The following is a 72,089-nucleotide window of genomic DNA, read 5'->3' as shown; positions in this document are numbered from 1 at the left end:
CCAAACTGTATATTGTAGTAATTGATAGCGTTATTCTTATGTCACTTAGTTAGCCACTCCCACAATGGAACAATTCACATAGTGAACAAGCAAAGTTATCAACAAAGTTTAGCTGAATATCCTGCAAGGCTGGCCTGCCTGTGTGTATTCTGTGCTATCCCTCAAATTTTGAATAAAACACAACGTCAGAAGTGGTTGATCTTCAATGAATTGGTTCTACATACCAAGTGAGATTCCCAACAATCAGCATTTACAGCAAGACTGTTCACATGTATCTGTGAAAAATATCCAGAGATTTAGTTTACCAATTGTATGCACTGCATGAGTTGAGCTTGGCAACACCTTCAGCTGCATGATAAAGTGGGTACATTATAATAATCTGTGGGCAACTAGCTTAAGGAAGAGACATAGATACAGCACAGAAGTTAGAGAAGTTAGTCAAACTCTTAGGAAGAGAAAAAGAGACTTTTGTGGTCAGAATATATTAAATAATAAACAAACACACAAAGAGGAAAATGGAGCAAATACCTTCAGTACCTACATTTACTTACCTAATAAAGCCCTCCGAGACATTTGATTTCTCTAAACCAGGGGACTTTGAGAGATGGCTCAGATGCTTTGAGAAACTCAAGGTTGCAAGCAATCTCACTTGGGCTTCAGAAGAGCATCAAGTAAGCACACTAATTTACTGCATGGATGACAAAGCAAATGACATAATGGGTGGATTAAGACTGACAGATGCTCAGAAAAGGAGTGCAAAACAATGCAGGACAGATTGGAAGCATATTTCACAGGAAAGCAAAATGTGATATATGAGAGGGCAAAGTTCAACTCCAGAGAACAGGAACCATCTGAAAGTGTAAGTGACTTCATCACAGCATTGTATGCCCTGTCAGACAACTGTGCATAGTGAAATCTAAGAATGAATTCATTAGAGACAGGGTTGGTGTCAGGCTACTAGAAACCAAATTGTCAGCAACTCTTCATGTGCAGGCAAATCTGACATCAGAAAAAGCTTTTAATGTGATCTGAAAGACTGAGAATGTTCATCAACAACAGGTAGATAAACAATGCTGAGGTAAAGCTAAAATCTGTACAAATAAGGTGGAGTCAGAAAGACTAGAGAAAGAGTGACGTTAGCGCTCAGCTCAAACAAAACAGAAGTGAAACAAAGAACTAGTAAAATGTCTAACGGCAGGAGATGCAGCATTCCATGTCAAAGAGCTCTGTCCAACTAAAGAAGTGAAATGCCGACAGTGCAACACAAGCCACTGTCACCCAAAAACAGTTCTTCAGGAGGCTAAAGAACATCATGATTCAGATGAAGAGAGAGCTTTCCTTAGGGCTGTAGGTTCAAACAGACAAAATGGACACTGGGACAGACGTCACAGCCGTCCCCAAACATCTATTCACAGAACTGGTGAACAAAACAGACATTATGCTAAACCTAACAAAAAAAGTGCTCATGGGGCCAGGGAAACATAAGCTCAGTGTGAAATAAATATTTAATACTTCAATCGTAAAAATGAAAAACAGTTAAAGAGGATGTCTATATTGTTCAGAATTCCTTCTCACCTCTACTGGGATGACATGCCATTGAGAGGCTGAATTTCATTGCAAGGTTGGATTCACTAAACAATGTTCATAGGCAGAAGTTCCCAGAATCATTCACAGGGCTGGGCTTAATGCAAGAAGAGTACCTTATCTAACTGAGGCCAAGAGTGGCCCCTACTCTCTGACCACAGTCAGGTGTATACCAGTCCCATTGATGGACAAATCAAAGCTAAACCTGAGAGAATGGAGGCATTTGGCATCATAACTGGAGTGAATGGACCTACTGACTAGTGTGTGGGTATTGTTTCTCTTCCCGTGCTAGATGGCACAGTGAGGATCTGTGTTGATTTGATATTGAATAATGCAGTGAGGTGGGAGAAGTTTATTCTGCCTTCTGCTGAACACAGATTGGGTATGCTGAGTGGAGCAAGCTAGATACAAACACAGGGTTCTGGCAAATCCACTTAGCTCTCGAGTTACAGGAGCTCACAATCTTTATCACACCATATGGATGCTATCCCTTCAAAAGACTCCCTTTTGGCATCTCATTAGCCCCTGAACATTGTTAGATGAGGATGTACCAAATTTTGGAGGGATTGGAAGGTGTAGCCTGCTACATGGATAATATACTCACCTTTGGAGGCTCAAGTGAAGAACATGCCAAAAGAGTAGAAGTTACCTTGGACAAACCAAATCAGGCTAGAATCACCCTAAACAAAAAGAAATGCAAATCTGAAAAGTTGGAGGTGAAGTTCTTAGGCCACCAACCGTCTTCAGAAAGAGTGCAACCAGATTCAGACAAACTGGCTAGAGTTCAGAACATGGAACAACCTACGAATGTTTCAAAGACCTGCAGTTTCCTTGGCATGGTAAACCAGCTGGGAAAGTTTTTCCAGATTTGGCAGAAAAAACAAAGCCACTATGTGACCTCTTTTCTCAGAGAAACATTTGGACCTGGGATGCACCACAGGAGAAGTCATTCTCATAACTTAGAGCAGAGCTTATTTCTACACCAACATTGACATTCTTTGATTTGATCAAAGCAACCAAAGTCTCAGCAGACACCTCTTTCTTTGGCCTAGAGGGAGTGCTCATGCAATACTCCAGTGGGTTATGGAAACCAGTGGCATGTACATGAAGATCATTGACTCCTATTGAATAGCGTTACACCCAAATCAAAAAGGAGATGTTGGCTCTTGTGTGCTCTTTGGAACAACTCAGCTGCTACTTGGTAGGCACTAAATTCATGCTTGAAACAGACCATAAGCCACTTGTCAGCCTCCTCAGCTCGACATACCCCCACATCTGAAAAGACTCAGAATGAGACTTCTGCAATATTGTTATGATGTTGAACATGTTTCTAGCAAATCTTTCACAACACCAGACATTCTGTTGAGGATGCCATGCTGACTTCTATCCATCATGAGATCTATCCTCATGGGAGACCAACATCTACTTAGTTCAGGTACATGAAAGCTTTCCTGCATCACAGAGTTAACTGGACAAAATTCACATTGAGTTGAAAAAGAACGAAATCTGCAGCAAGATCACACAATACTGTGACCATGGATGGCCAGCTGTTCCAAAGGGAGCTCACCAACTCAGACCTTACAAAGAGACACACTCACCATTCATGATGATTTGCTGCTGAGGAGCTCCAGACTCATCATTCCTACTTCTACGCACAACAAAATCGTCAGTCAAATACTCCAAGGGCATCGAGGCATCGAAAAGTGTTGCCAATGAGCAAAGCAGTCCTAATGGTGCCCTGGGAGATTATGTGAAGCATGCAGAAAACTGCACAAAAATCAACCTGAACCTCTCTGAGCCACAGAATTCCCAGACTTACCTCGGAAAATTGTAGGCACGGACATTTCTGATCTGAAAAAAAAACAAATACCTTCTCACTCTGAATTACTACTCATGCAATGTTGAGGTGTTCAAGCTGTCATCTACATCCACATCATCTGAAAAGTGTACTCATTCCAGAGACACTTGTGTCAGACAACAGTCCACAGTTCAGCTGCTCAGAATTCAAAGCCTTTGCTAGGGACAGTGAGTACAAATTGCAGACAAGCAGTCCAAGGTACCCACAGGCAAATGGAAAATGGGAAAGTACAGTGACAACCGTTAATAGACTTCTACCGAGTGCAAAAGACCCCGACAAATCACAGCTATCTCATCTCTCCACACCTCTTGCAAATGGGAATTGCTGGAAAAAAGGAGAAAAATAAAGAGAAGAAGACCGTTAAAAACAAAGAGAATGATAGTTATAATGTTGGCAATTCTTTTTGTTTATGTAGGGAGCATACGTTACATGCTATGGGTAAAGTGAACTGAATTGCTCAATTTCAGTGACTATAATTTCAATGCAGCTCTGTAGACTAAGGAGTACATACCTAGTTTTTCTTTTTTTCCCCAAGAAGAGGAGACATATTGGTTGTCAATAGTGTTTTTCTTATGTCACTCAGTTAGCCAGTCCCACATGGGAGGAGTTCACATATTGTACAAGCAATATTTCTTATTTTTTGCTCTCTTTTTGGACTACAGATTTAATTTTATACATACAAACCACCAAGCTCAAGGACAGCTTCTATCCCACTGTTAGAAGACTATTGAATGGTCTCCTAGTAAAATAAGATGAACTGTTACCATATGGTAAATTTACCAAATTACCAATTTAAAGTATCAGTAAACTGGTTTATTATTATCAACACAGACAAAATACTGGAGGAACTCAGCAGGCCAGGCAGCATCTAATGAAAATAGTACAGTCAAGGTTTCAGGCTGAAACCCTTCAGCAGGACTGCAGAGAAAAAGCTGAGGAGTAGATTTGAAAGGTGGGGGAGGGGAGTTCTATTCTCTGGTTTGTTTGTTATTCCACTGAGGTACAGTGGAAAACCCATATAGATCATTTCATCACATTTGTACATCAAGGCAGTACAAAGGAAACAGAACAAGAGAATGCAGAAGACAGAACATGGTGTACCTGCTTTCTCCTAGTCCTCAGGTGTGCCACTTTTTTTTGCTAATTTATATGTTTCTTCTTTGGACTGGATACTATCCCTTGATAATTTCCCTTGTCAGCCACGGGTGCACTAACTTCCCTGGATTATTCTTTTGCCAAACTGGGATGAACAATTGTACAACACACACAGTGTAGGAAATGCACTTCACCTGTGCACACGGATCTCTGACCAGTGTCTACACCCCCAACATTTGTCATCTCCAACAAGCTTTGATGGAGTTCATTAGGGCTTTGTTAATGATGTTTCCATCCCATATGTCCTGTTGCTACTGACAAACTATGGCCAACTGCAGGGAAGTAATGTGCTAATGAACGGATGACTCAGCTGGACTTTCAAACATGCAAAAATGTGAATGGGGGAAGTCTGTAAACTATCCCTTGCATACTATTCCAGTAAAGCATGTGTTACTGTACAAAGCAATGTATTTATCTGAACATCCTTATTTCCACTTCTGGAAGTTCTTGGTTACACATCTGTTGTGGTTCAACTGAAAAATGATAAAGTAAACCAATGTGTCAAACATCTCTTTAATGAACTTCTCCAGGAATTCTTTGGGTATGTTAAAGCATTTATTTTAAGCTAAAGCAACAAAGAATAAAATATACTGTTTAGTCATAAAACTTGGGAGCCACTCTGGATGAGCTACTCTGGATAAATACTACAGAACCAGTGATAGGCTTTGAGGTCATAAGCCCGCAGAGTACTTTTACTGAAACTATTTTGCTCTTCAATTTCTCTCTTTCACTTCTGATGATGTGCAGTAAAATCATGGAATGGTGAGGACCAGGAATATGGACCACTATTGAAGGTGAAGTTAACTGGCTTAGCAGAAAACTGATTATTAGAACTCTGGACCTCCCTATTTTGTATGACCCAGAGCCACACTGGTCAGTAAAGCCATGCAAAGTGCTACGTTATCTTGTGCAGTGCATGTCATTGTGCACAGACGTGTCCGTGCCACAGGAGGAAATTTAGACATTTAGAGTCACAGAGAAAAGAACACAGCCATACCTTAGAACTCACATTTCAATAATAGTTTTCACTACCTCATGGTATCTCAAAAAACATTTCCACTGACGAACTATTGAAGGGAAGACTCTCCTGCAAAATAGAAAATGAGGAGGTGAGGACTGTTCCAAAGTCGTGGTATAGTACATTGCCATGGTAGGCAATGTGTGGAGGACAATACAGTTTTGAAGGTGCCCCATTCTTCTCCAAACGAAATTCCACTCATCTCAGTTTCAAGAGGATATCTCTTTATTCTAAGGCTTTGCCCTTAGATCCTAGATTCTCCTAATACTGGAAATATCTTTTCCATGTCTTTCAGTATTTGGTAGGTACTGAAAGACATGGAAATCCCCATCATCATTCTGAACGCCATCAAGTACAAACCCAAAGCTATCAAACACATCTCACACATTAGCGCTTCATACCTGGGATCATACTTGTGAATCTCCTCTGGCCAGTCTCCAGGGCCAACGTATCTTTCTTTACATACAAGATCATCGTCCCCATTTTATTCTCCTCACATTATCATTATCTCTGTCCAGATTCTACCCCTAACCTATGAACAGAAGTGAGTTCTACATACATACCAGCCTGCACATCCTGGAGCACTGGAAGAAAGCCCATGCATTCCAGGGGCAATGTGTAAACCACATTGAAGATCAGAATCAACCTCATGGATCACTGGAGCTGTGAGGAGCAAGCACTATTCTGCTGTCTTTGTTAGAAATATTGTCCCAAGATCAGCTGCTTCGGATCATTCCAACGGTAACATTGCTTTCAGAGTCCTGATCTGGGTGACAATACCACTAAGGAAAGCCTCATCCTTAGAACCCTGTTCAGAGAGGCAAAGCGTGCACATGCCCAGTGACTCCACAGCCACATCCAGGACTGTGCAGGTGATGCCTCCCTCCCAGATGCATTGAGTAACTTCTACACTCGTTTTGAGGCAGAAAATGACGTGGCGGCGAGGAAGTCCACCCCTCCTCCAAATGACCAGGTGCTGTGTCTCACCATAGCCGATGTGAGAAGGACACTGCGCAGGGTCAACCCACGGAGGGCTGCTGAACCAGACAATATTCCTGGTAGAGTGCTCAGAGGATGTGCAGACCAGCTAGCAGATGTTCTCACTGACATCTTCAACATCTCCCTGAGCAGTGCCACCATTCCAACGTGCTTCAAGGCCACCACCATTGTCTCCGTGCCGAAGAAGTCTTCAGTGTCCTGCCTCAATGACTACCATCCCATTGCACTCACATCCATCATCATGAAGTGTTTGAAGAGGCTCCATAGCAAAGAAAGCCCAGCAGCGTCTCTACTTTCTGTGAAGGCTGAGGAAAGTCCATCTCCCATTCCCCATCCTCATCACATTCTGCAGGGGTTGTATTGAGAGCATCCTGAGCAACTGCATCACTGCCTGGTTCGGAAATTGCACCATCTCGGATCGCAAGACCCTGCAGCGGATAGTGAGGTCAGCTGAGAAGATCATCGGGGTCTCTCTTCCCGCCATTATGGACATTTACACTACACACTGCATCCACAAAGCTAACAGCATGTGAAAGACCCCACACACCCCTCATACAGACTCTTCTCCCTCCTGCCATCTGGGAAAAGGCACCAAAGCATTTGGGCTCTCACGACCAGACTATGTAATAGTTTCTTTCCCCAAGCTATCAGACTCCTCAGTACCCAGAGCCTGGACTGACACTAACTTACTGCCTTCTACTGTGTCTTGTTTATTATTTATTGTAATGCCTGCACAGTTTTGTGCACTTTATGCAGTCCTGGGTAGGTTAGTAGTCTGGTGTAGTTTTTTTTTCTGTGTTGTTATCACGCAGTTCAGGGTAGTTTTTGTACTGTTTCATGTAGCACCATGGTCCTGAAAAACGTTGTTTCATTTTTACTGTGTACTGTACCAGTAGTTATGGTCAAAATGGCAATAAAATGTGACTTGACTTGACTTGATTTCTTATTTCCTAAGGCTCCAAATTCTCAAATCTCTGACCTTCCCCTTTCTTCAAAACTTCCATTTCTCCACTGTCCTCCACAATCACCTGTATTCTGAGTTTACACAACCCCAAAGTTCTCCAAGACCCAGATTGAAGATCCAAGTTCCACCAGTCCCAATTCCCAGCTTTTCTGATTGATGACCAAACCCATCAACTCCTGATCACTGAGAGCTACAAATAGCACCTACCAATGCTCCCACCAACCTACTGTCTATCCCCTTACCTGATCCAGACCACCAATCTATCCTCAGCCCTGCATGGCCCACATTTACTCATGATAAAGTACACAGCCAAATCTCTGCTACCCCACAACTGTGATGGAGGCTGGAATGTTGCTCAGTGATTATTCGGTGGTCTGCAGCAACATGCTGCAATTTCCAAGCTCTTTTAGAACCAAAGAGAACCTATAGCACAATACAGGCCCTTCAGCCCGCAAAGCTGTGCCGAACACGTCTGTAGCTTTAGAAATCACCTAGCGTTACCCATAGCACTCTATTTTTCAGAGCTCCATGTACCTATCTAGAAGCCTCTTAAAAGACCCTATTGTATCCGCCTCCACCACCGTCATTGGCAGTCCATTCCATGCACTTATCACTCTCTGCGGAAAAAACTTACCCCTGACATCTCCTCTATACCTACTTCCAAACACCTTAAAACTGTGCCCTTTTATGCTAGTCATTTCAGCCCTGGGAAAAAGCCTCTGACTATCCACACAATCAATGCCTCTCATCATCTTATACACCTCTATCAGGTCACCTCTCATCCTCTGTCGCTCCAAGGACAAAAGGCTGAGTTCACTCAACCTACTCTCATAAGGCATGCTCCCCAATCCATCCATGTAAATTTCCTCTGCACCCTTTCCATGCTTTCCACATCCTTCTTATAGTGAGTCAACCAGAACTGAGCACAGTACTCCAAATGGGGTCTGAGCAGGGTCCTATATAGCTGCTACAATACCTCTCGGCTTCTAAACTCAATCCCACAATTGATGAAGGCCAATGCACCATATGCCTTCTTAACCACAGAGTCAGCCTGCACAGCAGCATTGAGTGTCCCATGGACTTGGACTCCAAGATCCCTTTGATCCTCCACACTGCCATTAATACTATACTCTGCCATCATATTTCACCTACCAAAATGAACTACCTGACCCTTATCTGGGTGGAACTCCATCTGCCATTTCTCATCCCAGTTTTGCATCCTATCAATATCCCGCTGTAACTTCTGACAGCCCGCCACACTATCCACAACACCTTCAACCTTTGTGTTACCAACAAATTTACTAAACCATCCCTCCACTTCCTCATCCAGGTCAGTTAAAAAAATCATAAAGAGTAGGGGTCCCAGAACAGATCACTGAGGTGAACCACTGGTCACCGACCTCAATATAGAATATGACCCGTCTACAACCACACTTTGCCTTCTGTGGGCAAGCCAGTTCTGGATCCACAAAGCAATGTCCCCTTGGATTCCATGCCTCCTTACTTTCTCAATAAGCCTTGCATGGAGTACCTTGTCAAATGCCTTGTTGAAATCCATATACACTGCATCTAATACTCTACATTCATCAATGTGTTCAGTCACATCCTCAAAAAATTCAATCAGGCTCGTAAGGCACGACCTGCCTTTGACAAAGCCATGCTGACTATTCCTAATCATATTATGCCTCTCCAAATGTTCATAAACCCAGCCTTTTAGGATCTTCTCCATCAACTTACCAACCACTGAAGCAAGACTCACTGGTCTATAATTTCCCAGGCTATCTCTACTCCCTTTCTTGAATAAAGGAACAACATCTGCAATCCTCCAATCCTCTGGAACTTCTCCCGTTCCCATTGATGATGCAAAGATCATCGCTAGAGGCTCAGCTATCTCTTCTCTCACCTCCCACAATAGCCTGGGGTACATCTCTTCCGGTCCCGGTGACTTATCCAACTTGATGCTTTGCAAAAGCTCCAGCACATCCTCTTTCTTAATATCTACATGCTCAAACTTTTCAGTCCACTGTAAGTCATCCCTACAATCACCAAGCTCCTTTTCGGTAGTGAATACTGAGCAAAGTACTCATTACTTACCTCTTCTATCTTCTCTGGTTCCATACACGATTTTCCACTGTCACACTTGCTTCTCTCATGTCTTATCCTCTTGCTCTTCACATAATTGTAGAATGCCTTAGGGTTTTCTTTAATGCTGTCTGCCAGGGATTTCTCATGGTTCCTTCTGGCTCTCCTAATTTCTTAAGCTCCTTCCTGCTGGCCTTATAATCTTCTTGATCTCTATCATTACCTAAATTTTTGAACCTTTCATGTGCTCTTCTTTTCTAGATTTACAACAGCCTCTGCACACCACGGTTCCTGTACCCAACCATCCTTTCCCTGTCTCATTGAAACGTACCTATGCAGAACTCCACACAAATGTCCCCTGAACATTTGCCACATTTCTTCCACACATTTCCCTGAGAACATCTGTTCCCAATTTCTTCTTCCAAGTTCCTGCCTGATAGCCTCATATTTCTCCTTACTCCAGTTAAACGTTTCCCTAACTTGTCTGTTCCTATCCCTCTGCAATGCTATGGTAAAGGAAACAGAACTGTGATCCCTATCTCCAAAATGTTCTCCCACTGAGAGATTTGGCAACTGGCCAGGTTCATTTCCCAATACCAGATCAAGTACAGCCTCTCCTCTTGTAGGCTTATCTACATATTTTGTCAAGAAACAACCTTGAACACACCTAACAAACTCCTCCCCATCTAAACCCCTCACTCTAGGGACATGCCAATTGATATTTGGGAAATAACAATCTCCCACCACGACAACCCTGTTATTTTTACACTTCTGCAGAATCAGTCTCCCTATCTGCTCCTCGATGTCCCTATTACTATTGGGTGGACTATAAAAGACACTCAGTAGAGTTATTGACCCCTTCCTGTTCCTAACTTCCACCCACAGTGACTCCGTAGACAATCCCTCCATGTCTTCCTCCTTTTCTGCAGCTGTGACACTATCTCTGATCAATAGTGCCACACCCCCACCTCTTCTGCCTTTCTGAAACATCTAAAGCCTGGCACTTGAAGTAACCATGTTTTGTCTTTGACTACCTCAGACTCGCAAAAGGAAAAGGAAGTTTTATTTTTTAAGCACTGCCCCACGGTGCATTGTGAACTACACTGTGCTGGAGTCACACTGATTGTGTCTTCATGCCTGGAAACTCTGAGTCAGCTGACCTGAAACAATGCAAAGGTAAGGGTGCATCAATTGGCCAATGGTGTAAAGAGCCATTGGGTGTTCTCACCTCTGATCATTGCCTACTGACAGGTCAGATAAGTGGATAGAAGTCCAAGACAGGACCAGGCTCCTTCGACAACCCTCCCTGTCTAAGCCTGAAAATTAAGTCACAGAGGTGTACGAACCAGAAAGAGGCTTTTCAACCCACTGGGCCTATATTAACCATTGTACTTAACTACACTATTCCTTTTTATTTTCCTTGCCTTGGTAAATCTAGTACTTGTCTTTACACTTTTAGAATATAGTGGAAGTCTCTGTCTCTATCACCTCCTCAGGCATCACATTACAGAACCCATGTGAAAGAATTCCCTCAGATCTCCTTTAACCCTTCAGCCCCCTACCCTATATCAAGGCCTCATTAGAGTACCACCATCAAGAGGAAGTTATTCTTACTATCTCCCCTATTTATCTATTTAGTTTACTCCTATCAGCTCATCCCTCCTTGGCAGTAAGCTTGGCCCTATCCAACCAGTCCCTGTAACTGAAATGCTCCCATATAGACATCATCTTGCTGAATCTTCTCTGCATTCCCCTGGTACAACCACATCCTTCCTTGTGGTGACCATGATAGAGAACGGGTGAGATACTGGGAGAGGAGGAGTGGCACAGTTGATTTGCTTTTTATAGTGGGATGATGATGGGAAGGAAGGAGGGGAGTTAGTGAGAGTATTGTCAGAATGAACAGTGTATGGTCAGCTGCATAGGCTGGAATCCTCTCTCCAGTCTCTGAAGAATGCTTGGCATTGAGCAGGCTGAATACAAGACTTCTGGGACCAACAGCATCAATCATTTGATTTAGATAAGATTTCATGCTGGCGAGTATTGTAGGCAGTGCTAATCAAGGAACTTTTGTTTTACAAATATATGCCTTCCATTTGAATTTGGAGAACTGAAATACTTCGACTCCCCTTTTATATTTAAACAAGAAATGCCACAAGTCCCACATGTAACAGATCCCTGGAAGAAAGAGAATGAACCCTACCAATGAGCTAAGAGTTGCCTTCAGTATTATGGCATGTAAAGAACAGCTCACGTTTTTCATAGTGCGAGTGATGGAAGCTCGCAGCACAGTACAAAGATGCAAGGATAGTCTGAAGAAAATGTAGTTTCTTTTTAACAAACATTTGCTGATTCGGTCACAGATACCATGAACATTCAGGATATTATTTTGCCCAGGCAGCCAATAGCTTTCCACTCACTTAGATATCTAAGGTATTGATTTCGGGCATGACTTTGTAACGCTTTTGCACCGAAACAAGAAGGCTGTGGGTTCAAGCTTCATGTTATTTTAGTCCCCATTCAGAACTGAGGGAATGCCACATTGTTGAGAATACCAAGTTCCAGATGGGGAACTAAACTGAGTCTTGCTTGCCTTCTCAGGAACACAACAGCCAAAGCACTCTATGGGAAAGAGCTGTGAAGTTCCCTTGGTATCCTGGACAGTGTCTGTCTTCAAAAACTAACTGCAATAATATACTTAGCTGTTTATTCTCTCTGTCTCATGGATCACAATATTGGCCACACCTCACACCAAAGAGAGAGAAAAAAATCAATTGCCTGTGAAGCACTTGGGGGTGTTTTGAGGTTTTGAAAGGCACGTTATGTGTAAGTTCTGTCTTTCATTACAAGCTCGTGTCTGGTATGCTTTGTTAGTCTTGCTAAAGTTTGATGTTCCAGCAACATGCCTGAAATAGGAGGTTTTGAAAAATTAAAGGGCTCGTTCCCTTCACTGTCTTACCAGACTCCATTTTTAACTTTTATTAACATCTGTAAATCCCAACTAATGGGAAATATCACTAGTACTGTCCAGAGAACATGTATATTACCTACCCCCTTCTAATGGATATCAGGTAGGTTCCAACCATCAATGTTGTAGCGGTGAGGCAACACTTGGAGCATTATGTACACATCAACAAGGGTGCATTAAGCTCGAAAGAGTGCAAAGAAGATTTACCAAAACTTGGCCAGGACACAAATGTTAGGAACGGGTTGGGCAGGCTCAGACTTCATTCCTTCAGGTGTAGGAGAATGAGGATGACCTTATATATGTGTATAAGATCATAAAGGGCTTAGGAAAGGTGAATGCATGTAGTCTTCTTCCCAGGGAACTGGAAGCAAACCTAAAGGGTATAGGTTGGATTGGACGTGAGAGGTGAAAGACTTAAATGGGACACAAGGAGCAACTTGTTCATGCAGAGGGTGACATATATGTGGAGAAGGTAGCAGAGGAAGGTACAGAAACAACACTGAAGAGACTGAATAAGTAAATGCACAGGAATGTATATAGGCCAAACATGGGCACCTCATTTGGACCAAAGGGCCTATTCTGTGTTGCATTACTCTATGACTTTAGGTCCTGCTGCATTCTCAAGGCCAGAGTTTATTTCCTGTCCCTCGGCATGTTTGCGAAGTTGATGAGCTGCCTTTAGTCTGGAACAAGGGTGGGAAGGAGGGACCCAAAACAGATGTTTTGCATTTTCTTTTGTTTCAGAGAAGCAACCGAACAGCTCACCCCACAGACCTCTGGTACTGACATAGGATGTGGACTGACCTTGGCAAGTTTCCTGATAATAACAAACGCTGTCAATACTGATCTATAACATTGGTGTTTGACTATTGTTTTTAAAACAAGGTGGCCAGTCTTCACAGGTGGTCTTCCAGACAGTTTGCTCTGTTTCTTCGTTGCTAAGAAACAGAAAGGAAAAACAACTGCGTGCTTCAGTCTTCAGGGAAGGGAGACCTTGTAATAACATCCAGCCACATATCCATAGCCATGTGGAAACAATGGGGTGTGAGAGTGCAGGAAGATTGGATGCTGCCCCAGACAGGATGAATTACACACAAATGCCCATACTTCTATTGTTCCCAACAAGAGAGGAAAGTTCTGAGATATGTCCTCTGGCTGCTTTGCTCTCCCACCCCCGCCCCCACTGCACTGAAAAGCAGCTAGAAACATTATATTTATTTTCCATGGGAATTGTGACAGTCGATCTAAACAAGAGCATTATGATTTTTATTTTTAATTACATTTCCCTGTCAGTGTAGAAGTATCTTTGGAATACTGAGTCCCTTTCCTTCCTGAACGTACTGGGCTGTACCAGTGGTTGACTCTGTTTATCTTGGCTACAGTGCCTTGCTCCAGCAGTTACACTACTCACACCTGAGACTATGCAGGACTACGAGCAAATACTTTCAGCAAACCTGTTACACCAGGAGCTGTGCAATTATTCCTGTTTGTTTTATTAAGAGTTTAGACACTATCAATTCTCAGCTTTATCTTTCCAGGTGCTCTAACTACATATTTACATTGTAGAGGAAGAAGCAGTACTTACATTTGTATAGCACCTTCTGCTACTTCGGAAGATCTCAAAGCACTTTGCAGCTAAGTGTGGAACTCTGTAGTGTGTGGTCAGTGCCAGGACAGAATGCTGCATTCAGTTTGCAAGGTGTTATAAACTGCCGTGATAGATCAACCAGACTATTTTGGTGATATTGCTGGAAAGATAAATACTGACAAAGGGAAGAATATTTTCAGCCCATTGTGTTCTTTCTGCACAATCCCATCAATCCCATTCCCCCACATTTCTCTGCAACCTACTCTCTCACATATGCACACCAACATCACATTGATTTCCCTGCTGCCTATCTACACTTGGGGTAATTTACAATGCCCAATACACCATCATGCATCAACCTCCATTTCATTCACTCCTTCAACACTTCCCACTGCTTGAGAAAAACAGCCAACATCATTAATAACTCACCCCACCTAAGTCATGTTCTCTTCTCCCCTTTCTAGTCAGCTAGGAGACAGCAGATACTCCAAGGACGTTGTGTTAAATTGAGAAGGGTGAATTTACATGAGTAGAGGTGGAAATAGTTATGATAGCAAAGTTTAAGAGACTGAAGATTAAGTTTGAAAACATATACAACCAGAGTCAGGATCAGATTCAATTCCATTGTTACTTGTGTTTTGAACAGACCTGTCATATGCTGAAAGATGTGGCTGATAAACTTGTGAACTCCTTGTGGCTCTTGTATGATTACCTGCACTCCACTCATCTCTGCAACTGCTAAATTACTTTCCGTATTTTTTTTTCTTTTTACTATCACAATGTTCTACTTCCATGTATGCATGTGATTCTCTGCTGCTGTAGCCCACCCACTTTGGGGTTTGATGTGCTGTGCATTCTGAGATGCTCTTCTGCACTCTACTGTTTTAATGCATGGTTACTTAAGTTACTGTTGCCTTCCTGTCAGTTTGAACCAGTCTGGCCATTTTCCTCTGACTTCTCTCAATAACAAGGCATTTTTGCCCTCAGAACTGCCACTCACTGTTTTTTTTAGTTTCTCGCACCATTCTTTGTCCCAGAGGTAGCAGTTTCTGCAATACTCAAACCACCTTGTCTGGCACCAACAATCATTCCGTGTTTGATCAAAGTCACTCAGAACACAATTCTTCTTCATTCTGATGTTCGCTCTGAACAACAAATGAACCTTTTGACCATGTCTACATGCTGTTATGCATTGTTGTTGCTCATGACTGGCTGATTAGATTGGCATTAATGAGTAGGCATATAGGTGTACCTAATAAAGTGGCCATTGAATGTAAATAAGGCATGATCTGACCGACACGAAAACACAAGATTTTCACTGTATCTGATAAAGTAACACGAATAAAGCACTAATCTAGCATGGCTTTTGGTTTAGAAGTAACCAGAGCACCTGATGAATGACACCTAACGAGATTAATGAATAACCTTGCCACCACAAGGTCGCGTCACTAGGAATGCCAGCTGTTTACTGATTAGTGTTTACTGTTTCCCTGTGCCGCACACTGCATGCATTTAGAATTATATTCTGTAAACTTATTTGTGGTAATATTTTATATATTGTGTGTGATATATGTTTTGTGGGTTGTGCCATGGTCCAGAGGAATGTTATTTTGTTTGTTGTACATATGTACAGTCTGATGACAATGAACTTGGACCTGAAGAGGAAGCATGTACAGTCAAAGGGATAATGGGCAAACTCCACACCCTCAGTCTTGGAGGTCAGGATCAAACCCGGTGCTGTGATGCAGCAGCACTACCTGCTGTACCACTGTCTAACCCTTGATTTGGGTTCATCAAGTTAACAAAATGGTTTTGAACTTCAGCCTGGTGGTAAATGCTTTCAAACTTTTGTAACACTAACTCTGCTTCTCTTTCCACAGATGCCACCTGACCCACTGGCTGTTCCCTGCACTTTCTGTTTTCATTTACCTTTTCTTTTTGATTTCTCTCATCTGTTTCCTAGCATATTCTAAGAATCATTGAATCTGACAGAATATAATCCAACTCTTCCCTGTAGGCTGTATTAACTAAAATTCAGCACTGTTATCTCTCCAGAGCCTCCGTTTTGTGTGGCAAAGCCACACCCAAGCCTTTGCCAGTACTAGAATATTCAAATATGCTCCTGACTCTCCTCCCACATGCCTCTGTCTGTAAGCTTGATGTCATCCCAAGCTCCCAATGTGTAGCTACTCTTCTTCATAAGGTGCCCACCCACTTGCTGAACCACACTGTCAAATTTACATTAAAATTTTCCCGGTAACAATCTCCTTCTCCTTGCAATCTCCTGCAACCCTACAACCCACTGAAATTTCCCCTTCTCAAATCCTACCTCTTTGCTCATTTCAATATTAATCATTCCGCCACTGGTGTCTGATTCCAACGTTCCAGGATATTTTTCATAAACCTTTGCCCGTGCTCTCTTTCTGCCTTTGACATGATACTTACAACCTTGTTCTAACTAAACTTTGGTCACTTAGTATCAGTTTTTCAGTGAGTATTCCAACGAAGCATTTTGGTTCAAGTTTGAGTTTATCGTCATGGGCATGCAAACATAGGGCAGATACACCATGAAAATTAACTTTCTCCAGCAGCAACACTTAAACCATATGACAAAAACAAACATAAGTTAACATAAACTTATGTTAACACAAATATTCAAGGCTGGAGACCCAAGTCTGTAACAGAAAACCAGGTATGACTTGAACAGGACTATTTCAAGGGCAGAGACAATTTTTATCAAGGTTGGAAGTGACATGGGATGTACAGACAGACAGACAGACAGACATACTTCATTGATCCCAAGGGAAATTGGGTTTCGTTAGTCGCACCAACCAAGAATAGTGTAGAAATATAGCAATATAAAACCATAAATAATTAAATAATAATAAGTAAATTATGCCAAGTGGAAATAAGTCCAGGACCAGCCTATTGGCTCAGGGTGTCTGACACTCCGAGGGAGGAGTTGTAAAGTTTGATGACCACAGGCAGGAATGACTTCCTATGACGCTCAGTGTTGCATCTCGGTGGAATGAGTCTCTGGCTGAATGTACTCCTGTGCCTAACCAGTACATTATGGAGTGAATGGGAGACATTGTCCAAGATGGCATGCAACTTGGACAGCATCCTCTTTTCAGACACCAACATCAGAGAGTCCAGTTCCACCCCCACAACATCACTGGCCTTACAAATGAGTTTGTTGATTCTGTTGGTGTCTGCTACCCTCAGCCTGCTGCCCCAGCACACAACTGCAAACATGATAGTACTGGCCACCACAGACTCGTAGAACATTCTCAGCATCGTCCAGCAGATGTTAAAGGACCTCAGTCTCCTCAGGAAGTACGACAACTCTGGCAGCATTTGTAAGATGTTACCTCCTACAAAGCGAAACCCATTAGCATGAATGGCAGTGATGCTTCACTACCAGATGAACTCAACGCCTTCTATGCCCACTTTGAAAGGGAGAATATAACTACAGCTGTGAAGATCCCTGCTGCACCTGGTGATCCTGTGATCTCTGACTCGGAGGGCGATGTTAGGCTGTCTTTAAAGAGAATGAACCCTCGCAAAGCAGAAGGTTCTGATGGAGTACCTGGTAAGGTTCTGAAAACCTGTGCCAACCAACTGGTGGGAGTATTCAACCTCTCACTGCTACGGGCAGGAGTTCCCACTTGCTTCAAAAAGGCAACAATTATACCAGTGCCTAAGAAGAATAATGTGGGCTGCCTGAATGACTATAACCGGTAGCACTCACATCGACAGTGATGAAATGCTTTGAGAGGTTGGTCATGACTAGACTGAACTCCTGCCTCAGCAAAGACCTAGACCCATTGCAATTTGCCTATCACCACAATAGGTCAACAGCAGATGCAACCTCAACGGCTCTTCACTCGGTCTTAGACCACCTGGACAACACAAACACCTATGTCAGGATGCTGTTCATGGACTGTAGCTCAGCTTTTAATACCATCATTCCCACAATCCTGATTGAGAAGTTACAGAACTTGGGCCTCTGTACCTCTGCAATTGGATCCTCAATTTCCTAACCAAGGACCACAATCTGTGCAGATTGGTGTTAATATCTCCTCCTTGCTGACAATCAAACTAGTGTACCTCAGTGGTGTTTGCTTAGCCCACTGTTCTACTCTTTCTATACCCATGACTGTGTGGCTAGGAATAGCTCAAATACCATCTATGAATTTGCTCATGATACAACTATTGTTGGTAGAATCTTTGATGGAGGTGAGAGGAGATATAGGAGTGAGATGTGAAGTGGTGTCACAGCAACACATACCAATCCTCATAAAGGGATCAGAAAAGGAGAGAATGAGCAGTTTCAAGTCCCTGGGTGTCAAGATCTCTGAGGACCTAACCTGGTCCCATCATATTGATGCAGCTATAAAGAAGGCAAGAAAGTGACTGTACTTCATTAGGGGTTTGGAGAGATTTGGTATGTCAACAAAAACACTCAAAAACTTCTATAGATATACCGTAGAGAGCATTCTGACCAGCTGCACCACTGTCTGGTATGTGGTGGTGGGGGTTGCTACAGCACAGGACTGAACGAAGCTTCAGTGGGTTCTAAATTTAGTCTGCTCCATCTTCAGTACTAGCCCTACAAAGTACCCAGGACATCTTCAAGGAGTGGTTTCTCAGAAAGGCAGCGTCCATTATTAAGGACCAGTACCCCGGAATTGCCCTTTTCTCACTTTTACCATCAGACAGGAGGTACAGAAGCTTGAAGGCACACACTCAGTGATTCAGGAACAGCTTCTTTCCCTCTGCCATCTGATTCCTAAATGGACATGAACCCATTTAGCAGCAGTTAACTTACCTTATTTTTTTAATATTTATTTTTCTGCATTTGCACAATTTTTATTCTACTCAATATACATATACTGTAATTGATTTACTTATTTTTCTATTTTTTTCATTCTTCTTCTATATTATGTATTGCATTGAACTGCTGCTGCTAAGTTAACAAATTTCATGATGCATGCCGGTGATAATAAACCTGATTCTGATCTAACATAAGATATACGTGATATACACAGGATACAATAATGAATGGAAATTATTATTTTCATTGTTGAAAGACCTGCCCATGAAAGTGGGTCTATTTTCTCCTTTGAGATATGGACAGACTGTTGACTTTTATATCAGGTTATAGTTTTATTTATATCAGCAGTAAACTTTCCATTTGTGCTAGAGCCACAGTGAAAGTATCTTGCTAAGGAGAACAACAGAGCCCCTTTAATAGTCTGGATATGCTTCATTTGTAAACAGAAGCAAAAATAAACTCAATTCTATTTTAGTAACAGTTGAGGCATTTTGTTTATGCTGATGTGTACTGATATTTTAGGCACTGGTCACAATTTGCAAGCTTATTGCTTTGTTACAAACTTAAAGTGAGTTTTCTCTTATGCTTTTTATTAAAATATAAGCAGGATTTATTTATTTGTAAATGCAAATTGTGATTTTTGTCATAGCACATGTCTGTATTTATCACTAAAAATTGTCCTCATCAAGGTTTCAAATCCAGTCATTTATTGACTGTACAGTATGTGAGACTCCAAATCATTGCAAGAGTGAGAATGGTCTGTGCATACATGGGGAGGAGAGGGCAGGGAAGGGGATAACTTACACAATCATTTTAAAAGGTCTGCCTCACTTTAGATTTTTTAAATATAATTTTTAAGTTAGTTTTTCATTTGAAAAAATATAAGGTGTTGGGCTGAGCTTAAAACTTTTCTTGAGTCTGCAGCTTGTCATTCCAAGGTCACCGGGACTGTCCCAGTTTCACAATCAGTTCTTTTGCCAAAAACAAAATGTTGCTATAAGGAGAATTGCTCAATGGAAAAAAAAGACTTGACAAGGCAGTCAGCTGCCTGCAGATCTGTGTCATCCTGCCACTATTAGAGCAGGAGGAAGAGAGTGGAGAGTGATGTCTTTCAGGTCATGGACTGATGCTGTTTTGAAATTAATCCATTTGCTTCGGGGATTTTAATTCCTTTTTTTTGTTACGGGTAGTTTAGCTTGGCTGTTTACTTTGAAAAGTTAGCTGGCTCTGAGGCAAGGCTAAGTGCAGACAATGTCCCCAAGCATTGCTTATTGTTGATTAACGTCGACCAAACTCCCACTTACATCCACCAGCCTTCCTGAAGATTCAATGCTCCTGCATGTTCTCATTTTAAAATAGCAAAGCTCAGAGAAGCAGGATTAAAAAAATACAGAGCAAAATATGGGAACTCAGCGGGTCAGGCAGTATCTGTGGAGGCAAAGGGATGGACAACATTTCAGTACAAGAGCCTGGGTAAGGACTCAAAGTATAAAGCTGTAAAAGAATTGAGGGGAAGAGGTTAGGCAGGAACTGACAAGTGATGGGTGGATGCAGGTGAGGAAGGTTTGGTGAGCAGATGGAATGTACGGGGTAGGGTAGAGACATTGACAGAAGCTGAGAGGTGATTAATGGAGGCAACTTAAATGATAGAATCATATCAGAAAGCAAGATGACGAGTGAAATGAGATGGGGGTGGGAGTGGGGCAGTGGGATAAGGTAAAGGGATAGGAGGCCAAGTAGGTGGAGCTTGTGGATGATTGGCAGGCCAGGTAGGGGAAGGGGCATCATCACTGTTCAGCTTACATCGCTGCTCCCTGACTTCTGTTTGTAGTTCATTCATATGATTGGAGGACACTTCATTTTGGTTCTGTTCCGATTTGGTGATTTCAATTCTGTCAATTGTTGCTGCCTGTGGAAATACAAGCATTCTTCATGTCCTTTAGGGCCACTTCCCCTACAACCACTGGCTGGTGACTCAGTACTTCGTGCTGATTTCAATTCTAATCCTTCCATATCTATAGACCTTATTCCACTGTCTGTTAATTGAAGTGAATCTGAATTCTTAATCCCTCCAATGGACATGGAGAATGGATTAAACAGTAGGAGTTCTTTCTTAGCTGGTCCCTTGAGATATAGGATGAACAAAGAAAGAACAAAAAAAACAAAGAACAATACAGCACAGTACAGGCCATTCGGTCCACAATGTTGAGCCAACCCTTAAACCCTGCCCCCATATAACCCTCCACCTTAAATTCCTCCATACACCTGTCATTAGTTTGCTTTCATTTTGATTCTGTGGGAGTGAGATGGTTGATGTACTGTACCAAATGGCACAGATTTGCTGTATAAGAGGTCCATTCAAGAGTTCAGCAGCGGTATAGAAGCTATCCTTGAGTCCGATGTAAGGGGAAGAAGCGAGAGCATCAGGGGTACGTGGGCTCTTTGATTATGCTAGCTGCTTTTCTGAGAAAGAGAGTAGTGTAGGCAGAGTCCAATGGAAGGGAGCTTGGTTTTCTGGCTGGACGGAGCTATGTCCACAACACTCATCAGTTTCTTGCAGTCATGGGCAGAGCAATTCCCACACCAGTTGCCAGGCCATGTATTCCTTTAACCATATGTTTTACTGCATGGCTGAGACATGGACTTCAAGTTGTCAATGCTATTCTAAATGATTATGATCCACTCTAAGCTTTAATGTAACAACATTTCTTGGAAGTTAGTTGGATGATTCTTGGAAGTTAGTCAATTTTTCAAAGTGTTGATAATATCCCTGAATCTTTTCCTCTAGCCTTCTGGTAACAATGCCTAAAACAGGCTTCTTCTGAAATTTGGGTATCAGCCAAGTCAATAAGCTATCCAATGTAGCTGACTGACCATAACTAGAGGCGTAGTATTCAGGATACTGACTTGGGAAAAACACTAATGTTGTTTGATTTATATTTCCAGTGGATTTGAAGGATTTTGAAGAGACAGCATTGGAAATATCTCTGCTGTGCTCTTAGATGCTTGCTGTAGGTAGTCCAAGTCTCAGAAACATAGCAGGTTGCTGCCTGAGAGACAAGGAGGTTAAGGTATTGATTATCAAACAACCAATTCCTCAGATTGTATTGACACATTGAGGACAATAGTGAATTTTATCATCAGTTGTCTTTGTTGAGAGCTATGAGCAGATATTTTCCAGGGTCTGAAGTTGAATTTTTATTGTCAGAGGGTGATGCTGATCACATCTACTTAAGTTACAAATCTTTTAAATGCCTTCCAGCTCCAGTTAACCATCTCAGTAAGGGATATTTCAATTTGTTTTTCTTCAGACTTCGTCAGTGAATCACTGTCAGTCCACTTTGCTTGAAAGTGGGAGCAGTGGGAATATTAGCAATTGATTAAGGGAACTTACCTCAGCTACAACTGATTTGAAGAAAGTTGGCTTCTTTTATCATCTCAAGAGAGAGATTTGGCATTGTTCCTCTGCAAGTCTAAAACGGGTGTTCAAAATACTAAAAGTATTCAACAAAGTGAATGACATTTTTCTATTGGCAGAGAGATTAACAGAGCTGGCATTGAAACTTAGAGCACTAATTTGCTTTTTAAATTTTCCTTCCACTGCCTTTTGAAGTTGATCCATTTCCAGGGCCTTGTGTATAGCACCATTCTATATGCAAAGGCCTAGACAAAAGTGTTGGCAGACTTCATAAGACTAGTGGGTATCAATCAAGCCAAACTACTTTCTAATACTTCAAATTGCATGGTCCTCCAAATGGAACCAACGAGTTATGTATTCCTGTCCAAAGCAGCTGTGATAGGTTTAACTCCCAGACTGCAGAGGTGGAAAATCAGGTTGACGCCAGTAACACTGGGTTATTGCCCACTATGTAATGATATGAAGAAGTGGAAACAGGCAGCATCTAAAGCTGCAGCAGATCAAGGACCCCCAGGGAAATGAGGTAGGAGGTGATATTCCACACTTGGAATATGGCTTCTGCATCCTCACCATGCCATAATGCATCCCAGGTGCAAGATTACATAAGACAAAGCCCCTGTTAGGGAAAATACAGGACCAAGGAATCTACCTATTCCATCAGGCTGAGTTGTCCCAAGTTCTGTTTAGCCTATAGCTTCTAGCTGGCCTCTAGCGTGTATGATTCTCTTCTCCCTAACCCAAGGCTGCTTCTACTGCCAAGGTCACTCCATGTAGAAACCACACATTACTGAGACCTTTGATTGAGACTGCAATCCTATTCATTCATTACTGCTATGCTATCCTATCCTAATAAGCTCCATTTATTGGCCTGAACATACATTCTAATCACATCACAAAATAACTTCTCCAACCCCATTCTAACCACAAGACATACAGGAATGGGTCCTTCTGTCCATTGTGTCTTTGCTGACCATTTAAGCCATATTTATTTATTTAAAGATACAGCATGAAGCAAGCCCTTTCAGCCCAACAAACAACACTACCCAGCAATAAACCTATGTGTGTGATCTAGATCATTCCCTTCATGACTGTTTATCTGTCCCTTATACTTTATCATTATGTCTATTTTCACCTCTACTCATGTAAATTCACCCCTTTCATTTTAACACAATGTCCAGTGAGATTCTGACATACCATCCTGGAGAAAAAGAATCTCCTACAGTCTCTTGTAACTCCACTTTGACTTTCTATCCAATCCACGCCTCTCACAATTTTAAACATATCTATCAATCTTTCCTCAGCCTCCGACAGTCCAGAGAAAACAACATAAGTTCATCCAATACCTCATACTCTTTTATCTAAGCAACATCCCAGTGAACCTCTTAAAAGCACATCTACAGAAGTTTGTTAGGGTGTGCGGTGATAAGCCAAACCTCCTTAACCAACTATGAAAGTAAAGATTCTTGTGCTCTTTCCTTGATTGGAGATATGTGCTTGGCCCCAGGCAGGTCATCCACTTTGCTAACACCCAGGAAGTTAACACAGTTGATGGATGATCAGGACCTAGCCACCCAGGATTAGGGTGCAATGACAGGCATGATATCAAGTCTACAGAGGGTGAAGTTTGGGAAGTTGGGTGAAAGGATATTGTTACACCCAACTTTAAATAACAGAGGTATGGGTTCAATTTTCAGTGGCTTTAGAGCTGAGGCTCAGGTGGAGACTGGAAATGTCCTAAGAAAAGGAAGTCGTGGTGGAGCCGATGGACACAGTCCCATTCCGTCACCTGGAGTCTGCCACTTATAATCAGCTCTGACGCACGGTATGTTTGAATTCTGAATAAGCACCCATTTCATTGGATCTATTGATACTTCAAATAGAGCTTGAATGGACACCGAAAGAATATAAGTCAACAGGAATGTGGGTGGATAATAAAGGACGCAAGTGTATTTTATCAAAGGTTATTAGAGTGCACACTTTAAGGTGCAAATATTGTGCCCCCAAGGGAATGATGGAGCCCAACGTAGATCAGGAAGTCAGGAGATCTTTGACAATTGAATTGAACATAACATTTGGAAGACTAAAGGGCATGGCAAGAGTTCCAATGGTGAAGTGAGATAGGAAACAGCACATAGTTATTAACTATTACTCCTTTAAAAGATGAGGTGCTGCCATCTAGCTATTTGGTCAGGATGTCTGACACAAGAATGTCAACAGTTTGAAACATTGGGATAGTGGCTAGAAAACTTTAAATAATGGCGCTATTAGCATGAAAGAGATATTGAAAACAATATAAAATAGAGCTAAAGGGTATGGATTATACTGCTGGACTCTAGTTTAAATGTGATGAGCTCAAATACTGATAAAAGCATCACCAACAAACAATAATAAGAATTGATGTTAACATTTTTAAAAGACATCAAAATTTACAACCCTGGATTGGGAATTCTAGTCCAATTAGCTTTTAGCAATTCATGCATGATGTTGATGGTGACTCCCTATCGGGTTGTGATGGGAAAATGAGGTGAATGTAGCTGACAAAATAATCAGCTCTATAAAGCATTACTTCTTTAATTTAATGTAAGCTCTGAGGAATTAACATTTAATGGCAACTTGTTAACTGAGTATCAGATCAACAATTACTTGGACTATTCCTCTTCCCACCCTGTTTCTTGCAAAAATGCTATCTCCTTCTCGCAATTCCTCCATCTCCGCCACATCTCCTCTTGAAGGAGACGAAGGAGATGTCTTCCTTTTTTAAACAAAGGGGCTTCCCTTCTTCCACCATCAACTCTGCTCTCAAACACATCTGCCCTCATCCCACCCACCCGCCACCCCACTTGGGATAGAATTCCCCTTGTCCTCACCTAACACCCCAACAGCCTCCAGGTCCAACATATAATTCTCCGTAACTTCCGCCACTTCCAACGGGATCCCACTACCAAGCACATCTTTCCCTCCCCCCACTTTCTGCTTTCCACAGGGATCGCTCCCTGCGCGACTCCCTTGTCCATTCGTCTCCCCCCCCCCCCCCATCCCTTCCCACCAATCTCCCTCCTGGCACTTAGCCTTGTAAGTGGAACAAGTGCTACACCTGCCCTTACACTTCCTCCCTCACCACCATTCAGGGTCCCAGACAGTCCTTCCAGGTGAGGCGACACTTCACCTGTGAGTCGGCAGGTGTGATATACTGCGTCCGGTGCTCCTGGTGTGGCCTTTATATATTGGCGAGACCCAACACAGACTGGGAGACCGTTTCGCTGAACACCTACTCTTTAGTCTTCCAAATGTTATGTTCAATTCAATTGTCAAAGATCTCCTGACTTCCTGATCTACGTTGGGCTCCATCATTCCCTTGGGGGCACAATATTTGCACCTTAAAGTGTGCACTCTAATAACCTTTGATAAAATACACTTGCGTCCTTTATTATCCACCCACATTCCTGTTGACTTATATTCTTTCGGTGTCCATTCAAGCTCTATTTGAAGTATCAATAGATCCAATGAAATGGGTGCTTATTCAAAATTTAAACATACCGTGTGTCCGCTAGAGGAAGCAGGATCTCCCAGTGGCCACACATTTCAATTCCACGTCCCATTCCCATTCTGATATGCCTATCCATGGCCTCCTCTACTGTCAAGATGAAGCCACACTCAGGTTGGAGGAACAACACTTTATATACCGGCTAGGTAGCCTCCAATCTGATAGCATGAACATTGACTTCTCTAACTTCCGTTAATGCCCCTCCTCCCCTTCTTTCCCCATCCCTGATATATTTAGTTGTTTGTTTTTTCTCTCTCTCTGCCCATCACTCTGCCTGTTCTCCATCTCCCTCTGGTGCTCCCTCCCCCTTTCTTTCTCCCTAGGCCTCCTGTCCCATGATCCTTTCCCTTCTCCAGCTCTGTATCACTTTTGCCAATCACCTTTCCAGCTCTTAGCTTCATCCCACCCCCTCCAGTCTTCTCCTATCATTTCGCATTTCCCCCTTCCCCTTCTACTTTCAAATCTCTTAATTATCTTTCCTTTCCTTTAGTCCTGACAAAGGGTCTCAGCCCGAAACGTTGACAGTGCTTCTCCTATAGATGCTGCCTGACCTGCTGTGTTCCACCAGCATTTTGTGTGTGTTGCTTGAATTTCCAGCATCTACAGATTTCCTTGTGTTTGCTCTTTAAATTAACTTGTCTATTTTTTAAAGAAATTTGGTAACCTGCAATATCCATCAAAGTTTGAGGAGTTGTGTGGCATGACTAGAATGTGATGTGCAGCTGATTTTGGAGCATGTCACCTGTTCTCATAAAGTTATGGGGTTACAGAGTTGTACAGTTCATTAACAGGCCCTTTGACCCATTGAGTCTATGCAACAATCATAGATACAGTTCCAGCACTATTCCTGTTTCATTCTTGCTATATCCTTTACACAAGATTCTATTCTACCAATCTCCTGCATACCAGGGGAAACATGCAATGACAAATTAATCTATCTTTGATCTCCTGGAGGAACAGCATGCAGGAAGAGCATGCAAAATCTATTCAGGCCGGACAGGAGATCAGGATTGAATCTGGGTATTGAGCACTCTGAGGCAGCAGCTCTATGTGTTTTGAGATATATTCCTTGTGATAATCAGTTAGGCAAAGTCTGTGACTAACAGAGACTAATCCCCTCTCTGATGTCTGATGTGTAGTAAATGCTATATAGTTTATCTCCTGATACAGACCCGTATAGAACCTCCTGCAAGACAAGCTTGCTTTGCATTCCAATGGTTTTCACTCAGTATCAGAGGCTTCACTAATCTAGGTCAGAGAGGAAGGAGAAAGTGACAGCTTCATCTATCGTTTCTTTGCCATATTTAAAAACCTACTCAAAATGTGCCTTTTTGACTAATCTGACCACCAGATCTCCAAATTGTCCTATTTCTTTTTTTTATTCTATCAAATGAAAACCACTTTAGGACAATGAGAGACCATCTGATTTAAGAGTCTCTGCAGTTTATTTCAAAGACATGCACTTGTAATTAGGATCATGTGGTGGCGGAGAATATTGTCTGAAGTGTCCTTGTTTCAGATGATAGGTTTATGTCGGGTACTTAGAGGTGTTTACTTTTTACTTTCTGTGTTCTAATTGTGTTTTTTCTTGTATAAGTGTGTTTAACACATGATTCATTTATGACTTTCACTTTGCATCTTCATAAAAATCAATTTAAGCAAGAGAGCAGAACTCCTCTTGTCATCACTTATTCATCATTTATCCCTTGACAAAAGATGATCTCACTCTATTTTATTTCTGTTTGTTAGTGGTAGAGAAGTACTGCACAGAAACTGGTCACTCAGCCCACCTAATCTGTGCTGAACAATCTTTACCTACAAACTAGTTTCAAAAAGAACTAACTAGCTGTGAAATGTTTTATGTAATGGAAACAGGTTTCCAAATACTTGAAGGTTAAGACAGACAGACAGACAGACATACTTTATTGATCCCGAGGGAAATTAGGTTTCATTACAGTCGCACCAACTAAGAATAGTGCAGAAATATAGCAATATAAAACTATAAATAATTAAATAATGATAGATAAATTATGCCAAGTGGAAATAAGTCCAGGACCTATTGGATCAGAGTGTCTGACACTCCAAGGGAGGAGTTGTAAAGTTTGATGGCCACAGGCAGGAATGACTTCCTATGACACTCAGTGTTGCATCACGGTGGAATAAGTCTCTGGCTGAATGTACTCCTGTGCCTAACCAGTACATTATGGAGTGGATGGGAGACATTGTCCAAGATGACATACAGCTTGGGCAGCATCCTCTTTTCAGACACCGCCGTCAGAGAGTCCAGTTCCACCCTCACAACATCACTGGCCTTACGAATGAGTTTGTTGATTCTGTTGGTGACTACTACCCTCAGCCTGCTGCCCCAGCACACAACAGCAAATATGATAGCACTGGCCACCGCAGACTCGTAGAACATCCTCAGCATCGTCTGGCAGATGTTAAAGGACTTCAGTCTCCTCAGGAAGTAGAGACGGCTCTGACCCTTCTGACAGCCTCAGTGTTCTTTGACCAGTCCAGTTTATTGTCAATTTGTATCCCCAGGTATTTGTAATCCTCCACCATGTCCACACTGACCCCTTGGATGGAAACAGGGGTCACCGGTGCCTTAGCCCTCCTCAGCTCCCCCACCAGCTCCTTAGTCTTTTTCACATTAAGTTGCAGATGATTCTGCTCACACCATGTGACAAATTTTCCCACCGTAGCCCCGTACTTCACCTCATCTCCCTTGCTGATGCATCCAACTATGGCAGAGTCATCAGAAAACTTCTGAAGATGGCAAGACTCTGTGTTGTAGTTGAAGTCCGAGGTGTAGATGGTGAAGAGAAAGGGAGACAGGACAGTCCCCTGTGAAGCCCCAGTGCTGCTGACCCCTCTGTCTGACACACAGTGTTGCAAGCATTACTGTGGTCTGCCAGTCAGTTAATCAATAATCCATGACACCGACACCAGGGAAGCATCCACCTGCATCACTGTCAGCTTCTCACCCAGCAGAGCAGGGCGGATGGTGTTGAACACACTGGAGAAGTTTAAAAGCATGACCCTCACAGTGCTCGCCGGCTTGTCCAGGTGGGCGTAGACATGGTTCAGCAGGTAGACGATGGCATCCCCAACTCCTAGTCAGGGCTGGTAGGCAAACTGCAGGGGGTCTAAGTGTGGCCTAACCATAGGCCGGAGCTGCTCTAGCGCAAGTCCCTCCAGAGACTTCATGATGTGGGAGGTCCATGCCACCGGTCTGTAATCATCGGAGCCACTGGGGCACAGCATCTTCGGTACAGGGACAAGGCAGGACGTCTTCCACAGCACCCGAGATGGTAACGAGGGCACTCGAGTGCTGGGTTTGTAGACTGGCTATGACAGTGTGAATGATGTTACACACCGACGTTGGGTTGGCAGAGGGAGGGATGTACACAACAACCACAATTGCATGTGAGATTTCCCTTGGCAAATAATATGAAGGTCATACAAGAAAATTACAACTTAAGGAACAAATGATGGGTAGAATCAGGGAAAGAAATTTAGAACACATTGATAATTGTTCTATCAATGGATTGGGTACACAGAGAGCCTAAACCAAAGGAGCCTTTCAAGGATGGAGAGGAAATCAGCATCCTCTAGAAGCAGCACCTTGAAGAATACCTCAAATCCAAAATCTTTCCTTGAAAAAATCGATTGTACTTTTATTCCACATTATACTAACAGGTCCAACCTTATTGCTACCAAACATTTTCAAAAGGATATGCACCAAATATTGTTTTAAAAAATGTCTCGTTGATGATATCTCTTCAGAAATTCTGAATCTTGGTTGAAGTTCTAAAATAAATTCTATAGCTGCATCTCCAGTAGCTGGAAAGTAGATGATATGCTTGATAGCTTCTGAAATGCTGTAATCATTACACCTTAAGGAAACTGTGGATTGTTTCCTGTCTCTCAGAAACAAATCTCTAGGGTAAAGATAGGCTTGGATGATGAAATTCACCACAGGCTTTGCCTGTCTGAGGAGCATTTGAAGACTTCAAGTCTTCAAATGCAGTATTAAGCTCTTGGACTACTGAACGGTGACTCCTGTCCATGTGTATGCTTCAGTGATAAGGCTCTTAGGGCAATAGAGAGGCATCAACAAAGGCATCTTCCTAAAATCATCCAAATCTAATGGTCAATGTCAATGCCAATGTCCTGTCTAACGGCATAGAGATCACTTCTCATTCAGCTCCATTGTACATGTCAATTTTTTCATACGCCTGACTATGAGTTCTGAAACACTCTACACTCTACCATCGTTGTTTTCAAGTTTTCCTGAAAAGAGAGCTGAAACCCAAGTTGCTGGACGAACATTAGACACAATATAAACATAATATGTCCTTAATGTATTAACTACAGCTGTACAAGCACAAATAATTACTGCTGTAATGGACATAGCAGTAGCTGAAGCAGGTGTGCAGATGGGGCCAAAAGTTACAAAGGGATCAACTGAGCGGACAAGTCATGTCAAATGGAATTTAAAATGAGGAGGTTCTGCTGTGCATCTGAGAATGTTATTTCCGTGTTTTTCTTAATACAGTACTGAGATTAAATGATGAGGATTCACATGGCTGGATGTCATTGTACTCAGACAACTGAAAGTCAATATACAACCAAACAGGGAAGCAATGGGCGAGTGGATACTGGCTTTTATCAAAAAAAGTGAGGAAATGATGAGTCAATTTTACTTCAGTCTATGTTTCCCTTTGAAAATTTGTGGAGAAAATTTTGTCGATAGTCTTACATGGAGAGGTAGGATTTGACCTTATGAAACTGGACAAGTGGTGGAATTGTTCCAGGAGGAACATTTTGGGAGCAGTGAACATAATTATGTCAGTTTCTAGATGGCCATGGATATGCTTGGTCAGGTCAAGGTCATGAAGTACAGGTTTCAATAGCAGAAGAGAGGACAAGATAAAAGAGGGTTGGAAGCAGATATTCAGGTAAACTGAAAGGGGTTAATAATGTAGGCTTAGAGACAAACTTGCCACATGAAGAAGGGACCACAGATAGTGGATATGGATACAAGTGCACTCAGAAGAAAGCTTTCCCCTGAAGGGAGCTGACTTCTGGACAGAATCCTATTAACTAAAGGGAGCAAGATGATTGCATGGGAAAGTTGCAGAGAGAACGTACAAACCACAAGACCAACTTCAAATCTCAACTGCTGGACTTTTAGGACAGAAGAACTAACTGCCACACTACTGTGCTGACCAAAATTGAAGATGTAAGTATCTTAAACAACTTAATCTCCACTGATACCATCACTGCGGTATATTGGACTGTACTAAATCCCAGCAGAGGTCACTTGTTGATAGCAAAGGAAAACTTTAGAAGATGGAAAGATAACACCTCTGGATGGAAAAACTACATCTTGATAGATATTTCGAAAACTAGGAGTCACTTCCTGTAAAAATCATAAACGCAACAGAACTTGCTAAGCGCCGTTGAACACTGAGGACAGATATATGCAGGAGATTGGGGAAAGGTGCACCCCTGACAAAGGGTCTTGGTCCAAAACATCAACTATCTATTCATTTCCATCGATGAATTCCTCCAGCATCTTGCATGTGTTGCATAAGATTGGTGATCTATTTAGATTCAGAATTAGCTTGGCCTTAGAAGTATTGCTCAATGACTAGTGTTCTGCAGGGATTTGTATTGGGACCTCTGCTGTTTATGACATGCATGTAAGTGACCTGTGTGAAAACAGAGGGATATATTAGCAAGTTTTCAGATATGATAATTGGTGGTGTTGTGAATAATGTAGAAGACTGGCAAAGGGTGTAGCAGGGTACGGAATAGTTACAGATGTAGGTGAAGAAATGGCAGATTGTCATAAGGGGACAGGAGGCTGGCCCCAAGTGCAGGACGCAGGCACTGAAGTACTAGGGGCAGGACAGGAACAACTAAACGATAGACAAGATGTGGTGACCATGGTGTGCATGAGGGACGTGACATTCAAGGTGATTCTGGGGTTCCAGGAGAGTCTTAGAGTTCAGGCAAGGTGGAGGAGTTTACTGGGCAGACTACATAACTCCTGGGCAGGGCCCAGACCTCCCAGGCAGGAACACAGGGGCCTGAGCAGGTCACAGGGCACCTGGGTAGGTTGCAGGGCACAACCTATCAGCAGCAAGGGATAGAATCCCCCCACCAGGCAACAGCAGTCCAGCCGGGCTTGCCCAATAGAGACAAGGGATAGGAAGGGAACTAGGTCCAGGGTGACTTCCAGATTTACTTGAAAAACTAATCTTTAACAAGGGTCACTCCAAGCCAAGGCAACCAGAAGAACAGGATAGGCAGAACAACCCCCAACTCCACTCAGTCCCAGAGCCCCCTATATACATCGCCAGACGATGGGCATCAGGTGAACCTCCTTGAGCCCCAGCAAGCCACAATGATCCACAGGTGTGACGAATTGGGCTCAAGGGCGAAAGGAGGGACAGCTACAAGACCCGGAGTCCAGAGTCCGTGGACCGGATCAAGACCTGGAATGTGGGCTCCAGACCGGACTATAACACAGATGGAGTTCAGCCTGGGCAAATGTGAAATATTGCACTTTGAGAGATCATATGTAAAGAAAGAAACTTTACACTGTTTAAAGGAGTTATCTGGAGGTTAAGTCCATAGGTCTCTAAAAGTGGCTGCACAGCTTGATAGAGTTGTTAAGAAGGAATATGGCATGTTTGCCTTTATTAGTTAAGGATATTAAGTTATAAATCAGGATGCTGTAGCTTTATAAGCTAACTTTTTAGTTGGGCCTCATCTGAAGTATTGCATTCAGTTCTGGTGCCCTATAGAGGAAAGATGTTGAGGCTTTGGAGAGGGTGCAGAAGAGGTTTGCCACAAAGCTGCCTGAATCAGAGGGCATGTGCCATGAGATTTTGAACAAACTTGGATTATTTTCTCTGATGGGTCATAAGCTGAGGTGAGTCCTCATAGAGTTTTATAAGATTGAGAGGCACAGATAGACTAGACAGTCAGTATCTTTTTCCCAAGGTTGAAATGTCTAACACTAGAGGCAAAGTAGTTAAGGCATTCATAGAAAAGATGTGAGTCATTTTTTTTTCACATAGACTGTAGTGGGTGACTGGAATGCACTGCCAAAGGTGGTGGTGGAGGTAAATATGGTAGAAGTGTTCAAGAGGGTCTTAGTAAGCGCATGAGTATGGAGGAAATGGAAGAATATGGATGTATATCAACTGAGAAAGGAGTTGGGATTGATGTGTAGGCAGGAGTGATTAGTTTAGCTGGGCATTTGATTATAAATTGATTTAGTTTGGCTCAAAATCCTAGGCCTAAGGGCCTGTTCTTATGCTCTAATGTTCATATTCTATGTTCTCTGAACTTGCCTGCATGGTAACAATGACTGGATTTATTTATTATTTAGTCATCTCAGTGGACAGAAGCTTAGCCAAAGTGTAATATTTTATGGACACACACAAAATACTGGAGGTACACAGCAGGCCAGGCAGCATCTATAGAAATGTGCAAACAATCAATGTTTCAGGCAGAGACCCTTCATCAGGACTGGGAAAAAAAGAGAAAAATATTACCATGGAGGAAATGATCTTTTATCCTGTTCTATCAGATTCCCCTTCTCCAGCCCTTTTTCTCTTTTATCTATCAGCTTCCCAGCTCTTTACTTCACCCCTTCCCCCTCTCTCAGTTTCAGCTATCGCTTACCAACTTGTACTTCTTCCTCCCCTCCTCCCACCTTCTTACTCTAACTTCTCTTTTCATCCCTGTCCTGATGAAGGGTCTTGGCCTGAAACATGACTACTTACTCTTTTCCATAGATGCTGCCCAGCCTGCTGAGTTCCTCCAGCATTTTGCATGTGTTCCTTGGATTTCTAGCAGATTTTCTCATCTTAATATTTTAGACAATAGACAATAGGCACAGAAGTAGACCATTTGGCCCTTCGAGCCTGCACCGCCATTTTGAGATCATGGCTGATCATCTACTATCAATACCCAGTTCCTGCCTTGTCCCCATATCCCTTGATTCCCCTATCCATAAGATACCTATCTAACTCCTTCTTGAAAGCATCCAGAGAATTGGCCTCCACTGCCTTCTGAGGCAGTGCATTCCAGACCTCCTCAACTCTCTGGGAGAAGAAGTTTTTCTTTAACTCTGTCCTAAATGACCTACCACTTATTCTCAAAACATGCCCTCTGTTACTGGACTCTCCTGGCATTTGGAACATATTTCCTGCCTCTATCTTGTCCAATCCCTTAATAATCTTATATGTTGCAATCAGATCCCTTCTCAATCTCCTTAATTCCAGCATGTACAAGCCCAGTCTCTCTAACCGCTCTGTGTAAGACAGTCCTGACATCCCAGGAATTAACCTTGTGAATCTATGCTGCATTTCCTCTACAGCCAGGATGTCCTTCCTTAACCTTGGAGACCAAAACTGTACATAATACTCCAGGTGTGGTCTCAGCAGGGCCCTGTACAAATGCAAGAGGATTTCCTTGCTCTTGTATTCAATTCCCTTTGTAATAAAGGTCAACATTCCACTAGCCTTCTTCATTGCCTTCTACACTTGCTCATTCACCTTCAGTGACTGATGATCAAGGACTCCTTGATCTCTTTGTATTTCCCCTTACCTAACTTGACACCATTCAGATAATAATCTGCCTTCCTGTTCTTACTCCCAAAGTGGATAACCTCACACTTATTCACATTAAACGTCATCTGCCAAGTATCTGCCCACTCACACAGCCTATCCAAGTCACCCTGAATTCTCCTAACATCTTCATCACATGTCACACTGCCACCCAGCTTAGTATCATCAGCAAACTTGCTGATGTTATTCTCAATGCCTTCATCTAAATCATTGACGTAAATCGTAAACAGCTGTGGTCCCAATACCGAGCCCTGTGGCACCCCACTAGTCACCACCTGCCATTCTGAGAAACACCCATTCACCGCTACCCTTTGCTTTCTATCTGCCAACCAGTTTTCTATCCATGTCAATGTCTCCCCCCCCCCCCCCCAATGCCATGAGCTTTGATTTTACCCACCAATCTCCTATGTGGGACCTTATCAAATGCCTTCTGAAAATCGGATCCACTGGATCTCCCTCGTCTAACTTCCTGGTTACATCCTCGAAAAACTCCAACAGATTAGTCAAGCATAAATTACCCGTGGTAAATCCATGCTGGCTTGGCCCAATCCTATCACTGCTATCTAGGTATGCCACTATTTCATCTTTAATAATGGACTCTAGCATCTTCCCCACTACTGATGTTAGGCTGACAGGTCGATAGTTCTCTGTTTTCTCCCTCCCTCCTTTCTTAAAAAGTGGGATAACATTAGCCATTCTCCAATCCTCTGGAACTGATCCTGAATCTAAGGAACATTGGAAAATGATTACCAATGCATCCGCAATTTCCAGGGCCACCTCCTTTAGTACCCTAGGATGCAGACCATCTGGACCTGGGAATTTGTCAGCCTTCAGTCCCATCAGTCTACTCATCACCGTTTCCTTCCTAAAGTCAATCTGTTTCATTTCCTCTGTTACCCTATGTCCTTGGCCCATCCATACATCTGGGAGATAGCTTGTGTCTTCCCTAGTGAAGACAGATCTAAAGTACTTATTAAATTCTTCTGCCATTTTTCTGTTTCTCATAACAATTTCACCCAATTCATTCTTCAAGGGCCCAGCATTGTTCTTAACTATCTTCTTTCTCTTCACATACCTAAAAAAGCTTTTGCTATCCTCCTTTATATTCCTGGCTTGCGTTCGTACCTCATTTTTTCTCCCCGTATTGCCTTTTTAGTTAAGTTCTGTTGTTCCTTAAAAATATTTTAGTGGCCTTGACTTCAATTGACCTGCTTAAAGTAAAATTCTTAATGCCTGCTATGGAAAAATCAAGAGAGGGTTGCCACGTGTATGAGCTTAGCAATATATGGACTATGCGCTCAAAAAGTTAGGAAGTTAGATATTAATATCTGAAATGTGTTTCTTCAAGTAATAATGTGAAATAAAAGTAGTCAAAAAAAAGAATTATTTCTAACTTTAATTATTTCTACAGCCTAAGCTAGAGAGGTGAAATTTAAGGAGCGAAGGAAGTCACAATGGCAAATGCTGATTTTTATTAAAGATTCACAGATAATACCACAAGATTGATCCACTCTTTTTGATATCAGGGAGTTAAAAGCTGCACATTGTCACAGCTGTCAACAAATTGCCTCTTTGAATGGCAGAGCGTTTAGAGATAAAAGAATTTGAACAGTGACCCTTTAGCCATACAGTAGCTAGAAATACAAGTGTATAGGAGCACATCAGCACCTTCCATCCTCTCAAGCAGCTTTTCATGTAAAGTTACAGTACTAGAGCCTACAGCACAGAAATTGGTTAAGTTTCAAACAGAGAAAGGAGGAAACTCTCACCACTACCACTTCCTATCCCACAACCTGTTTTGCATAAATGCCCACAGTGATGCTCAAAATGAGGGAGATGACAGAATACGCATGTGGCTCATTTTGGCATGGAACAGTAAAAATAAAACTAATTGCTTTGCACTGTTACTGCCTAAGTCAGTGCATATCAGATAGACCTGAGTTATAGTATCAGTCCTGTACATCAATTTGTGCCAATGTGCAAGTTACAAGTAGCAGTTATGTTATGAAAATGCTGATCTCCTTCATTTATTTGTACATTGGACATGGACATTATTTTCCAAGTCATTATTCATTATCCAACTCTCAAATCCCACTCAGTGGACAATTTAGAGTTACCTCGAGGGTGGTTCTGAGTCACAGATGTACCAAATGAGGACAGGAGAGCATATCTTCTGTTCACAAAATCAAAGAAAGTTTTATGATAGCAGAATGCCATAAGTTAAAAAACCTGGGCCTCTGTACCTCCCTTTGCAATTGAATCCTTGACTTCCTAACCGGAAGACCACCATCTGTGTGGATTAGTGAAAATATCTCCTCCTTGCTGACGATCAACACTGGCACACCTCAGGTGTGTGCGCTTAGCCCACTGCTTTACTCTCTCTGTACCCATGGCTGTGTGGCTAGGCATTGCTCAAACACAATCTATAAATTTGCTGATGACCATTGTTGGTAGGATTTCAGGTGGTGACAAAAGGGTGTACAGGAGTCAGATATCCCAGCTAGTGAAGTGGTGTCGCAAGAACAACCTGGCCCTCAACATCAGTAAGATGAAAGAGCTGATTTTGGACTTCAGGAAGGGTAAGATGAGGGAACACATACCAATCCTCACAGAGGGATCAGAAATGGAGAGAATGAGCAGTTTCAAATTCCTGGGTGTCAAGATCTCTGAGGACCTAACCTGGTCCCAACATATCGATGCAGCTATAAAGAAGGCAAGACAGTGACTGTACTTCATTAGGAGTTTGAAGAGATTTGGTATGTCAACAAAAATAGTCAAAAACTTCTATACATGTACTATGGAGAGCATTCTGACAGGCTGCATCACTGTCTGGTATGGGGGTGGGGCTACTGCACAGGATCGAAAGAAGCTGCAGGGGGTTGTAAATCTAGTCAGCTCCATCTTGGGTACTAGCCTACAAAATTCCCAGGATATCTTCAAGGAGCAATGCCCATTATTAAGGACCCAGGGCATGCCCTGTTCTCATTGTTACTTTCAGGTAGGAGGTACAGAAGGCTGAAGGCACACACTCAGCGATTCAGGAACAGCTTCTTCCCCTCTGCCATCCAGTTCCTAAATGGACATAGAACCCATGAACTTCACTTTTTTAATATATGTTATTTGTTTTTGCAACATTTTTATTCTACTTAATATACATATACTGTAACTTATTTATTTATTCTATATCATGTATTGCATTGAACTGGTACTTCTAATTTAACAAATTTCACTGCACATATTGGTGATGATAAATTTGATTCTGATTCGGATTCTGCTAGCTTTTTATTCAGATTTATTCCTAAATGATTTTTATGGGATTTGAACTCTTGTCACTGGTCGCACTACTCCGGCAACTTCTAAGCCACTTTGGTCAATGTGCATGAGATTATTGTGGAGGGTAAGGCAGTGGATATTGTCTACATGGAATTTAGTAAAGCATTTGACAAAGTCCCTCGTGGGAAGCTAATCCAGAAGATTAGGATGCATAGGGTCCCCGAGGAATTTGCTATTTGGATTCATATTTTCTGTAGGGTCCTTCATTCTACTGGCAGTGTGGAGGATCAGAGGGATCTTGGGGTCCGAGTCCATAGGATGCTCAAAGCAGCTGCACAGGTTGACTCTGTGGTTAAGGAGGCATACAGTGTATTGGCCTTCATTAATCGTGGAATTGAATTTAAGAGCCAAGAGGTAATGTTGCAACTATATAGGACCCTGGTCAGACCCCACTTGGAGTACTGTGCTCAGTTCTGGTCACCTCACTACAGGAAGGATGTGGAAGCCACAGAAAGGGTGCAGAGGAGATTTACAAGGATGTTGCCTGGATTGGAGAGCATGTTTTATGAGAATAGGTTGAGTTGAATTGGCCTTTTCTCCTTGGAGCGAAGGAGGATGAGAGGTGACCTAATACAGGTGTACAAGATGATGAGAGTCATTGATCATGTGGATAGTCAGAGGCTTTTTCCCAGGGCTGAAATGGTTGCCACAAGAGAACACAGGTTTAAGGTGCTGGGGAGTAGGTACGGAGGAGATGTCAGGGGTAAGTTTTTTACTCAGAGAATGGTGAATGCGTGGAATTGGCCTGCCAGCAATGGTGTTGGAGACAGATATGATAGGGTCTTTTAAGAGTCTTTTAGATAGATACATGGAGCTTAGTAAAATAGAGGGCTATAGGTAAGCCTAGTAATTTCTAAGGTAGGTAGATGTTCGGCACAACTTTGTGGGCTGAAGGGCCTGCATTGTGCTGTAGGTTTTCTATGTTTCTATAACTGGCTTGCATATGGAAGACAGAGAGTGTAGTGGTTGAAGAGACTTATTCAAGCTGGGCGTTTGTAATTAGTGGTGTTCCACAGGTGTCAACGTTGGGACCTCTGCCGTTTGTGATGTAAATGACCTGGATGAAAATGTAGACGGCTGGGTTAGTAAATTTACAGATGATACCAGGATTGGTGGAGTTGTGGATTGTGTAGAAGACTGGCAAAGAATACAGCATGGTACAATTGTATATATGGGGGTACAATGGTTTTTTTTTCCACTTTTCTTGCTTAGTAGGGTTTTTTTAATTCACAAAAAAAAAATTTCAATCTTTAAGATAATTTCTTTTTTTCTGAGGCATTGTAAGTGTTGTTACTTTGATGTACCTGTGTTATCTTTGAATAATAATAAAAATAGAAAAAAGATTTGAAAAGACAATTGTATATATGGACTGAGAAATGGCAGGTGGAGTTTAACCCAGATGCATTTGAGGTGTGGCACCTTGGCAGGGCAAACGCAAGGAGAAAGTACACTGTTAAGGGCAAGATCCTTAACAGCATTGTTGAGCAGAGAGATCTTGCGGTTCAAGTGGAGTGGGCTGCCGGTGGCGGTGGAGGAGGTGAAAACGGTAGCGTCTTTTAAGAGACTCCTGGATGGCAACATGGAGCTTAGAGGGCTATGGGTAAAGCCCTGGTAGTTCTAAGGTAAGGGCATGTTTGGCACAGCTTTGTGGGCTTAAGGGCCTGTATTGTGCTGTATGTTTCCTATGTTTTTTTTCTATGTTTCATAGGTCTTTGAAAGTGGCTATGCAGGCCAATAGAGTGGTTAAGGAGGTTTATGGAATGCTTGGTTTTGTTAGTCAAGGCATTGAGTTCAAAAGTCAAGAGGATATGTTGCAACTTCATGCACTGAAGGTGAGAGGAGCTGGGTTCAAAGGGGAAGTGAGAGGTAAGTTTTTTACTCAGTGTGATGGATGCCTGGAATGTGCTGCCTGGTATGACGGTAGAGACAAGTACACTAGAGGCTTTTATAGACATTTAGATAGGCACGTGGAAGAGGAAGATGGAGAGCTATGGACATTGTGTAGGTAGGAGTGATTATTTTTGGGTTTTTTTTATTTACTTTTTAGCTGGTTTGGTTCAACATTGTGGGCTGAAGGGCCTGTTCTGTGTTGTACTGTTTTATGTTTAAACATCAGTCAATAGCCAAGTGGTGCACTGGAAAATAACTGAACAGGAAGCTAGATCCATGGTATATTTGTGAAATGCTGCCATGATTAGACCCTGAATCTTCAGAGGCTGAGAGAAGACCTGATGGAGATAGAGGAATGTGGATTCACGGGAAGAGGATATTTTATAAATTGGCATCAATGTTGGCACAATGCCATCCTAAATAGGTCTTTAACACATGCCAAAAGGCCTGTCCAGTGCTGTTCTGTTGAATACTCAACTCAGCTGACCTGAATGGTGGTGTGAGTAGGCAGAGATCACCTCTCTTGCTGACTATACATCAGTATGGATATCGGTAATTAGAACTGACATTTTAACTCCTGAATAAAGAGCATATCTGGATTTAGATCCTGTCTCTATGTAAATGAAATCAGAACTGGACTTGGTTTATTATTGTTACTTGTGCCAAGTAAAATGAGAAGTTTTTGTTGTGCATATCGTCCAGACAATTCACTCCATATATAAAGGTAGTAAAAAAGAAAACAGAGTGCAGGATTTTGCGTTACACTTACACAGAAAATGGAGTATGGGTAGGCAAATAAAATGTCAGAGCCACCATTCCCACTGCTGCCTGTAAGGATCTCCCTGTGACCACATCGGTTTCCTCCGAGTACTCTGGTTTCCTCCCACAGCCCAAAGACACACTAACTGGTAGGTTAATTGGTCATTGTGAACTGTCCTGTTATTAGGCTAATGTTAAACTGGGGGTTGCCGGGCAGCACTGCTTGAGGGGACAGAAGGGCCTCTTCTGTCTAGTATCTTAATAAATAAATCAGTACTGGGAGATCTTTTGCAGCTTTGTTTAGATAGCTCTGTTCAACAGTCTGATAACAGCAGGATAGAAGCTGTTTTCCCACCCGGTGATACATGTTCTCAAGCTTTTGTATCCGATAGGAGGGGGAGAAAGGGGAATGACTGGGATAGGAGAGGTCCAAGGAAGAGGAAAGTTTTGATGGAGGCTGGTTTGAGAATGGACTGGGCTGTGTTCATAGCTCTCTATTTTCTCACAGTTGTGGGCAGAACAGCTGCCATACCAACATGGAGCAATGAAATGACGTAATTTTGCCTAGCTGGAGTTAATTTGAAACTCGCCATATGCTTCAGTTGATTAACCTGTCATAACTTTGGCCAGAATGGAAAGAGTTAATAGACTACAAACAGAAAGTTTTGAGAAGGCTGGGAGTTCAGTACATAACTGTACAGACCATTTCCTAATGGTAGGGCACTTAAAATAGTTACAAGTCTTTTATTGATTTCTCTGGAAGAAACTCAGTATATAGCTGCACAGTTATTATTGAGATCACCTATCAAGGAGATTGAACAGGCTGTGTTTCACTCCAAAATGAAATTAGAAATGAGAGAAATGTTTAAAATTATACAAAGTGCGGTGGAATGAACTTGTATAAACTGCTCCTATGTGGGTAACCTCAGAATAAGGAAATGTGAATATAAATAGTACACAAGGAGAAAAAGGAAGTTTGGAGACATCTCTATGTGGGTTGTAAGGATGGAGAGGTGGCTGAAGGAGGTAATGCAGATAAGTTTAAAGAGAAGCTTGGTGCATTACAGAAAAGGACAGAATAATAAGGGTGGAGAATGGGAAGGTGAAGTTAAAATTTTATGTGGAGTACTAACACCAGTGAGGATCAGACGGGCTAACTGTTTTGTGTTTATGTTGCAGGTTGGTTGCAAACACATGGGGCACAGGAGACCTGCAGATGTTGGAATCTAGATCAACAATCTAAAGGAACTCAGTGGGCTGAGCATCATCTGTGGGAGGTAGAAATTACAGAGAGGAGAATGGAAGATTTCACAGAAGTCCCTTTGGAGGGGGAAGGAAATTTTCATCAAGGTGGGCATCCCTTGAAGAGACTTTGCAATGGAGTGCTAAAATAGAGACACAAAGGACTGCAGACACTAAAATTTGGAGCAATAAACCACCTGCTGGAGGAATGCAGCATCAGTGGAGTGGTATTGAACACGCAGATGTTGATGAACATGCTGAATTCCCCAGCAGATTATTTTTCACTCAATTTGAAGCTCCTTGGAAATTAACAAAAAAGTTACTCCATTTCAAGAAAGTCTTAAATGAAAGTAGCCCAGCAAAAGTAGTACATAGCAGTAGAATTACTGAGCACTTATTTCTTATTAAAGGTCAAGAGAAATGGGACTGAATTGCTGGGAATGGTAAACATTAAAAAACAGGAGGCAACTTCCTGTAACCCACTGCTGACATTACCTCCACAACAGCAGTGTTGGTAGCTTGGGATCCAGGAAGAGTTAGCTAATCTGGTATAAAATTGGCCTGTCTTTCCGTTGCTGGATCTCAGTCCAATACCAGTAGTCTTTCCTCAGATCTTCATTTTCCTCAGGTATTTTATACTATATGCCATATGAGCAGAAACATCGGGACACAGGTTATTGTACCAATATGAAATCCCCTATTTCAGAGTAGTGTTCTTTAACTGAGCTCTGGAGATTGGCTTTGAGACTTTGAATTTGAGATTTTAGTTCACCTGGGCGGAGCTCTCTTTGTGTCCTCTGTCCTCTTTTCTCTGATGTGGAATGTCAAGTTAATATTTGTCAAAAAGAAGACAAAGCTGGGCTCAGATATTTGGCTTTCTCATACTCAATACCCCACATCTGAGGTCCTTGCAGGTTTGAATAGTATGGAGCATAATGCAGGCAGGTGCAAAAGGTATCTGAAGGAGCAGGCAGTTATGAGAGATATATGAATGAACAGGCAAGTGTGAGGGATGTATGAAGGAACAGGCAGGTGTGAGGGATGAAGAATTTTTTTTCCTCAGTGATCAATAGGAAAGGCCTCTTAGCAAGTGTTGGGTTCAGAATTCACTGCAACCACAATGATAACAAGCCTATGACTTCCACAAATTTCAAGGTGATAAAGAAGATTTAAAAAAATTGGATAAAAAATTGAAAAATTAACTGAAACAAACACACTCACCCTGCCCAATATTTTGATGGGTGTTAGCCCTTTTATCTGTTTTATAATATAGACTTCCTTCTAATCATTTGAAATAAGTGATTCCGCTACTGAATTAAACAACATGTAACCGTCATCCAAATAAATGACAAGTTATCCAACATTACAATTGTAATGCACTTGGTTGCAATATTCAACTAAACCACTCAGTTATCTTCAGCAAGGTCTTCAGAACGGGTCCGTTATTTGTGTTAGTAAATACCACCTATACAGTTTATGACAGGTTGACCACAACTAATATAGGTGCCTTTAACCCACAGTGATTACATCATTGCATCAACACATGACTTATTTGCATATTTACACACACATACATACAAACATACACACACATATACACCTTTACATCTCATGGGTGCTTCAGCGGTGCAGCAATTAGCATGATGTTGTGGTGCTCGGGGCTTTGGAGTTTGGATTTCAATTCCAATGTCATCTGTGAGGAGTCTCTGCATGCCCTTGAAATACTCTAGGTGCTTCCATTTCCTCCTAGAGTCTACAGATATACCCATTGGTAGATTAATTGGTCATTGTAAATTGTCCCATGATTAGGCTAGGATTAAATCGGTGGATTGCTGGGCTGTGCAGCTTGAAGGATTGGAAGGGCCTATTCCACAATGAATTTCAATGAGTAAGTAAATAGACCTTTCACATTCCTTTCCATCTTTGAAAGAGTACTGAGACTTTACGCACAGTAACTACAAATTCACTCTGCTTAATTGTGACAGGAGACTGTTGCCGAACAGCTTGTAACTTGCATCAGTTGCGTGAGCTTGTGTGGCCATTAGATACTACACTGTCCTTAAAGCAAACAGTTTAAAATAGCATAAATGGTATTTGTTTGTGTTCAAAAAACATTTTTTGTCGTTGATAGTTGGTGAGAAATGAGGAGTAAGGCAGTTTAGAATTGTTTTACTCACTTCATTTCAAGCATTGATACTTGGAGATACCAGAAATGGCTGGTGGTGAAAATGAAACAATTTCATTACTTCAACAAGTTAGAAACTATATAGAATTTAAAGGTATTGACAATTATCTTGAATGTTGCAATGACAAGGAAGATTTGGAGAATGCAGTTGCTGAAAGCATTGTATGAAGGCAGTCCATTATCTGCACTAGATATCTGTGCCAATTTAGTTCATTTACAGTAAGCCAAAAGTACACAGCAACATGTTGATTGTGTGTCATATTTGAAAATGACATTGAAACATGCGTGGGAGAGTTTTTAAAGTGGAAAAGCAGTTGCATTGGGACAGTTCCATTCTCTCAGCCTCAGAAGTCCCAGTCTAGTGTTACAAGTACTGTAGTTGCCACAAGCTGGAGTATTCCTTGGTTGCAGTGGGTAACCAAGACTTCTGTGTCTTATCATGCCCTTCGCTCTCCAAGAAGTTTTGGATCTTGGTTATTGGAACTTACTGTCGATCCCATCTGCCCAATCTGCCAGAGCTGACTTCACATGCTAGGACAGGCATATCCCCATTTCACCGGGATACCAGGCCTGCTGGCTACCCTCAGCTGGTTTAGCCTGCCTGTCAAAGCGGTGAACCAGGGTGTGGCCGCTGTCACACGTAAACAGCTACTTGGAGCCACAGGTGAGAGCTGAGTGTTCGGTAGCAATAAAGGTGAGTGAGCTGTCCCAGAATGGGCATGACAAGCTCCTTCAACAAAGGTGCTAGCCTTCTCTGGACACCCCATACATGGCAGCATATGCTGGTGGAGTTCCTCCGTTCACAACTATGTAGAAGTAATACACAGTCTTACAACATTGGTAGTGTTCTAATTTGGTTTGCTTTGTTTTAATACCTTTCTAACTACTTCCATACAACTTTGTAATACTGGTTCACCACTTAATTGGACCAAAATGCACTGGTCCTGATGTGTCCCAATTAACCGGAATCCACTCCACTAGCTAGTGGACGTTACTAACTACATGACCAGTTGTAGCGTACTAGAGGCAGAAGAGTGGTGCACGTAACTGGGTTTCTTCCTCATAGTTCCATTGTGAAGGAAAAGCCCTGTTAGGTGCACCACTAACAGAGTGCAGACTTGGCTTTAGTTGCATGTTCTGCCTGTGACTGTGTGGCCTCTCCCCAGCTGCTCTGATTTCCTCTCACATTGCTAAGATGTGTGTTCAGAGGTTAATTGTCCTCAACGTGGAGTTGAGTGATAGAATCTGAGAATAGTTGATGCAAATGTGGGGAGAATAAGTTGGGATTCATGCAGGATAAGTGATGTACAGTGAGCTCAAGGGTTGTTCCCATGCTGCACGACTCTGTCCAGCTAGCTAATCTGTCAATTATTATTGAATTATTCTAGGGTAGTAACTAATAACTTCAGTTTATAGGTTCTAACTAGTGGTATGGTAGCATTGTGTTTAAGACAACACTTTACAGTACTAGCAACCCTGGTTCAATTCCCACTGCTGACTGTAAGGGTTTTTTATGTTCTCCCCATGACCATGTGCGTTACCTCTGGGTGCTCTGGTTTCCTCCCACAGCACAAGGACGTACCGGTTGGTAGGTTAATTGGTCTTTGTAAATTTTCCTGTGATTAGGTTAGGATTAAATCAAGGGATTGTTGGTGGTTCGAAAGGCCAAAGGGTCTATTCTGTGCTGTTTCTCAACTGGAGGAACTCAAATGGTCAAGCATCTGTGGAGGCAGAAGATGTCAGTGACATTTTGGGTTGACTCCTATATCCATACTGAAAAGGAAGAAGAAAGGTTGCTACTATACAGCTGTCATGCAAGGGTTATTTCTGAATAAGGTAACCAACCAGGAGCTTGTCCATCTGTATGTAGCATTGTCTGAATATTTAGATTAGTGAAGTGGCCTCAAAAGAGGAACACTGGAAGACAAAGTTGAACTGCAGCTGACTCCAGGGTAATCCATCAACAGCAAGATATGCAACACTCTGACCAACAAAAGCCAGTATGCAGTAGGTCTTCTTTAACATCTTCCTATCCATGTGTTGCCTCGTTCAGAAGCTATAGACTTGCACCCCACAATCCCTCAGTATGGCAATGTTCCTTATCATTTACTATACACTTTCTTCCTCAAGTCTAACACCTCACACTTGTCCAGAAATTTCTTACAGTGTGTAAATGGGCACAGCTCCTTGTGAACTGTAACCATTAATCCATTTCAGACATTCAGAGTGCCTTGTATTGTCAACAGAAAATGGAGATACTTATACGTTCTCTGTATGTGGTCTTTCACATTCACTGTTAGAATAATACTCTGGTACCAGGAGCAACATTAACTAAAGCCACCCAGATTCTAACCCAAATTAAATCTGGCCTCATCGCCCACTGCATTTCTTGCTTATGAAGATCCCAAGACCAGGAACTGACTTCAGCTTCCCAGCTAGTGCTGGATGTCCAGGACTTACAAACTAAAAGTAACTCATGGATGTGATGAATGGGAATAATAAATGATGGATTTAAAGGATTTTATAATTATAAAAAGAAATTGGGAAAAATAAAGGGGCAGATTCACTACCAATTTTGGTCAGAATTTCTAGTACCATTTCTAGTTTCCTTTTCCAGATAGTGTTGGACTGGTTGTGGCAGCGCAAGATCAATATATATTGAAGTGAGAAATCATGGGTTGAATCTGCTAGGAAAACAACTGACAAGAAGTGGAGTCACTATTAGTGACTGTATCGGCTGATGGGCATTGAGAATGCCTGCTTTTGTGGCAAGATGCCAACTGTACGGCTAACTATATCAATTCAAATTCATATATTAATTGACTAAATCAATCAATGAGTCAATTTGAAACATAGTAAAAAAAGGAATTCAAGTAAGGAACTGCAACAACATCTCCCAATTTAAGCAAGTTATTTTTGACAAAAATGCAGACAGTAGAGAATAGTTACATACAACTGCAACATTTCAATCTCAGGCACTTGCAGAAATGATTAATGACTGAACAACCCAATCATTCCCACATAACTTTGTCGTGTGTGTAGCCAATCCTAAGTTGTGGTGTCAGAATGGCTGTCAGGTGGAACACAATATAGAAAAACAAAAAAAAATTGTGTTAAATCAGTGAAATGATGGAATCAATTGTCATTGGTGTAGCTACTCTGTTATTTGTCACATTCAGGTCAGAGAAAGGAACTGTGGATGGTGGAAGAAGGTGAGATGGTGGAAGAGGAGTACCTCATGGTGAAACCTTTAGAAATATGCCCAACACTGAATGAACTATTAACAGTGCACATGAAAACAGAGCTCAGAGATCTGATCAAAATTCAACATGTTCCTGACTGTATGGTTGATGATTTGGGATTGAATGTAAAAGATTGGCCTGATGGCAGTAAACCAAAACAATTAAAATACATAAATGATGATGAAATGAAATGACAATTGACAGTATTTGAAGGGGAATATCTTTTTTGGTTTTGCTCTTTGTTTAATTGATAATTATTCGGGTCCCTGGTTTTGTTCTAGGCCTGGTGTTTAGTGAATTGATTGACAGTAAAACAAAATGTTAGACTGATATTCTATTGGCTGAAGAGGAGAGTGTGGAATATTGGAGCACAGCTGAGGTTCACATCAACAAGAGAGCCAAGGCTGATCGTCAAACTTTGAACCTGGGACCCAGAGGGCAGGTGACAGAATCCGATACAAGGTAACTATCAGACCAATGGATTTTAGTTTCTGGCCATCTTATGTACTTGTTTGGATCTGACGCTCCAATCAGATTTTGCTTTTCTGCTAACACACAGAGCTGAGTGAAGTTTGAGGTAAAGACGAACGATTGAGTTGATTGACTGTTGGAATGCGAGAAAAGCGAAAGCAGTGAAATAAATTTTACTCTAAAAAGAACACACACTAGCACACAAGACAATAAACCTACCAGGCATTTACATCCCAATAATAGCTCCAACACATGAGCATGTCCTTTTTTAATACTAAATTTGCATATCTAAATGACCCCAGTTAAACTTTATTCAAAGGTACCTTGTCTGCAAGCTGCTGCATGGTTCAACAGCTTGTAGCAAAACACACTCAAAGATATTTCCTGTTTACAAGAAGGGGCAAAATGCCAGAATAAGAAGGTGGGGGGGGGGGAGGGGAAGGAGGACAAGCTAGAAAATGACAGGTGAAGCCAGGTGGGTGGGGGAGGGGTGAAGTAAGAAGCTGAGAGGTGATCTGTAAGAAAGGGGGCTTGAGAGGAGGAATCTGATACAGGAGGAGAGTGGATACTGGGAGAATGAGGAGGAGGTGCACTAGAGGGTGGTAAGAGGTCAGAGAGGGGAAGGGAAAGGGAAAAATTTATTGAAGTTGGAGAAATCAGGTTCGTGCCAATAGGTCGGAGGCTACCCAAATGGAAGTTGGGATGTTGCTCCTCTGACTTGAGAGTGGCCTCATCATGTCAGGAGAGGACCAATATGTTGGGACAGGAATTGAAGTGGTTGGCCACCAGGAAGTTCATGTTTTTGCGATTGGAGCCAAGATGCTTGAGAAACCAGTCCACTACTCTACGTCAGGTTTCACCAGTGTAGAGGAGGCCTCATTGGGAGCACCGGATACAACAGGTGAGCCCAACAGATTCACAGCTGAATTGTAGCCGCATCTGGAAGGACAGTTTGGGGCCCTGAATGAAGGTGGAGGAGGAGGTGAATGAGCAGGTGTAGCACATCTTCCACTTATGGGGATAAGTACCAAGAGGGAGATTAGTCGGAAGGGACAAACGGACAAGGAAATCATGAAGGAAAGGATTCCTGTGGAATGCAGAGTGTGGTGGGGGCGGGGGAGGGAGATTCTTGTGTTTTGTGGTAGGGTGCCTCTGAAGGTGGTGGAAGTTGCAAATAATGATGCAATAGGATGTGGTGGCTAATGGGGTGGGAGGTAAGGACAAAAGGAGCTCTATCACTGTTAAGGTAGCGTGAAGGTAAGTTGAGCAGGAGATATTTAGGAAGTGGAGGAGATGCGGGTGAGGGCAACACCAATGTGGAGGAAGGGGAACCCCCTCGCCCCGTTCTATGAAGAAGGAGGATATCTCCGAAGTCTTGGAATGGAAAGCTTCATCCTGTGAACAGATGAGGCAGAGATGAAGGAAAAGAGAAAAGGAATGGGAGTTTTATGGGAGACTGATATCCAGGTAGTCGGATAGTGGATATTCCAAGTTCTACTGTATGCCAGGTTGTAGGTATGTTTTCAAGTGGTTCTGCATGAGGATGACCAAAAATGTACTGTACAAATAAAGATGTATTTAGTAGTTTTCACAACATAATTAACATGTTTTGCAATTGTTTTAAAATACTTCTTCTGCCTAGAATATATTACCCATTAGGAAATAAGGCAGCAAAATTGTTAGAAACCCCCAAAACAGCAATTAAATAAAAGACCAAATAATCTATTTTAGGTATTAATTGAGAGATAAACAAAAGCCAGGACATTATGAGAATTGCCTTGCTACACAGTGCTGTAGAATCACTTCCGTTCATCAGTGAGGATAAATAGGGCCTTTGATTACTATTACATCTAAGAAGAGCACCACAGGCAACATAACTTTGCATCCTTGCCACACTTAGGTATCAGCCTGGAACTTGCACCGAAACCTCTGGAATGCAACATGAACCTGAAAAACTATGGCTATCAATTGAGCCACAGCTGACACTGAGAGATAAGAAGTGTTTTATGAAAAGAAAAGCTATTGATTTAGTTTGTTTGTTGCTTCTCATAGAATACTTTAATATGTCGACTCTAAATGTTACTCCGGTGAGCCTATTATGTATGAATGTTAACCATAAACCCACATCAAGTCCGGATCTCAATAGTGCTCCATTGGAAGCTGTAAAGCCCAATCATTAACAAGATTTCACTGTGTTATGGTCAGGGAGACAGCCTTGTCCCCAGGGAAATGATAATGAAGCTCAGTATAGCAATAAAATAAAATCACTCTGTGATAATGAGTTTACTTTATGCTGTGCTTGTAACGTGGTTCTGTAAACAACTTGATTATGTTGCCAATTGAAAGCCCTCACATTGTTAGGTATGTTTTTGTGCAAGGGAAAAAATATCTGCTTGTGTATTTATTTGGAATAGATTGAAAAAACAAAATGCAAGTCCACAAACTACCTAAAAATGTGATCCTGATGAAAGGTCTGGGCCCGAACCATTGACTGTTTACTCTTTTCCAAAGATGCTGCCTAACCTGCTGAGTTCCTCCAGCATCGAATGTGTGCTGCTTTGGATTTCCAGCGTTTGCAGATGTTCTCGTGTTTGTGCTACATTTTTCTTTCCCCAATGTCATTCATCAGCTTAATAGAGTTCTCTATAAGGTCCCTGTTAGCTCAGCGATAGCCAGGAGTCACTTTCAATTTACTTCTATAGTGTAAAACTGGTATGGGAGTTTGGATGAACATAATAGAAACCACTTGACTGACCACCTCCTCTTGAGATGTACGATCTCAAGGGTGACACTCTCTAGTGGCATACTGACAACCATTTCCTTCCAGGCACATTCCCACTTCAGTGTGGCATGATCCCACTGTCTAGGCCTGATGAGGAGGAAGAGATGAGAATACTTTGAGATATTAGAACAAAGGACATTGAACAGCACAGCACAGGAACAGACATTTCAGCCCACAATATTGTGCAATTAAACTAGTAACTAAACTAATCCTTTCTGTCTATACCACGCCCGTACCTCTCCATTCCCTGCACATCATGTGCCTATCTAAAAGCTGCTTAATACTTCTATTGTATTTGCCTCCATTACTAATCTTGGTAGTGCATTCTAGACAACCACCATTCTGTGTAAAAAGTACTTGCCCCACCCTTCTCCTTTCAACTTAACCCTTCTCACACTGAAGACATGCCTTCTACTATCAGAGAATTCAATCCTGGGCAAATGATGCAATCATTCATCGGGTCTACCCTCAGCCTCCCCCATTCCAGAGAAAATTAGTTTTGGAGTTTTGAAAAATAAAGTGTCAGGAAAGTATTTATCAACAACTTGGAGGAAGAGGCAAAGACAAGGAAAGTCAGAGGAGAACAAAGCTCGAGATGGGAATCACAAGACTGGTCTATGTATGAGACAGGTGTGTATGTAATTCACAGATTTTGTTGTGCTTGAAGGAAACTTTTAAAATTTATTATCAGCATTTTTGTTAGAGGAGATTTTCAAAAAAGAAGCAAATTTTAGATGCAGTATCTTATTATAGAATCACCTTCCACCTCGTTGCTCTCTGCCTCCGTTGTAACACTCTGCCAGATGACAGTGTCCCTGTAACGACACTCTGAGAGCACTAAATAATATATATCAGGCTCGTTACACAACAGGAAGCCAGCTAAAAGGATGCATGCACCACTCCACTGCAGGCTGCTAATGAAGAGAGAACAATTCAAGTTACTTCCTCCTTTCCAGTGCCCCATTTTATTTTTTTTAAATTGAGAAACCAAGTGAGAGTCCAAAGCCAAGAGTGCAGGACAGCCTCAGAGTTGACAAGATGACATTGGATTATTTAAACTGCAGGTTCCAATCTCAATTCTCTGTCTCAGCAATTGCTTCATGAAGCTTCAAATGAATTGACGCAAAGCCCTTAAAGCCCCTAATGCCATCTTGCTTTCTGAAAGGCTTTTGGAGATGGTTCTGCATGAAAGACTCAGTGGTGGGGGTGGGGAGCTGCTTATAGATTTCATCTAATCTCATCAACCTTGTTTCCTGGGCAGGAACTGGAGTCAAAAGAGGTCAAAGCACAGTGGCCACACACTTCCAGGTTTTCTGTTTTCATTCCTTTCAGGAATAGGACAACCGTCATGAAAAACAATCATGAGCAAAAAGCTATATATTGCATTCTGGAGCTATCTATTTGCCCTCTGCTCAAAGGAGAAGATTGCTGGAGGAACCCAAAACATTGACTACTTCCTTTCACTGATGCTGCCTGACCCACGGAGTCCCTCCATCACTTTGTTACTCCAGATTCTAGCTCCTGCATTCACTTGCGTCTGTATCAATTGGGATGATGAAGGCAGCCAGGCAGTCTGGATCAGCGTGTGTGCTGGCTTATTTACTGTGCCTAAGCTGATCATCCATCAGTATCACCGAGCCACCGGATGGCAGCTCATCACCACCTTAAACTGCAATTAGCAATTACTAATTCACACTGACCTCCCACAACCCTCAGGTGGTTACAAGAAAGAAAGGTGACTCAGCTCTACTGTCAGTGTTGCTCTGCTGCTGATCATCAGTGTCTGTTTGAACCAGAATTATGAACACAAGAAGCAACTAACTGAACTGAGTAAACTATACAGCATAGAACACGGAGTATCACAGCACTGTGCAGGCCCTTTGGCCCATGATGTTTGCCGGCCTTTCTAATCTACTAACCCATCTCTCCGACATACTGTAACCCTCCATTTTTCTAGCATCCATGTGCCTATCCAAAAGGTCCTTAAATGCCATAAAGCATATATGTCAAAATCAAGGCCCGCGGGCCAAATCTGGCCCGCGGTGGAATTATCTTTGTCCCGCGAGATAATATCTAATTACTATTAAAGCTGGCCCCAGTAATCGAAGCGCCTATGGCGTATGATATGGCTAATGCTGAGTTTATTCAGGTACCAGGTTTTCAGGGTTTTTAGTGTTTATTCGGTTTCCCTGGTTTATTTCCTGAATATCATTAATGAATAATTTTTTTCTCTATTAGAGCTGGCCCGCCGGTATATTGCATGCACCACAAATACTACAAATCCCACAATGCACTGCCAGTGCATGGCTCGCGCTTGCCTGACTCTCTCATCAGCATCCTTATGGCGCTAGTCACGTGTGGTCAACTTTCAGCTATCCCTCACCCCAAAAATGGCTGAACGAAAGGTGGACTTTGAAAACAGGGCAGGTGGGAGGCAGAGTATATGTTCACAGATATAAAGGGCAAACCTGTTTGTCTTGTGTGCGGAGACGGTGTGGCTGTAATTAAAGAATATAACGTAAGACGACACTATGAAACGAAACACCACGACAAATACAAGCATCTGGACAAGAAACAGAAGCCCACGATGTGCGGTCAAAAGAGTGGATTGGTGGGCAGGATCCGGGAGAAGATGCGGGAGGAAAACGGCGCAGGTGAGCTGACAGCTTATCACTGCATCATACACCAGGAATTGTTGTGTGGCAAAGCCTTGAAAATGGAACATATAATGAGCACCATAACACGAGCAGTTAACTTCATAAGAGCCAAAGGTTTAAATCACCGTGAGTTCAAGTCGTTTCTGGAGGAGTTGGGTTCAGAATATATCACACAGAGGTGCGATGGTTAAGCCAAGGAAAAGTGCTGAAAAGATGTTTCAAGTTGCGTGAGGAGATCTGTCAGTTCATGGAAAGCAAAGGGAAAGACACAACAGAGCTCTGGGATAAAAAGTTGCTTTGTGAAATGGCGTTTCTGTGTTACAGTTAGGTCTACATTTGTGTTTGCTAATGCTTGATTTCAAACGGTTTATTAATGGAAAAGGTATGGCTCCCAAAACAATCTTAGCCGAAATAGCATCGTTTCTTTCTCGTTGCCTACTTTCTTGTAATCTACGTCTGTAAGTTAATACCAATCATAAAAAGAATGCTTGCTAGGCAATCTGCTTCATAAAAAAAATGAAATTCATAAAGTGAAACAATTTTAGATATAGCAGAGACTGAGACACATGAGAGCAGGTTGAAAAAATGAAGGCAACGAAAGCTGTGGGAGCATGTGTGTGTGCACAACTGATCCGGCCCGCATGAAGTCGCATTTTTCTCAATCCGGCCCATGACCTAAAATGAGTTTGACACCCCTGCCATAAAGTATTTGCCTCTACCACTACCCCAGCAGGGTGTTCCATTTACCCACCACTCTGTGTACCTCTGAAAGACCACCCATACTTTTCTCCAAAAGTAAGCATCCTTGTATTAGCCATTCCAACCCTTTAGCTACCCACTCTATCTTTGCCTCTTATCTTGTGCACCTGTATTAGGCCACCTCTCCTCCAAAGAGAACAGCCCTAGGTCACTCAACCCATCTTCATGAAACTTGCCCTTTATTCCAAGTAGCCTCCTGATTTACCTTATCTGCACCCCCTCTAAAGCTTCCACATCTTTCTTATGATGAAGTGACCAGAATAAAATTCTAACTGGGGTTTTACAGAGCTGTACCATTACCTTTGGACCGGTTGCTGGTGCAGCATCAGCACTGGATTTCAAGGCAGATGGTCCTGAGGTCGAATCAACCTGGGCAGCAGCAGTATCTGCACAGAAGAAAGGCCGAGTAACCTACTTTCATATCTTGCCACAAAATTCCTATGGACAACTACTCGACCCAAAGGATCGACAATGACCCAACAACAAACATTATCTTGAACTCAATCCCCTGTCTAATGAAGGCCAACACTCATAATGTCTTCTTAACAGTTCTATTAATTTGCACTGCAGCTTTCAGGGATCTATGGATATGGACTTCAAGATCCCTCTATTCCCCCACGCTGCCATTAACCCTCTATTCTGCCTTCAAATTAGACCTTCCAGCATGAATCATATCCCATTTTTCTAGTCTGAATTCCATCTGCTTATGCTCAGCCGAGCTCTGCATTCTGTCAGTCTCATTGCAACCTACAATAATGCCCCACACTAACCTCAACTGGAATGATCTGTCTAGAGGACATACAAACAAAAACTTCTCGCTGTTTCTTGGTGTATGACAATAATAGTTATCAATTACCAACAGATTTGGCCTGTGTACATATCCTGCAGGGATATGGAAATGCAAGGTACACACTCCCTCTGAATGCTTGTAGTGCAAACGCTGCATATCAACAATGAAAACTCAGGAAATGGATGTGCTGAGCCTATTGCTGTACACTACCACACACGACTACACAGCCAAACACCCAAGTAATCACATTGCCACATGACAGTGGTGGGGCTCATCACCAACAATGATGAGGCTGCCTAGACAGAGGAGATGGAAGCGCTCAAGGCCTGGTGTCAGTCTAATAACCTCTTCCTCAATGTCAACAAGACAAAGGAGATGGTTTTCAAACACAGGAGAACTGATGCCACTCACAGCCTTTTTTACATTGGCAGAACAACAATGGAAACAGCAAGCTGTTTCAAACTCCTGTGAGTGCACATCTCACACAACCTCTCGTGGTCCCAGAGCACATCCTACACAGTCAAGAAAGCTCACCAACACCTCTGTTTTCTGAGGAGGCTGAAGAGAGCTCGACTATACACATCACTACTCACAACCTTCTACAGATGTGCAGTAAAGAGCATCTTAATACGCTACATCACTACAGGGTACGGAAACTGCACCACGATGGGCAGGAAGGCGTTACAATGGGTAGTCAAAACTGCCCACGCATCATTGGCACAAGTCCACCCCATCACATCCCCACCACCACAACTTCATCATTTCCTGACAGAGTCACCTCATGTACAGACAGTCCTGAACCTAGCATCACTTTATGTGCATATAATCAATGTAAATAAGCTATTTTATGCATTTATATTTATTGTTGTTTTTTTATTATTATGTTCTTTATCTTAGTGTGTGTTTTTATATGCTACACTGGATCCAGAACAATTATTTTGTTCTCCTTTATATATTTGTACCGAAATGACATTAAACAATCCCAAAACTTGAGAACGCACACCTTTGTTTTGTCTAAGCTCATCATTTAGGAAGTCCTGAGTAGGAACACAAGGGACTGCAGATAGTGGAATCTACAGCCAAAGGACAAACTGTTGGAAGATCTCAGCAGATCAAGCAATAACTGTGGTGGGGGGGGGTGGGGGGAAGAAAACAAATGGTAAATGTTTCCAGTCACCACCCCGTATCAGAAGTGTAGAGGGAAGGTAGCCTGTAAAAACAAAAGTTGAAAGGGAGGGTTGAGACAGCAGCTGGTAGACGATGAGTGGAACCAGGTAAGTTGGAGGATGGTGGACAAACGGAAACAAGTGAGATGGGTAGGGAGCTTTGACTGAGATTGGAAGGTGTTAGGTGGAAACAGAGAAGGGAAGAATGATGGTTAGATAGAAAAAAATTACACCTCATCCATCTTTCAAAATTTGAACTACTTGCACCACCAGCTCTCTGGACTGCAGTTTCCAACACCTAGAAGTCACATCAGTAGCAACTCTCTGAAAACATTTTTCCAGCTTATCTCCAAACTTCTCAACCTTCACTGCTAAGGAGAAGATAATAATTTCAGTGTTTCTCTCCAAGTTATGGTCCAAGCTGATCTAGAAATAGACCACTGTTCATTCACTGTAACTGGCAGCTCCCCTCTACAGAGTACAGTGTCTCAAATCAGCAACCAGCATAATCAAAGACCCTACCCACCCCAGGCATTCCCACTTTTTCCCCCTCTCCCATCTGGCAGAAGATGTAAAAGCCTGAAACACAAGCAAGCTCAAGGACAGCTCTGTCTCACTGTTCTTAGACTCATGAATGGACCTCTTGTCTAATAAAGCTAAGCTCTCGAACTCTCAGTCTACTTTCCCCTCGCCCTTCCACATTGTTTGTCAACTTGAACTACACTTATCCTGTAAATGTTACACTATATTCACTATTATTGCTTTTCCTTTTGTAGTACCTTAATGTATCTACACTCACTGGCTACTTTATTAGATACCTTCCTAATAAAGTGGTTACTGAGTGAATATTTGTGGTCTTCAGCCACTATAGCCCTACCACTTCAAAGTTCAATGTGCTGTACGTTCAGAGATACTCTTCTGCACACCACATATTTGCTGTCATTTTTCTGTTAGCATAAACCAGTCTGATCATTGTCCTCTGACCTCCCTCATTAACAAGGCCCTTTCACCCACAAAACTGCTGCTCACTGGATGTTTCTTTTTTTGCTTAGGCACTGTTCTTTGTATACTCTAGAGACTGTTGTGTGCATGAAAATCTCAGGAGATCAACAGTTCTTGAGATACTCAAACCACCCCATCTGGCACCAAGAATCATTCCATTGTCAAAGTCACTTAGATCATATTTTTACTGCATTCTGATGTTTGTTTGGATTGAACAGCAACTGAACCTCTTGACCATGTCTGCATGGTTTCTGCATTGAGTTACTGCTGATTAGGTACTTGCATTAATGAGCATTGTAATGAGCATTAATGAGCATGATAATGAGGTGTACCTAATAAAGTGGCCACTGAGTGCATGTATGCAGTGGTTTGTCTGGATGGCATGCAAACAAAACTTTTCACCATCACAGTACGTGTGACAATTATAAAGCAACTACAAACTACCAGTGAGATTAAATTCTCCAGAGGGACTCCAGCAGTTCAAGAAGCAAACTTGTCAACATCTACTCAAGGACAATGAGGGATGAATATTAAAATGCTGGCATTCATAGTTTAGCCCACATCTCACATCACAATAAACTAAACGCAATGCTTACTGTATACCTGGAGCCCATTCATTGTACTTACACCTTTATGAAAGGCTAATGATAATATATCCTCATTGCTTTTTACAACCCACGCTCTAAAGCAGTTTTTTAGTAAGTGCACGCATTCACTCTACTTGGCCCACACTGGAGATTAATATTCCCAATTCATTGCACTCACTCCCTCATACCTACCCACTCACACACATAAGACCTTGTGTCATTTCATGTAAATTACATCACTCTAGTGTGGGTATGCTTCACAAATCAATATCTTATTGCATCCAATTTGATTGTACTCCCACAATCAGTTCACAAAATCATGATCTTCAAAGTAATTGTAATACCTCGAGATGTCCATCTGCCTGCCTGCTCTTTTTAGTTTGCAGCAATAAAAATATGAAACGGGGGGGGGGGGGGGGTGAGGCTCAGTTATAAATGATATATAATGATACCGGTTATAATTGGGCCTCCATCAAAAATAATGGAGCAGTCAGAAAAATATAACATGGGCGAAGAGTTGCCACAATAGAAGGAGCTGATGGAAGCGGATTAGGTGAGTTATGTTTTTTCAGAGACAAGTTATTATAACTTTTGTGATGGTGCTAGTAATCTTGGTTATCTTCAGCTACACCAGAAAGTATGAGAAATATTTGTACCAACATTTCTAATGCAGGAAAATGGTGAAAAACTCTATTATGCATCCACAATGTTCTCTGGGAGACCCAGACATTTTAACTATACTACAGATTGATTTTCTTCAGGTTTAGTATTGGGAGATATTGGTTTAAGTTTCTAGGAAGGTTCAATTCTATTGAAATCTTTCATTACAGGTATCATTAAAAAGTGAACTGCTCCAAAAACTGACTTCCTCTGAATCTTAGTTAGTGTTCCTTAAGGTTGTTATTGCCAGGTGTGGTAATGGGGACAAGCTCCCACTACCTAGCAAATGCTCCCAATGGTGTGCACCTCAAATAGCCTCTGGCCAGCTCTTGACTTCATGTGTGGCTTAGCTACCATGCCCAGCATAGCCATTTCTATTGACAGGAGAAAGGCAGGTTACTGGCACCTTAAAACCGGACGCTTTGGGCAGACAGGGCTTGTCAGCCATTGTTGGTAGTTCATCTAGGGGAGGGAAAACTCTGACCTCAAACCTCCGCTGCCTTGCTGCTATACCCAATCACAGGGAAGGCTTCAGGAGTAATCCCCGAGCAAAAAAAAAAATCCAGAGCTGGAGTCCCTAAGCCCCAAAGTAAGCTACATTGAGTTCAGTGCTGAGTGGCAACTCCTGTGATACTACTGGTACCAAACTGTATTGGTCTCTACTGTTCCTTTGGGTTTATCAATGCGTGGAGAGAGGGAGCTTGCTACATGGGCAACAGCTTGCTCTCCACATAGTACTGTGTAGTTAGACAGCTAGGACGCAATATCCATGGTCAACTCTGAGCGATAGAGGCCCTCATCACATAAAGTCTGTGTGTCTTCAGCTACTTAATCAATGGACTTTCAACTCAGATTGTTCAACTCCATTCGCAACTTCTCCATTCCCAAAACTGGAAGAAATTTCAGAATATAGAACATACACAGTCCGTCATGCTTCACCTCCACTGAAGACACAAGAGACTACAGGTGCTGGAATGTGGAGCAACTAATAATCTGCTGGAGGAACTCAAGGGGTCAAGCAGCATCTATGGTGGGAAATAGACAGTTCTTCCAGTGTCTCTTAGAATTCAGCCATTCACTACAATCATGGCTGATCAAGTCCCAGTCCCAGTCCCGTCTTATCCCTCCACCCAGATCTCAAAATCAAAGTCAAAATATGTCTCTTTGCACAAATACATATAACTACAGGTGTAATCTAAAAATTATTTGTAGCAGCATCACAGGTCCATGGCATCAGAATCAGAGACTTGATCTTACCAATTATTTGAACTATATCTAACTCCTTCCTGTACATATTGAACAATGGCCCTATGGCAGAGAATGCCGCAGGATTACCATATGCCTGGTGATCAAAGGCAAATGCTGGAACTCAAGAACACTTTCTTCCCCCACTGTTGTCAGACTCCAACACCAATCACCTCCTTCACAGTTTGGGGGACAAAGAAAGATAGAAAATAGTTGAAGGAAACAAAAATAAACTTGCTAGAAGAGCATGTGAATCTGAAAGAACGGAAATAAAACAGAACGTTGGAAAAGCTCAGTAGGTTCAGGCAGCACCTGTGGAAAAAGGCTGGGAATGAAAAACTTAAAAATTGGAAATCTGATGCAAAACTAGACAGAAAATACTGTAATAACCTGAAGAGTCTCGATTGGTGACAATGACCGTCCATTTCCGTCCATTGATGCAACTTGACTATTGGAGTTACTCCAGCTTTTCATATGTTGCTCCAGATTTCCAGCCTCTGCAGTCTCTTATGGCTCCAAATGCCGGAAACATTTAAATGTTCAGACAGTATCTGTGCAGAGGAAGTTAGATAAAATATTCTATAAACTGTAGAATACCAGGCACACAGAAAGATTGAGAGGAATAATTACAGAAATCAATACAAGCTGGTAAACAGGATAGAAAATATTCGAAGTAAATAGAATATTTACCTGTACTTAGTGGAGGCTGAAATAAAATTTGATGGAAGCTACTTTGTTACGTATTAAAAGTCAGCTTCAACATGACATGGTGCACAAGCTGGACATTGTACCTCAGGGAAATATTAGCCTGAGAGAGAAATCAGCAAAAGTTCACCAGAGCTGAAAGGGTTAAGTTTTAAGGAGAAATTGCATTGACTACTGTAGGTTTGAGATCCCATGAGTATGGCTGATTAAGGAGATGTTTAAAATGATTAAAGTATTCGCTGCAGTAGATAGCAGGAAACTATTTCCTCTGGCAGGAATGCCCAAAACTTGGGAATGCAAAATTAGAACTAGGCTGTATAGAACAGATATTAGGAAGCACTTGCTCACACAAAGGTTGGTAGAAATCAGGAACATGCTCCTTTAAGAAGGGTTGTGACTTGAGGTCAGCTTACTGCTCTAAAACTGAGATTGACAGACATTTACTAAGGAAGAAAAAAATCACGTTGGACAAAATGGATAGCAGTCCAAATCAGCCTTAATAAAAGTAAATGGCTTTAGCTTTGACTAACTCAATTTTGTGCTTAAGTTCCCAAGTGTATGTCTAAATATTAAACTATTTTTGAAGTTCACTGAGTATTATAACACACAAAATTAGTTTATGGTAAACATTATAGGTCATTCAATGTCAAAGAACATTATACAAAGAAAATAAATAGCAATATACTATACCAAGCACTTAAGAAAAAAGTAAACATCCATTATACAGCCTTACTGCTCCCTAATCACTTAACAACATCTACATTAAATTGCTTACACTATTAATTTAACAACAGTTAAAGTTTATCAATTCTATGATTATTATTGGCCGGACATTGATGCCAGATATTCTTCAGGGTGTATGTGAAGCTTTGACTCCAATAGATATTTCCTTTAGTTATTCAGGCCTTTAACTCAGATAATGTCTATGCAAGCAAATTTCTGCCAACTCATCTTGTTGACCACGTTGTTCATTTTTTTAGTTAGATTCAACAAGACAAATGGTGTAATCTGTTTTCAACACTTCTGGTGGAGGTAACAAGATTAAATAGGATAATGAACGTGTAATTCCACTTGATTTTGGTAAATGTTTTGGCAAGGTCGCAGTTAAGAGACTGATTTAAAAGATTAGGGTCTATGGAATCTAAGGAAGTTGGCAAAATGGATCCTAAGTTAGCTTAGCAATAGGAGACTGAGAAGCTATTTCTATTATTGGATGTCTGTGGCTAATGGTATCTGTTGCATGGGTTCACTCTCAACAACAATAATTGATTAGGCACAAAAGGAATCTACATCAGCTTTTATTAGTTTAGTTAAAAACAAGTATGCAAGTCACACAAAATTAAATAGTTCAATAGTTTCATTTAATATCAGAGAATGTATACAATATACAACCTGAGATTTTTGTTCTTCACAGACATTCATGAAAACAGAAGAGTACCTCAAAGAATTACAGTAAAAACATTATAACCCCAAAATCCCCTACTCCTCCCACACACAAGAAGCAGCAAAGAACCCTCTCCATCCAACTTATTACAGCAGAAAAGCATCAGCATGCTCCACCCACCAACCAAGCAATAGCAATAGAATGGCCAAGGTCTGCAGCGCAACAAAAACTGATTGTTCACCTCAACATACCGCAGGCTCTCTCCCAAATAAAGGGACAGAGAGGTATCACTCAGTGAGAGGGAAGACATAGACAAAACAACTTACTGATTTACAGTTGCTACCTTTGCAGACACCCATGAGTTTTATCTGACACTCCCTGGGCAGTCAAAGAATAGAAATGGTCATAGTGGGAATAAGAGTTTATGCTGCCCAGGCATTCCTCTTGATCACAACATAATCTTCACATTTCTAGTGTGAGGTCATCCACTTCTGCAATGGTTGGTCTCCAGAAATTACTCTGTTTCTCTTCTAGAAATGATCCATTCTTATCCTCTTCCTTAATAGATCAAGCAGTTGTGCTTCAATTTCATCTTCTGAGGCTTTATCCTGTTGGATTTAGCCCAAGCAACAAGCAGGAATACTTCATTGCCATTCTGCCAGGTAACCTTTTTTCTCTCTGAACCAGACCAGTTCAAACCAGTTTAACCAGGTTAGCAAAACACTGGGCTCAGTTTATTTCAGATCACAGCTGATTTTTATTTACAAGCCTGTCATTTCTACATAAACCAAGTAAACAGCTTCTTTATTTGGAACTGATCTCAAGTTTATCAGATCATCAGCAGGAAACTCATTGTGACCCCATCCTTAAACAAGAACCTGTTCACAAAATGGTGGCCTCACAACCAGTCTCGCGAAAGAGCAGTCCCCATTCTTTTTACATCACGGCAAGAAAAATGCCATTTGGTTTGTGTGTTTCCATTTCATTCTTTCTAGCCAATATGTCCCACAGGGGTCAGTGCTGGAAATTTGTCTTTTTTAATATGATTGAGACGTGGGAGGCAAGACCAGTAAATTTGCAGATGATTTGCTGCATTGCTTTATTATTTATTTATTTAGAGATTCAGCACAGAACAGGCCCTTCCGACCCTAACCTAATGACAGGGCAATTTACAATGACCATTAACCTGTTAACCGGTAGGTCTTTGGACTATAGGAGGAAACTGGAATGCCCAGAGGAAACCTACATGTTCATAGGAAGGACATACAAACTCTTTACAGGGGACACCAGAACTGAGCTCTGAAATTCCTTGGAAAATAGAAGACAGAGGAGCTTTAATAGAGGTATACACAATCATGAAGGATATAGCTTGGATAAATGCAAGCAGACTTTTTCCACTGAGGTTAGGTGGGACTACAACTAGAGGTCCTGGGTTAAGGGCAAAAGGTGACTAGTTTAAGGGGAACATGAGGGGAAACTTCTTCAGTCAGAGAGCAGTGACAGTGTAGCTGCCAACACAAGTGGTGCCAACAAACGTTTAAGAGAAGTTTGGATAGGTATGTGCATAGTAGGGTTATGGAGGGCTACTGTCTCAGTGCAAGTCGATGGGAATAGGCAGTTTAAATGGTTCAGCACAGTCTAGATGGGCCAAATTCTATGACTTTGACACCCTGAGCTGTAATAACATTGTGCTAACTGCTACACCAGAGGAAGTAGCTATAGATTGCAGAGGTATCAATGGGCTGGTGAAATGAGTAGATAAATGGAAAATGGAGTTTAATCCAGACATCCAAGATATGATGTGATGCAGTTTCAAAGCACTAACAAGACTAAGGCATGCATGCTTGGGTCTCAGGGACCATTAGGAACAGAGGGACATCCGAGTACAAGTCTACAGATCCTTAAGAGAGATGTTACAAGACAACATGATTAGGAACACATATCTATACTGCTTTATTAAGGGGAATTGAATTGCAGAAGCAGAGTGGGTCTGCTCCAACTTTATAGAACTTGTTCAGATCTCAGCCAGAGTACTGCAGCTGGGATGGAGGGTGGACGTGATAGCACTAGAGAGGGTGCAGAGAGAGTCATCAGGATGTTGCCTGGGATAGAGGAGTTCAGTTATGAGGAGAGAATGGGCAATTATAGGTCCTTTCTCCCTGGAACCAAGGAGGTTTAAGTTCAAATTCACATTTAATGCCTAGACATATGTACCTTCAAAATGAGCTTTTTGCAGCAGGACCACAGTATATTGCAATCATGCATGCTGCATTACAAACAATAATGGCATGTAACAACTTTATTGTTAGCATTGAAGTATGTAGATGAATCACTTTAGCATGGACAGCTTTAGACCAAGTGGTGGGAGATGGGGGTTAATGCTGCGAGGCACACAGGTCATTGTGGATGAGTTGCACCAACTGGTGTTTTTGCATGCTGTATGATTCAATGATGATGCAGAGTACCACACTGCTACACAGAAAGTGCATTACATACATTCTTTTGTTTTCCCAGGTGCTGATATCATCCAGCATTACTCTCACTCAGTAAGTGGGCTTGAGGTTGTAACTTGATCACATAGCTTAAAGAGCACACAAAGGGAGGATCCCCTCAATCCTGCCATGCCATTCTGTATGATCATGGCTGGTCTATGCAGGCCCAACTCCTCTTCAGTGCCAGTTCCTCATCAACCTCAATTCCTTGATCTATCAGACGGAAGTGGAGTTACGTTGGTGCTTAAGGGCAACTTCTTCGAGTTCATCTGTGAAAATCATTTAATTTCTACCTTTACTGTCTCTCTTTTTTTCTTTTCAATGTGGATGGGGTTCTGTTGGAGACCCAGACCTGGAGTTACACTCAGATTTTGGCTTGTTGTGGTGGTGGGATGTGACCTAGAAAACAAGTGCACCTTTGGGGTTCTCACAGCCCTGTGGTTGAGCTGACTCTAAGCTGGTACTGCCAAATGAAGTGTTGCAGGATAAAAACAGAACACCGGGAACAGCGGATCAGATACCAGAGGCTCTGTACTTAGCAAATCGTGCTCTCTCTCTCAATGGTAGGAGTTTGTTGCAATGCTCAAGTCAGAGAACTCATGAGAAAAAAGCAGCATGACAGGCTTTATCATCATAAATTAGGAAGTTGCTTTGTTATATCTTCCCTTTCACTGTGAAAGGGGATGCCTCTTTTTTCCTTTAGTAGGGAGAGAGATCCTGTGGTATGTCAAATTATGGGATGAACACAATAGTTCTTGTTGTACTGCAGATCATGATCTTTCTTAAGGGCTTTGTTTGGTGGGTGGAGGCTGCTAATGGAACAGATGTTCTCAGGGAAATGTGGCAAATATTCAGGGACTATTTGCGTGGGGTTCTGCATAAGTACGTTCTAATGAGACAGGGAAAAGATGGTAGGGTACAGGAACCATGCTGTACAAAGGCTGTTGAAAAACTAGTTAAGAAGCAAAGAAAAACTTTGGAAAGGTTCAAAAAAAGTAGGTCATGATAGGTAATTATAAGGCTAGCAGGAAGCTTAAAATGAAATTAGGAGAGCCAGCAGAGGCCATGAGAAAGCCTTGGTGAGCAGGATTAAGAAAAACCCCAAGTATGTGAAGAACAAGAGGATAAGATATGAGAGAATAGGACCAATCAAGTGTGACAGTGAAAAAGTGTGTATGGAACAGGAGGAGATAGCAGAGGTACTTAATGAATACTCTGCTTCATTATTCTCTACAGAAAAGGATCTTGACAATTGTAGGGATGACTTACGTGGACTGAAAAGCTTGAGCATATAGACATTAAGAAAGAGAATGTGCTGGAGCTTTTGGAAGGCATCAAGTTGGGTAAGTCACAGGGATCAGACGAGATATACCCCAGGCTACTGTGGGAGGTGAGGGAGGAGATTGCTGAGCCTCTGGCAATGATCTTTGCATTATCAATGTAGACAGGAGAGGTTCCAGAGGATTGGAGGGTTGCAGATGGTGTTCCCTTATTCAAGAAAGGGAATAGAGATAGCCCAAGAAATTATAGACCAGTGAGTCTTATTTCAGTGGTTGGTAAGTTGATGGAGAAGCTTCTGAGAGGCAGGATTTATGAACATTTGGAGAGGCTTAATATGATTAGGAATAGTCAGCATGGCTTTGTCAAAGGCAGGTCATACCTTATGAGCCTGATTGAATTTTTTGAGGATGTGATTAAACACATTGATGGACGTAGAGCCGTAGATGTAGTGTATATGGATTTCAGCAAGGCATTTGATAAGGTACCCCATGCAAGGTTTATTGAGAAAGTAAGGAGGCATGGGATCCAAGGGGACCTTGATTTGTGGATCCAGAATTGGCTTGCTCACGGAAGGGAAAGAGTGGTTGTAGACGGGTCATATTCTACATGGAGGTCAGTGACCAGTGGTGCGTTGCAGGGATCTGTTCTGGGACCCCTACTCTTCATCATTTTTAATAATGACCTGGATGATGAAATGACAGGGTTAGTAAATTTATTGATAGCACAAAGGTGGGGGGTGTTGTGGATAGTGTGGAGGGCTGTCAGAGGTTACAGTGGGACATTGATAGGATGCAAAACTGGGCTGAGAAGTGGCAGATGGAGTTCAACCCAGATAAGTGTGAGGTGGTTCATTTTGGTAGGTCAAATATGATGGCAGAATATTGTATTAATGGTAAGACTCTTGGCAGTGTGGAGGATCAGAGGAATCTTAGAGTCTGTGTCCATAGGACACTCAAAGTTGCTGTGCAGATTGACAGTGTGGTTAAGAACACATACAGTGCTTTGGCGTTCATCAACCGTGGGATTGAGTTCAAGAGCCAAGAGGTAATGCTGCAGCTATATAGAACTCTGGTTATATCCCACTTGGAGTACTGTGCTCAATTCTGGTCACCTGACTACAGGAAGGATGTAGAAACCACAGAAAGGGTGCAGAGATTCACAAGGATGTTTCCTGGATTGGGAAGCATGCCTTATGAGAATAGGTTGAGTGAACTTGATCTTTTCTCCTTTGAGTGACTGAAGATGAGAGGTGACCTGATAGAGGCATATAAGATGATGAGAGGCATTGATCATGTGGAAGTCAGGGGCTTTTTCCCAGGGCTGAAATAGCTGCCACAAGAGGGCACACTTATTTTGGTGCTTGGAAGTAGGTACAGAGGAGTTCTCAGAGGTAAGTTTTTTTTTATACAGAGATGGAAGAGAGTGTGGAATGGGCTGCTGCTGACGGTGATGGAGGCAGATGCGATAGGGTCTTTTAAGAGACTCCTGGATAGGTACGTGGAGCTAAGAAAAAATGAGGACTACAGATAACCCTAAGTTATTTCTAAAGTACATACATCTTTGGCACTACACTGTGGGCTGAAGGGCCTGTATTGTGTTGTAAGTTTTCTGTTTCTATGTAATGCTTTATTTTTACTGAAGTTAGTGGAGGACTGGGAGGGACATTGCTTCGCTGCTGCTTGTGCATGGGAGGGGGCAGTAATGGGGACTTTGGGGTACTAATGTTTTTACTGTCACATGCTTTTGGGCACTATTCGGTTTTTGTGGATGTCTGCAAAGAACAAGAATTTCAGTATGTATATTATAACCATATAACAATTACAGCACAGAAACAGGCCATCTAGGCCCTTCTAGTCCATGCTGAACACTTGCTCTCACCTAGTCCCTCCGACCTGCACTCAGCCCATAACCCTCCATTCCTTTCCTGTCCATATACCTATCCAATTTTTTTTAATGACAATATTGAGCCTGCCTCTACCACTTCTACTGGAAGCTCGTTCCACACACCTACCAATCTGTGAGTAAAGAAGTTCCCCCTTGTGTTACCCCTAAACTTTTGCCCCTTAACTCTCAACTCATGTCCTCTTGTTTGAATCTCCCCTACTCTCAATGGAAAAAGCCTAACAACGTCAACTCTATCTATCCCCCTCAAAATTTTAAATAGCTCTATCAAGTCCCCCCTCAACCTTCTACGCTCCAAAGAATAAAGACCTAACTTGTTCAAACTTTCTCTGTAACTTAGGTGCTGAAACCCAGGTAACATTCTAGTAAATCTCCTCTGTACTTTCTCTATTTTGTTGACATCTTTCCTATAATTCGGTGACCAGTACAGTACAAAATATTGTATACATTTTTCGGATATTAATGAAACTATTGAACTGTGAACTATTTATCTGGCTTCCCATTAAATATATCTAATCATCTGATCTGCACCACCATAGTGCGTAGAGAATTTCAGAGGTTCACTACACTGAGAGAAGAAAGCACTGTACCTTCATTTTTGAATGCTCAGCAGCTTATCTTATAGCAAGCAAAGTGGACTGGGCTGTGACACGCCTACTGATTCTCCTTGCCAACCTGCCTGTTATTTCCTCAAAGCATTTCAAGAGGCATAATTTCCCTTAAAATAAATGATAAATTTGGCCTATTTGCTCATGCATCTGCAATTACCCTGAAACCTCATCCTTAATAATGGATTTGAACATCTTCCCAAGCATTGATATCAGGCTAACTGGCCAATAATTTCCCTTCTTCACTCTTCTAAAAAAGTGGAGTGACATTTACAATTTTCCAGTTCCTTCTGTACTAATCTAGAATCTACTGATACTTGAAAGGTCATTACTAATGCCTTAACAATCTCTTCAATCACTTCTTTCAGAACCACGCAGTGTCCTCGACATCCCAAGCACCATTTCCTTAGTAATAGTAACTACACTCAGTTCTATCCCCAGTGCTTTCAAATTTCTGCCATATTGCTGGTGTCATCTACAATGAAGATTGATGCAAAATACTTATTAAGTTTGTCCATTATTACTTTGTCCTCCTTCCAGTGGTCAATATCCACTCTTGCCTTTCTTCGCTATTTATACATCTCGCAAAGCTTTAGGTACCATCTTTTATATTTTTGGCCAGCTTACCTTCATACTTCATCTCTCCTTATAGATTTTAGTTGCCTTTTGTTGTTTTTAAAAGCTTCCCAATCCTCTAACTTCCTGTTAATTTTTGCTATATTATAGGCCCTCTCTTTTGCTTTTAAGTTATTCATTACAGTTATGTTGTTGTAAATGAGTTCTTGGCATTAACTGCTGGTGCTGTTTGCATTGAGTGTCCATGTTTCTCTGGAACTATCTGGGTTTCCTTTGTGAGCACTTGTTTTCTTCCACATCCCAAAGATGCATGGGTTGGTAGGTCAAGTGAATACCACATGTGGCCCTCAGTTTGTAGGTGAGTGACAGAGGCTGGGGAGTGTTGATGGGAAAATAGGGAGAATTAAATGGAATTACTGTAGAATTAGTGTAAATGGATGTTTTGATTGTCAGCATGAACTCAAAGGGTTGAAGAGCCATGTTATATGACACAATGACAGAATAATACAGTGATTTGATAATCATCGTCCTTTAAGTAGTTCTGGAAGAGTGCACCTTCCTTGCCTTTGCTGTGTACTGTTGTGTTCAGCTGTATTCAGCTGCGCTAGGTCACTGACAGATTATTGATGTCAATCCTAGTTGCAACTAAATTTTGGATTCTGATTTGGACCATCACCTTTAACATCAATGTTACTGGGTGCATATCCTTTACCAAAAAGGCATCCTGCTACTCTATTTTAATATAATTCAATCATATGAATTACTGTAACCTGTCTCCATAGAACTGATGGGCAAGCTTGCCTTTTTTACTTTAGTAGGTTTATATGTATCAAATAAAACAAGTTGTAGAAATAGGAAATTCTACCCCCCACTCTAGCATTTGTAGCCATGGGAAATTTTGAAGCCCTGAATGTCAGAGACCATGGCTATAATGCGGCAGTGTGAGCAAGTACATTAAGACCCCTCCATCTCCATTGGCTCCCTGGATCTTTCTCAAGATGTCATATACTCTTCGGTGAGCCATTCAGAAGGCATGCGCTAATCTATGAATAAAGGCTTTAAGATTGTGGCCTAAACTTATAAGACCCAAGGCTATTACCCATGGTCACTCATGACTGTGCAGCTTAACCTCAAGTATAGCACTTGAACACTTTTGCCTCTGAGGCATTTGTTAAGGCTGGTGGTTCATTCCCAAGAAAATGTGTTGATTCATTTGAATGGAATATGAAGCTTTGACTCCCTCCACCCTCCCTGTTGAATGTAAAATACCCCAAGGGATGTTGGAAAAACAGAATTCAGAGATGGCGTTGTGTGATTAGTGTTTGTGTGACATGGTCAAAGTCCCTCAACAACTGAACTTCAGAAGTACTTACATCATAAAATGATTTGACTGAAGGGTTGTATATAAATACAGATGTCTTCCTTTTCTCCCATATCTCCACAGAGTCAGGAAACAGGATAGCTCTCTCTAATCAACTTCACTTGTGCTCCATGATTTATTCAGCTGAAGGCAGCTCATTCTCTGTCAGGCCAGGTGCATCTGGATGGGAGGTACAGAATATTTGGGAGCTGCTGGTTCAGTCTACAGGAGAGCAATAGGTTACAATAATGATAACCAGAAGATTTAAAGTACCTTTTCTGTTATTGAGTGTATGATGCATTCTTCAATGGAAGGAGAGAAAGAGAGAAATGAACTGTGGCACTAACCCTGAATTTTCTCAAGTCAGTCAGTCCCTATAGGTTGTTTAAACTACATTCACCAACACAGCCTTGCTGTGCCCACACAGTGTGTTAGATTATATGAGTGAGTTCAAGGCTAATGGGAGACCTGATGGAAGTTTTCAAGATTCTGAGAGCATAGGAAGGGTAGAGAGTCATGACCTTTGTTCCAGGTTAGAAATGTTAAGTATTACAGGACATGCATGTAAGGTGAGAGGGGAACGTTTAAACAGAGAATGAAGGAATATATTGCAGATAATGTACAGACAGAAGAGAATGAGTTTACTTCAGCATCATGTTTGCAGAGACGTTATTCCAGTTCTGAATTGTTCTATGCTGTCTGTTGATGTTCTATGTCATACAAAACAAAAGATTGTGTGCAGATTTCATAACTATGCAAGTAATAGGTAACTGGAATTGCTGGAAAATGTTAATTGGAACGGCTTTGAGATGAGTCAGAATCAGTGGTTGCCTGAATTGTATACCAGGAGTATTTTGCAAAGTTTCTCTTACAAATTATCTTGTGACAAGGACTAGTGTTTGAGGTGAAAGTATGGGACAACTGGAAGGTACAGTGAATTGATTACTGAGAAGCCAATGTGCAGCATCTGTGGGATGGAAATGAGAGAAAAAGGGTGAACTAGATGTTTCGTCTTCCTGCTTGATGTAATGAATCCTGCAACTCTTTCAGAATGTTCACAGTTGCAGGATTCCACGGTGCAATTTTCAGCCAATTAAATGTGAGAAATACTGCAAATCAGTTTGCTACACAGCAATGAGCCACAAGTAGCAATGTAATAGTGAACAGATAATTTGACACAGCAAATGTTTTAGGAAGGTTAAATGTTTGACGTGAATGAGGTAAATTCTCCTGGTTTTCCATATGGTGTGAAGTTCACCGGTCTTACCTCGGCAGTCTTCATCAAACCATTAAATTAGTATGCAAAAATGCATTTAGATTCTTGGCATGCTGGGCCTCTAAGGGTGCCTGAGCATTGCTTAATGAGGTACCTGCTTGAGTTGAGAAGGCAGTATCTTGTTATTGCAACTCCTATTAAAAATAGGGCAAATGTGTGCTTATTGGGGATTCTTTCTGAGTAGAAGCTGCAGCCTGTACAGAATTATTTCCTGTACTCTTTCCACTTGAGAAGTCTTGAACCCAAGCCAAGCTCTATACAGTCAGAGCCACACAATACAAAAGCTGGTCCTTCAGCCCAACTCATTCATGCTAACTCAGATCACTACCTAAGCTAGTCCAATTTGCCTCTCTTTGGCTCATATCCCTCTAAGCTTTTTTTCTATTCATGTACCTGTCCCATTATCTTTTGAACATTTTAATTGAACCTGCCTCTACTATTTCCTCTGGCAACTAACTTAATATACCCACCACTTTTTATGTGAAAAATTTCCCCTCAGATCCCCTTTAAATATTTTCTCTCTCAATCTAAACTGATGCCCTCGATCCAATGCAGACCTGCAAGCATTCCCTCAAGTCCATCCATTCCAGCACCACCTCTGGAAATGTTCACTCAGTCCCAAACTAAAGCTGTTAACCTACGTGAGTTGTGCTGGTTGACCTCCGGGAATCAGAGATGTTAATCGAAGAGGGTAAAATTATGTGGATATTAAAAAGAATCATGTGATACTCCAAGATCTATGAGCATAATATTGTGGTTAAAAACAAAGTCAGTGTGCTAACACAAGTGAGAACAACTGCTGAAAAACTCAGCAGGCTAGACAGCATGCATGGAAAGAAAATCTGTTGATGTATCAACTCTGAGAATCATCAGAATGGTGAGAGAGAGAAATACAGGTTAGTTGTCAATGGGGAGAAGGTGGAGAAGGCACATGTAGAACAAAGGGCATGTCTGAAATGTTTACAAGGATGCTGCCTGGATTGGGGAGTATGCCTTATGAGAATAGGTTGAGTGAACTCAGCCTTTTCTCCTTGGAGCGACGGAGAATGAAAGGTGACCTGATAGA

At 41.9% G+C, this 72,089-nt stretch overlaps 1 long non-coding RNA gene across 1 annotated transcript; it reads right to left on the bottom strand.

The window, feature by feature from the left end:
* Positions 1 to 20,853: 20,853 nt before the first annotated feature.
* LOC132405121 (uncharacterized) lies at positions 20,854 to 68,470 on the bottom strand. Its single transcript, XR_009515767.1, has 3 exons — positions 68,439 to 68,470; positions 59,830 to 59,990; positions 20,854 to 20,962 (listed from the first exon to the last, which is right to left on the bottom strand). It is a non-coding gene; the product is annotated as an uncharacterized LOC132405121 (long non-coding RNA).
* Between the last annotated feature and the right edge of the window lie 3,619 nt (positions 68,471 to 72,089).

This window comes from Hypanus sabinus, chromosome 15, assembly GCF_030144855.1.
Source record: "Hypanus sabinus isolate sHypSab1 chromosome 15, sHypSab1.hap1, whole genome shotgun sequence".
Classification (NCBI taxonomy): domain Eukaryota; kingdom Metazoa; phylum Chordata; class Chondrichthyes; order Myliobatiformes; family Dasyatidae; genus Hypanus; species Hypanus sabinus.
Note: the sequence above shows the minus strand (reverse complement) of the source record. Positions and strands in the feature narration are given on the sequence as shown.